The 72,089-nt window shown below is 45.3% G+C and overlaps 2 protein-coding genes and 1 long non-coding RNA gene across 6 annotated transcripts; all 3 read left to right on the top strand.

The window, feature by feature from the left end:
• The first annotated feature begins 18,093 nt into the window (after window positions 1-18,093).
• Window positions 18,094-24,698, top strand: LOC142766961 (uncharacterized). Its single transcript, XR_012884684.1, has 2 exons — window positions 18,094-18,222; window positions 22,354-24,698. It is a non-coding gene; the product is annotated as an uncharacterized LOC142766961 (long non-coding RNA).
• A 17,992-nt stretch (window positions 24,699-42,690) lies between these two features.
• Window positions 42,691-51,470, top strand: LOC142767486 (uncharacterized). Of its 4 annotated transcripts, XM_075869216.1 has the most exons (14): window positions 42,691-42,837; window positions 45,343-45,528; window positions 45,985-46,146; window positions 46,358-46,432; window positions 47,112-47,180; window positions 47,257-47,409; window positions 47,800-47,856; window positions 47,938-48,102; window positions 48,597-48,662; window positions 48,740-48,808; window positions 49,729-49,949; window positions 50,044-50,203; window positions 50,933-51,061; window positions 51,346-51,470. In XM_075869216.1, exons 1-14 carry the CDS (start codon window positions 42,831-42,833, stop codon window positions 51,393-51,395), a joined length of 1,569 nt encoding a protein of 522 aa, XP_075725331.1. In that variant the 5' UTR covers window positions 42,691-42,830; the 3' UTR covers window positions 51,396-51,470. The 4 variants fall into 4 exon arrangements, with proteins under 4 accessions (XP_075725331.1, XP_075725332.1, XP_075725333.1 ...); XM_075869217.1 differs by lacking the exon at window positions 48,597-48,662; XM_075869218.1 differs by lacking the exons at window positions 48,597-48,662; window positions 48,740-48,808.
• On the top strand, window positions 43,260-45,318 carry LOC142767150 (uncharacterized). The gene is made up of 2 exons (XM_075868371.1): window positions 43,260-43,309; window positions 43,357-45,318. Exons 1-2 carry the CDS (start codon window positions 43,260-43,262, stop codon window positions 45,275-45,277), a joined length of 1,971 nt encoding a protein of 656 aa, XP_075724486.1. The 3' UTR covers window positions 45,278-45,318.
• Window positions 51,471-72,089: the final 20,619 nt, after the last annotated feature.

Genomic DNA, 72,089 nt, shown 5'->3' with positions numbered 1-72,089 from the left:
AGGCTATGTAAAAGCCTTTCATCGACCAGTTTATCTGCATCGGAATTTCACGTGCGCAATAGGTAGAACCGAACATGACTGCGGTGTGGTGGCACGTTGCGCATAAGAAAGAAGAAAGAAAGACAGAAAGAAAGAAAGAAAGAGAGAGAAAGAAAGAGAGATAGAAAGAAAGAAAGATAGAAAGAAAGAAAGAAAAACAGAAAAAGAGAAAGAAAGAAAGAAAGAAAGACTTAAAGAAAGACAGAAAGAACGACAGAAAGAAAGATAGAAAGAAAGAAAGAGAGAAGAAAAGAAAGAAAGAAAGAAAGGCGAAAAAAGGAAAGATTGAAAGAAAGACAGAAAGAGGGAAAAAAGACAGACAAAGAAAGAAAGGCGGAAAAAACAGAAAGTAAGAAAGACAAAAAGACAGAAAGAAAGGAAGAACGAATATTTTCGACCTCCACACACCCGCTGATCTTGGGCGTAAAGTAGTGGCGCTTCCCTTCTATCGGCGTGTACGCTCGTTTGTATCCGGTGGCGCCCCCTGTAATCGAAAGAACAGGCGCGCGTGCGCTTCGGTTTCGGTACGGGGCGGCCATGCGCGTAACAGCTGGTCGCGGCCGTGTAATGAGCACCCACGGAACGTTACGTATACGCACGCGTGAGATATCGGCGAGCGACGACGGCCCGGCCGCCAGACGACTACGGTGCAACCACGCCGCCCTCTTCCAGGGGGCAGTGTCGGCCTGCCGAAAGCCGGACGCTAGGTCCATTACCAATTTACCGGGCAAGCGGTCTGTCGCTGCCCAAGTCCATCCATGGCAGGGGCCTCACATTCGCGGCCTGCGACTCGCACATGGCTGTCCTCGTCCCGTACCTTAGAGGCGAAGCCCATTAGGGAGGATGCTTGTCCGGCGTTCATTGTCACGAATTCCATGATGTCGGGTAGCGCTCGGGTAACGTACGGTATGTGAGACACGAAAGACCCAACAATCGACTAATATTAATCACAATGGTGACGGTACAATATAAAGCATATACAAGCACAAACCCTCCACACTAGTCGTCGACTCGAACGTAGACATTATGGAGCTCAGGTCCCGACTTTGCCGTGGTATCTATATGTCACTTTATGTTACTTCAAACTTCAAGTCGCTCAATTTACATTATATCAGGCAACGCTCGGTTAACCTACGCTTACTCACTCAATCGATAACCAAAGGTTAGCGCTCTTGTCATGATTCACATTGTGGGGATGCGCGAATGTTTTTCCCTCTAAGTATCTTCGTCCACCTTCAATCCGCTGTACACTTGTCGGCACCAGAAAGGGACTTAGTGGTAAGGCTAACGAACAGGTTTCTCTTCGGGTTTTCTTGGCTCAATGGTTGACTCCTGAGTAGCACGGTTGCTCAAGGCCACGTCGCTCACTGCAGGAAGGCGCTCTGTGTGGAGACGATGAACAGATTTCAGGTCGGCGTCCAGATTTAGGTCATTCTGGAACTCGTCATCGATCTCCAAGTCCCTTTCAGAAACGGATCATATGTCAGATATTGCAGAGACCTTCTTTCAAATGGCATCTTTCACTGACACACGCGTTTTTCTGCAGAATGCTGTTAGCTGGCCTATGCTCAAGGCAATTCACTGAAACGGCTCTAGCGAGTGCACCGTTTCCCAGATTTTTTAAGGCTTTTTTCATCGGTAGAACACTTTCGTACTCTTGAGCTCACATTTTGGAGGTATATATGGAAGCATGACCTTACGTTCACGAAACTCGCCTTTTGATTAGGGCGATCCTAGTGCGAACGTTAGCATCGCGAAAAAATATTACTTCTTTGTTGCGCATTATTGTTACTGCGCCAAAAAGCTCATGAACACCTTTTTATGAAAGGTCACGCTAACCTAACAACCAATGTCACAGCATCGTTCGCCATCAGCCACTTGATACCGCTCTGACAAATAGGGCGAGATGTTGCCGTAAGTTCTGCGCGACAGTCTATAAAGATCGATTTTGGACGATCATCAACGTGAAAGATAAGTGAAGAAAAATTTGGACGATAATAGCCAGTGTAAAAAACAATAAAAAGTTGTGGCTTAGGTTGGCTACGGGAGCTACGGACGCACGAACAGCAGTTGTATGAACGGACGGATGGACAAACCGAGAATGGACGAATGAATGGATGGACGAACCATGAATGGGCCGACGCATGGATGGACGGATGGACTCGCGAGCGATCTCGCAAAAGTCAAGCGGCAGCCCACTTTGCTCTGTTTCATGCATATCCTGCAACGCTGTGGAGTCTAGCGGGACTTCTCTCAGTTCGTGCATCCGTGACAAAAATAATTCGCTGTTCTTGCCACCAGTAACATTATTTCCTTTTTCGTTATTACATCGAGAAGTAATTAGAGTTTGTGCTTGGGCCTTACATACAAAAGCGTCGTTGACGCATCTGTTGTTATGCGGCTGGACTGCTTAGTTGTCATGTGACGTCACATGCAGGCTCTTTGCGCTGGTACATCACGTTGGCAGCCACCTGGACACTCTATCTCATGAAAACTCGACGCCGCAGAATTGTTCGGTCTTCGCTTTCTTTTGTGCTCTTCCCAGTTTTTTTTTCCCGTTCACCGGTCGCGCCAAGGCGTTGTACAAAGAAATGCGAGGGTGCACCGGCGCTAATAAGAGAGAGTTTTGGTACTGCGGAATGGTGCTACGTACGCATCACGCAAGCGCCTTGCGTTACGTGGCGTCGTTTGCCACTAATCGGCTTTTAGTACGCCGTAGTACCCGCGTACGTAACGAGCGTGAAGCTTGTTGCGCCATCTGGTAGATAAAATTCGAAGCACGTGTTGTTGCCAGCCAATCTAAGCCAATCCAAGTGTCATAGCCAGATTATGGCCATATTTTAAGCCACAAAGCCGGTCAGTGCTTGCCTTCCATGCCGCCATTTTGCAAAACAAAGTCTCGCGCTGTCGCGAACTTGTTCGAGAGCGGCGCGATCACCTCATACGTACGCACGCACGCATCTCATGCGTGCGTACGTAGCGGCTGCGTACGTATATACGTGCGCGTTGCGGTCTGCGCATGCGCACTACGCAGAACGTGGCGTCCTTACGTACGCAACGCCGCCACGTACGCAGCGTACGCAGTACTAAAACTCTCTAAGATGGCATGCGAGTGACCACGAGACGCGAGCAGCTATGCGTTTTTCTGGCCAAACTCCTTGTATACCTTTCGCATCATCGCACCTGGTGTGTGGAACGTAAGGTCCGTTCGATTCAACTGCACCAATCCGAACCAGTTCACGCGGTTGCGCACCCGAAGTTCAGAAATTGTGCAGCGCAAGTTCAGTGGTGCAGTCACAGTGCGACGCCCGAAGAAACGAATGACAATGTGCCGACAAGGTGCAGGCCTTGATGGTGCGCCTTTAGCGGTGAGCCGAAGACACGTTTACAGAACAAAACGCAGAGGGAAAAAATTGCCCGCAGCTTCCCTCGGGGGAACACTGAGGAGGATGCGGACCATATAATTGGTTAACGGGGTGTTAAAGTGCGACTTACTTGGGTCGATGGCTAAATTGGTTAACGTGGTTGTGAAATGGGGTGTTAAATTGCGACTTACTTGGGTCGATGGCTAAATTGGTTAACGTGGTTGTAGGAGGGGGTGTTAAATGAGTGAACACGTACACACGTATGCGAAAGGGCGGCGCTGGTCGAAGGGACGTCGATCATTGTGTTTGTGGATTCGTTGGAATTCATTTCACCGCGACCTTGGACGTCGACGCGCCGTACAAACCAACCGACGAGCGGCAACTGAGCGAGCGAGCGCCGACCTTGAGTATATATACAGCACGACGGCGCCTGCACTGTCAGCTGTTGAATGTTCTCGAAGCGCGACGCCACATGCGCGTCCACTGGAGAATCAGGAGAATTGTAGATGTCGAACGCGGTGTGTAGAGGAGGAAGGGTGCACAGATGGTGGAGGAGTGAAGCGCGCGCGGTGTGTAGAGGAGGAAGGGATGCACAGATGGTGGAAGAGTGGGCGACGGCGCGACGGCGCATGCGCGCGCGTCAGCTGTCGAATGTTCGAGAAGCGGTGCGGACGGCGCACTACAAGGCGCGAGTATAAGATGCTCCGCATCTAAAAACCGACCAGCTGTCAAGCGGAGCGAGCGCGAGCAGCAGCAACACTCTTCCTTCTCTTCTTTCGCTGGCGTTCCTGTCTGTGCCATCTATCAATGCTACAGCATTGTATTTCTGTTCGCTTAGTTTACACCGTTCAGCTAACACTGAGCGATGGCAAACCGCACATGCGCACAGTTTATGAGGCGCAAACATCTTGGCAAAACACATCGCGTTAATGGACGCGGGTACGGCGAGATATGCCAAGTGCTGCACCGCCTGCTCAGCCGCACATGCTGCTGCACCATGCCGGCACCGACAGCGTAAGAGGTGCAGGAAAATCTTGACCCAGCGCTGCACCTCTTTTGCACCTTTTGAAACGAATGGCGGGGTTTAGAGGTCGTCAATGCTGCACCGTTGAAACTAATGGCAAGGTGCAGCACCTCGTGAACTAGTTCATGTGGTGCAGGTGAATCGAACAGACCTGTAGTTCAGAGACACGTCAATCCAGAAGTTTCCAGGCCTTTTTCGGCGCGCCAGCTGTGCGCCAGCTGTGCGCCATGTGACGTCATTGCTTTTCGCGTTAGTGCAGAACTGCTCACCGTGAGCCATGCAAAACTGCTCAAAGTCGGCCATTGTAGTTTACGCTAAAAAACATTTACAAGAAAACTAGATGACCCAAACCACAGTGTAAAAATTGGCGAAAGGAAGCAGTGTCAACACGCAATTAAATTTATTTTTGTCAAACCACCGCAATATATTCATCGCACCACGCAAGCGCAAAATACGTCATTACGTCATATCGCAAAAGCAGATGCTCACATTGAACATGCTAGTTCAAAAAATTTTGAAAAATTTGAATTCAGCTGACCATAGTACCACCGACGTATAGCTAATACAAATCTTTCCTGTTCCTGATTAGATATACAATTCTATCTTTCGCTCAATCACCTTATTGCTTCTACCTAGGATGGTGATATTAGCAAATTTTGTCTCACATGCGCACATGCTTCAGTGCATAGGCAAGTGTGCCAAAGGATTATTCTTAATCGAATTATCATGCTCTTTCGCTCCATCGTTTGCGCATCAGCTGGTCTGACCGATGTAAACCCTTCCAAAGGAGAGAGGAATTCCGTAGATCCCTTCCATCGCACATGTGACGTGAGGTCTCGCATGCCTGTTACTACAAAGGGCAGACACAACTCCTCTTGAGATTTGTGGGCACGAGCCCGACACTTTCCTTGGCGCAGGAAACAACAGACATTAGCGAAATTTATTTCGCTAATAAGGCAACCGAAGGGCGCTTGTTGTTCAATGACTCCGCGAAGGGTCTGTTCTTCAATGAGCTTGTGATTGTAAGTTGTGATGTGCGCAGTGAAAGTGTTTTTTGGTGACCAGCTCGCGCAAATCTGAGGGTTATTAGGGAAATGTTTTCAAAAAATAAAGCATGCAGTTGTTAGATTGCGCCCGTTTGTGTGCCTCTTCAGTGTACCCGTGTACCTGCGCAAACATTTCAAGATGAATACGTTGCAACTAGGCCAAATCGCAGTTATGCTTCAGCTTAAAGCAGCTGTTGAGAGCCATTACACAAATCATGCAAACTGCGAAACACTTCCCCCCTCCCCCAAACACACTTTTTTTTCTCCATTTTCTTTCTGTACACCCCGCGCATTATATCTTTTTGGGAGCCTTGAGACATGCTTGAAAATATACATAAATTTGGTTGTACGAGCTCAAACCACCTTATATATATGGGACAGGTTTTTGTCGAGGGTTCCGGATATCAGACCATTAGTGTTTAAAGTGCACCGGCTTCGCACTGTACGCAGGACTCCGGCATTTCACCTCTATCTAAACAGGACCATCTCAGCCGGTGTCGAACGCGCGACTTGCAGCACATCAATGGAGAGCCGTAGTCATGTTCGACAACGGCCAATTTAAGAGGTGCGAGTTGAAGGAAAACAAACACACACACAACGAAACATGCCTTCTTGTTGCAACGAATTCAAGAAAAAGGTGGCGTGACAACAGGTGAAACAACAACTCTAGTATAACAAGTTTATTTATTTGCTCATGTTCGTCGCATAATGCGAGTCATGCATGTCGGTTATAGGTTTGCAGTTCAAGAGCGCAAGGTGTACGCGAAAACGCAGCCTCATGGAAGCGTTCCGGACCGCTTCAGCTGAGCAGTTTAGGCACTTCTAGAACATACGGAGCCCGACTATCATGTGCCATCCTTCTGTTTTGTTTGTGTACATCTTTTTTTTGTTTGTTTTGTTTCTCCCCAATGCGGCGGGTGCAGATCTCCCCGATAAGACAGCGACGAACGACATCGTAACCTAATGACGCGATCAGCTCTGGCTGCCACTACGCATGCGGGAATACCGAAGCATCGCCTTCAGATCGTCGCATGCGGGCGGCCCATCTCCATTTTTCACTCGGTGTTCATCATGCTGAGCATTTTGAACACGGCAGTTCTTAGATTGATTGATATGTGGAGTTTAATGTCCCAAAACCACCATATGAATATGAGAGGCGCCGTAGTGGAGGGCTCCGGAAATTTCGACCACCTGGGGTTCTTTAACGTGCACCCAAGTCTGAGCACACGGGCCTACAGCATTTCCACCTGCATCGGAAATGCAGTCGCCGCAGCCGGGATTTGATCCCGCGACCGGTCAGCAGCCGAGTACCTTAGCCACTAGACCACCACGGCGGGGCAACGGCAGTTCTTCGGCACCGTGCACTGGCGATTTCCATCATGTTAAGGCGCGGGGCGCGCGATAGTAGCAGTATGTAGGAGTCGCGTTCCAACTTTTTATTTTGTCTTTACGGACTTCAGCTGGACGTATGGATCTATATACGCACAAGGAACCACGTCACCACAAACTCATCGACACGGTACCACTGCGAGCTTTCTCTTCGGCATCAAATCGGTGAGTTCCGTATTGTGACAAGCCGGCGGAAGGGTTGTGGCATGTTCATTGAGCATCACTCGCTATATAGCTTAGTTCAAGTGAAATTTAAGGCTAGGTTGCGTGCACCTTTAGCGAGCGGGTTCCTTGAACATGACGCTACTTCGTGGTCGACATTCTCGGGGACACAGGAGGGTAGGCTCAGCTTGCAGTTACTCCCCTCTCCCCCTCCTCACGTGTAGGGTAGCAAACTGGACGCATAGTCTAGTTAACCTCCCTACCTTTCCTACATTCCTTCTTTCTCTCTCTAGTTAGGCAGGTCATGCAGGTAGCTTTTTGTGTCCTCGGGCTTATTGCAAGTGACAACCTGGATTCCCCGTGAAACCACCGCTGCCATTGTTTCGTTCTAGTCTTGAGTTGTCTCGTCGACTGGCCGTCGCTTCGCGCTCAAGCGTTACTCGTGAGTTGACGTTTCTTTGCACGCGTATTCTCATCATCTAGCAAGTCTTTCTTTCCTTCCAGGACCACTGAACGGCTTACGTACTCGCGCGCCCCGTGCTACTCCGGTGTATCTTCCGCACTATTGCCGACGGAGTCATTTGGCGGACGTGCTAACTAGCACTGCGTCGAGTAAGTATGACTTTACTATTTCCAAGAGTAGAACAGTGCATACTTTAAACGCGAAGGGCCGCCTTGCGCCTTCAAGCTTTGTTAAATCGCATCCATTCTTCTCTGAAGTGTAAATGTGAACTTCTCGAACTGTGGTTGCAACCATCCTTAACACGTGCAGTGACGTAGCGTTGATAAGCTAGCACTGGGGACTGTTGTTACTGTTGCCGTGGCCGTGATAAGCGCACTTATTTTGTTGACAGCATTGCCGAATGTGGGTGCGCCGTAATGCGTTGCAACGTGCGCTTTGCAGTTCCAATGCGTGCCGGCGCACGTGGAAGTTAAAACATGTCAATTTTTCTGTTTGTCCTGGTCTGTTACCGTACTTACAAAATAACCGTTTCTATATCCTTCAGGTCGTTTACTAACACAATTGCACTGCGGAGGTAACCAATGCTACACTGATGGCAGCAGTCAGTTATGCTGAAATTACGATACGCTTATGCAATGTTCACATTCAGCATGCAGGGTAAGTTTTCCAATAATGTTCGAGTGAGTTTCTTACTACATCGTTGTGCACATACACGCTAACAGTGATGCGTCAGAACCTGTCTGAAAGGCAAATTCTTCCTTCATATTTCTGACTGATACGTGTTGTGGTTTTAGTGGGAGTATGTTGAGTTTCTATTGGTTTTAATTTCTCGAGTTTTTATGTTAATGTTTGTTGTAATTGCTGTTGTGCCTAACATGAAAAAACGAGCGCTCAAGTTTCCCCAGCTTTCTTTCGCACAAATGGTCCTGTTTTTTTACGACTCCTTCAGATTTACGCCGTCATTGCCACAAATAAAATTCGTATAATTTCTTTGGCTTTCTTGGCAATTACTTCTCTGTGCCTAATGTGCCGTGAAATCTCTCTTTCGTTCATTATTTGCTACTTATAATTTGCTATTTGTAAAACTACGTTAACTTTGGGTGAGTTTAAATCTTTTAGAAACCCCCATGCACGAGTTCTGATCAACTGTATTCAAATGTCAAATTTGCCCAACGATTTCTAAAGCAGTAGATATTGCATTCCAGGAAAAACAATGCGTGTTTTTTTAGTTATAAATATTTATCCTAATGCGTATTTAAATAATTATTTGTCAGCAGACAGTCATCTTTATTTTTTACGTACATAAATTCAAGATTCATGCGCGATTTGTTTTTGGTTGTAAGAGCAAACAACTCCTTCTTTAGACCTAAGAATGCGGCTCACCTGCAGAGCCATCGAGCAACGTCATGCCTTCATAAAAGTGGTTCGCTGCAGTCTTCCGCAGCAAATAAAGAATAAGTAAAGACAGAGTGATACACACAGCAGTTTTTCGTTGGGCAGTACTGCGATCAACATTGTTTTGACTTATTCTCTTGTGTCCGTGTTTGTATGCCTAGTCTTTTCACATTAATGCATATCAACTAGCCGACCTGGTCATATTCTATCTTGCTGTTTCTTGTCCACTACACCCATGAGCCGGCAAAACCCAACTTGCGTCCGAATGAGTACATTGCCCCATAATGATTTCAGTGACTTCATGAGTTCATTAAATGCGGTCATTATAGAATTCAATGGCTTCTTCCCTGGAGCATTGTCTTCACACGCACCCTGGCCCAGGTAATCAGAAGATCGTCTGTTTGGAATCCTCATGGCACTTCCTCCAGTAAGCGCTTTCTCATATCTCCACGAGTAGATTGAACACGTAAATCTTACTTCATGTAGATTTATTCGCAGCAATCGTTCTCTGAAAAGGTTGGCACGTCACTGTGTGTTATACCTCCATAATTAGTTGGCGGATTCTGGGTTGCGCTGATACGACCTAAGACGGGCCTTTGGTTGTGATTGCTAGCAATGGTAAATGCATATATTTTGTTATGGGCGAAGCATCCCTGTGTCAAGATAGAGAAAGCACATTAAGAAATCTAGCGCTTAGAAAACATTCAGCAATTACTCCCCAAATACACTACACCTGACTGGCTGTTTGGGAACACAGTATCGAGCCACAGGGATAACTGACACTGTAACTGTTGAATTTCTGTATTTCTGTCAGTCTTGTCTAGCCTGTTTATTCTATTCTTGGTAAATGCAGGCATTTGGTCTACTTACTCTCGCACGAGTTTGGCGTTAGTGCCTCTTTCTGGTCGGAAGTTAGTGCACCAATAAATGCTACAGTTACTAGCCAGGAAGGCTTCCTTGGTGATATAGAGTACCACTTGAAGTTCCTGCTTCGGGTGTGTGCGTTCCCAGTGTGTTGTGAGAGAACACGATGAATACAGAATCTGACGGGGGAAAGATGATGAAATCGCGAGAATAAGAAGTGCTGCACGGGACAGCAATGTCTAGTAGTACTTCCACTCAGACTGTCAAAGACTCGGTCGTGGTCAAGGACCATTGCCACCCTTGTTCAGGAGACTCGTTAAACCGGAAAGCACGTACAACTTGACTGCAATACTGTTTCAGGTACTATCATTCGCTGTTTTCGACCATTTCTATGTTGTAAGATGCGGCGTCGATCGCTTTTAATGACAAGCTTATAGTTTACTTTTCTGCCCATTCAGATGCAGCAATGCTTTAGAGCTACCGGTATATATAGTGGCAAGTTTAATTGTGGAACGTTTTATCGGCTTGTATTATGTCCTGTTTCTTGCTGAACGATTTCCAATTCATCTTTTCCTGTGCTAGCAGACTGTTTTATGCTTGCAAATTTAACTTCGTTTCCCCATTTCGGCCCCTTCTTGGCGTCCAATGCACAGGCTCTGTTCTTCCCATGGCGTCACCAGCGCAGCTCCATTTTTCCGGCACTCGTGTTTGCAAACCGAGCTTATGTTTATCTCACCTTTTTATTATTGGTTTCATCACTAGTGCGTTTGGCAAATATGCGGATATTCACTAATAAATCTTGTAGTTAGCCCTTACCATTTTTGGCTACTTATAAGAAACAAGAAATAGTGTACAGAAACTTGAAGAAAATATCAGGTAAATAAAAGGTTTGTTTGTGAATACGACCTTTACAGTTTGCTAAGATATCTATTAGCTGTTTTTGTGACCATTCGCTCGCTGTATTCCCAGGTTGCACCAGTCGTTCTCTTTCATATGGCATTTTATGCGCTGCATAAGATTACTTCACTCATTATTACATCGCTTTTTGCCCCTATATGCTGGCACTCGGAAATCGTGAATGTGTTACACTTCTAGCTTTAGTGGCAGTCGTAATATGCCGTCGATTAGTTCATACAGCCTTCCTTATGCACACAAGCCCTTATTTGTCAGTCGGCTTCTTATGCCCGAGCAGGCTCGTACTCATCTACAGCTGCTAGGGTATGGCTCTTCAAACCAAAAGATTTTGTCCATACCACCTACCATGTCTGCTTTGTGAACGATCTTCATGCCTACTTTCGCGCTTCCTCGCTTTCGTCTTCAGTCCTCTTTTGCTCATAGCTGCCATCAATGCTGAAGTGTACGGTGTTGTCTGCAAAGTACTAAGATATTCTCAGTTAGTCTTCTTATTTCTGCACAATCCAATTTCTTGAATACTTCAAATACAAGACGTGCAATCAACCCATGATTCAATTTTCTGGTCTAACTCTTTTCTCATTCGTGATTTGGCTGCTTTCTTGGAGTAGTGGTGTAGCTACACCTCATCCATGAAATTTTAGCGAATAATTCAACAACGAAGGCATATTGTAAAAGAGGAAGCCTTGGGATTGCTTAGATGTCCTAATAATGTTTGGTTCGGTCGTGCCTCTATGTATAGTCGCGCTCTACGAGTTGAAACATCAATGTCTCACCCCCCCCCCCCCCCCCCCGACCCCCCAAAAAAAACTTTTTCTGATGGCATACAGGTGAAATACGACCATTTCAAGAGGTGCTCCTCGAGAAATCAAGGTGCCCTCCCCCACCCCCCCAAAAAAAAATTCTGCCCACGTCCCTTTGCTACATGGTTGCCTTCCTTGAAATGTACCAAACCTTCATTGTAATTGGCCGGCATCGTTTCATTGATTAATAAAATACCAGTAATCTGAAGTGTTCCCTTAACCAATATTTCTGCTTGCAATGGCGTGCTTTAATAATGCCACTTGTTCGTGGGCAACGCGTTTCATCTTGTACTGGGCTCGACTGCACCAGTTGCCCAAACATATAATTGACATGTGAATTTAACATCGTAGTTCATACAGTGAGTATATTCATTCCATCCAAAAGACGATGCGACTTCACTTCACTCTTCTCTGTTGTGCTTTCGGTATAAGTCTTGGATGTGTTCTTGGCAATACCATACCAGTGCTTCCTCTTTCTTTTGACGGTAATTTTTAGATTAGTAGATCTAGCAAAGGCATATCATTGGCATATTGTGGGTAGTTATGTGCTTTCGACTAGTATTGTTTGACTCAGTATTGGCTTGATTCGTCTTTTTCCTCTTGCTTGAATCGCTATTTTGTCGGCGTTGTAGGTGAGCCCTTCACCTTGAAATATAGCATTCACTTTTTCCAAACGTTCACTAATTTTGTCCAAAAAAGACCATAAAATATTCAATGCACATGTTGTATTCTTTTACACGAATGCTTCGTGGTAAACTTTGATGCATGGATGGCTACATTCGTTTATCCGTATATTGCGCAGTTTCGAAATATTGGATGCTTCGATGGTCTTCTTGACTTGATTCCGAAATACAAGGATGCTGTGCCTGACAAAACTTGGCAGTGTACTGTTAATAGCTCGGCGCAATATTGCGCAGAGCTGTGGTGTGCACGTGTATGTAACAAAGCTGCGACACCTTGTTGTTCATGAGTGCTGTGGTACGGGGTGCACTATCAAATGCTTGTCATACTTCTCTCATTGTAAAGAGGCTCGTTGTAGGAGTCTCTTTGAAATTTTCTAGTGTTTTCATTGTCGAATAGCGGTTTGAGGCTATTACCTCACGCTGGTGTGCTTAGTGTTGCCGTACCTTGTGCTTGTTGAGGCCTGCAAAGTGTCTCGTATGTCACTACAGGTCAAGCAGCATGGCCCATTACAGTCTGCCTTTCCGCCAGGAGAGAGGACATCTAAGGACCCCCGTTGCACTTCCCCTTTGGAGCTGAAGAGGTTTTCCTGGTTGATATCTCACCAATGCTTCGTGCGAGTCTCTCGTACTTCGAGAAATACGGTGAATGGCAATGTGAATATGCTTTAGCGGAGTGTCATGTTGGGCAGACGGTGTAGCTTATTGCAGTGCATGGCAGACGGCTCGTAGGTGAACAAAATTAGCGATGCAAGCATAACAAGCACAGAGATGACGGAAATAGGTGTCGCTGTCATACTCGCTCATTTCTCCATCTCTGTTTGCAGTGGAGACCTTTTAGGGGCCATTACACGATCGCTGCTTTAACTTTGCTTCAAGACGACACTCTGTCCCGTGCAGTGCATGTCGCACAAGCCTTGGTAACTGATGGCTGCTGAAAGCTGTACACTCTTCATCTCGTACCGCTTTAAGTACTAGATATAGGGAGAAAACCGGACATTTTTCGTCTGGTTTCCAGGCTATAGCCTAGCATATAACCAGGACGTGGTGAAGGGTGTAGCGGTTTACATCCAGAAACTTCAGGGTTCATTTTGCGCTGAAGCATTTTACAATCCAATTTTAATAGTGTACAAGCACAATGGAATCTAAGTTTAGGGTTATCTGAAAACCACAAATTGTTTAGTTAGTGCCATGGCCCCTTTTAGGCAATCGGAAGAGGGTTTTAAAACATCTTACACTCTTCAGCTTGGTTCACATGCGGCTGGGTTAAACATGCTGGATTTTTGTGGCACTTGCACCAAATAGCTTTGTAGCTATGAAACTGTGCCAATCAACATTAGGACGAAAACCAGAGTAGCTGCACTTAGCTGGGACTAAAATGCAGCCGCTTCTGTAGTTGTACATTGAGGTGCGGATTGGGAACTCCACTACGTCAAATAGCCTGAAGTAGAGCATGCGTTTCATCTTGCTACAGTTTTGGAAAACAATTTTCAATTTTATAATGTCTACTTTTTAACAACGAGACATGTCTGTGCAGCTTTTCGAAGAGGCGGTGACATCTGGACCATGCACTGCAAAACTGGGAACCATTGTCAAGGAGGTGCACAGTCGGTGATGCATCGGGGACCGCTAAAACAGTCATCGTTGCGGTGAGCTTCGCTAGTAGCACGGACTCGATAGCTAGGTGAGCGCATTATAGGCTAGGGTTGTTGCATCTTCGCAGTACCTTGCCACTTGCCGTAGTTTTTAGTACTGCCAAGCGCTACCTTTACCAAAGCACCGGAGTGTAGCAATATATTTACTATCAAAAACGCTTAAATTACCGATTGCTAAAAGTTTGTGGTTGTTTCCATCTATAAAAAGCACAGAAGTCGCCAAGTGAGCGTGCTGTCGCAAAGGGCTGTGTGCTGTCTATACCCACCTCGAGTACGTTTTGTATACTGGCAAAACGGGTACAACACGTCTTCTCATGATGGAAAAGTGGGTGGTTTTTCTTGCAGCTCTGCATCTGATATACGCAATGGACGGCTCCGCAGGTTCATGGTACATTTTGCCCAGTGCTTGCTCCGCCGGCGATGAAGTCTTTGGTATATCTTCAATCAGCTGACGGTGTTCTGCTTGCTCGGGCCCACTGCGTTGTCTTGATCGATGTTTGCCCCGCGATCCGAAGTGACTTGTTTGAGTGAATCCACGTTGAATAGGCAGACAAGGAAAGACAAAGCACAGACTCGTGACTCCATTTATGGTGAAAAGCACACCCGGGCTAACGCAGGAGCACACGTGTGCGAAATATTAAACATTCACAAACAGTGACCAAACAGCGAGCACAGGTCGCGGGATCGAATGATGGCTGTGGCACCAGATTTTTCGACGGAGGCGAAAATGTTCTAGGCCCGTGTGTTCAGATTCGGGTTCATGTTAAATAACCTCGGGTGGCCAAAATTTTCGGAGCCCTCAACTGCGGCATCTCTCATCATCATATGGTGGTTTTGGGACATTAAATCCCACGTATCAATCAACCGAAAGAATGTGCACAGAGAATAAAGTCTACCGTATGCTGCGGAAAGTGCAAAGCAACGTTTTGTTGGGTTCGTACAATGCCCGATTTCGACCGTAAATCTCTCCTTTCAGGAGAAAGGTCTTAGTTGTTTCTGGGACAAACTAAATCTGTTTCTGTGACAAACAAACCTTCCTAGGACAAACTTAATCTGTCGGGCGAGACACGAATAAACGAAGTCTGGTCAGTGCTTGTCTTCTGAAAGATTTCCCATAATTGTTACTTATAGTCGCACAGTTTTCTGTACTATTACCATTCAAATGCGACCCAACAGGACCACACAGTGGGCAAACTTTTGATTGCAGTGTGCAGTTTGTGCCATATTGGTAAGATCTCGATTAGAGTTTTCGCTTCAGAGCTAACATTTCGAAAAGAGCGATAATATTAAATTGTAGTTTTGTAGCAAGAAGTAACATGGAATAATTTAAAAATCTGATTCGAATAGTATCTACATCATAACATAAAAAATAGAGCATATCCACGGAGTGAATTATGAGTGGGGCGAAGCATTTATCAGTCTGTCTGCCCCTAAAGCTAGTACAATCCCACGCCATCTAGTCGTATCATTTCCAAAGACATATACGCACACCACCATCTCTTGAGCAAATCATTAACTGGAGGTGACTACGTACTATTACTACTTAGGAGGGAACGACCCAAACCCCAAGTACCTTCCTCCCTAAGAAATGAACATTTGTCGACACCCAACCAACCAGCACGATACGTCAATTGAACTAGGGCATGTGGAAATGTCTAAGTTCAAACGGAACAAGAAGCAGCTTTGAATAGTAGCACGATTTACTTTCGGTAAAATGCAAATGATGACCGGTGAAGTGCTATTCGCGTCAAACGAAACCCGCACATCGGCAAGCCGTCGCGATGGAACAGTGCGCGCCGTCCGCTTATCACCATGGACAGGCATGCATAAGTGTGCAGAGCTTCTGAACAGGATACGTGCGCTGGTCAATGGGGATAACTGGATGGTGTGCAGTATACCATCGCGAAGGCTTGTGACTTGATTGATATGTAGGTTTAACGTCCCAAAACCACGATATGATTATGAGAAATGCGGTAGTGGAGGGCTCCGGAAATTTCGACCACCTGGGGTTTTTTAACGTGCACCCAAATCTGAGCACACGGGCCTACAACATTTCCGCCTCCATCGGAAATGCAGCCGCCACAGCCGGGATAAGGCTTGTGGCTGTTCGGGTTTCATTTGACGAGATTAATACATCAAGCTTTAAAGTTTGTGATACTCGTAGCATGTGCGCCAGTATAACAAGCTTTTAAACGGTAAATTGATGGGACGATTACGTCCACTTAACCTTGATGCGGGGCTTCACGGCAGTGCAGATTTCTCTTAAGTATATGCATCAACTATATCACAACCATCCACAGCAGCGAAACTGCTTTTTAAAGGAGTCAGGCGATGCTGTTGGTTATATATGCTTATTCCGAATACTTCAGTCACTTGTACTCAAAATTTCGAATTGAAATTTATCTCCAATATTCCTTAAAATATTTGCAGGTCCTCTATGTCAGGTAAAGCGCACGTCTAAATAGTGCACATGCCTAAATATTCTCTGTAGTGACCAGAGACCTAATGGAATGATGTGGTATCTCGCAGTTCAGTCGTACTGGCAATTTAAGTGTCCTTTCAACGGCACTCAACATTAACCTGTCATGAATGTGGCTCACTTTTTCGTCAAGCCTGCTAATTTTTGCACCCGACACATGCAAGGAAATACCCTGCAGATCACCCGGCAACTGGAGTAGCCTGTCAGGTGGAAAACCAGGCAATCCTCTCCAGCTTCCCATTAAAATAATTCTCTCTCTCTCTCTGCATGTCCGTATGTCATTCAGCGTCCTGGAAGATGTCCTCGGTTGACTATTCGGCAGCAGGCAGTTCATCTTCGCGCTAGCGGCCTTTTCGTTCCCATGAATCGTGTAAGCATATGCACTTCATTGAGTATAACCAGGGCGTAGTGCAACAATTGTGGACTAAGCAATCTTGAATTTGTGTCATGTTGCATAATTTCGATGCGATTACTTGAGTTAGTCAGCGCTGCTTTTAGCAACCAGGTTCACAGTATCATGACATGGTTATCTCGAGCACTTGTGCATTGGCGCGATGGCGTTAAATATCTCGTTTGGCAAAAATTTTGGCGTCGTTGATTGTGAGTGAAAAATTATCTTGTGCGCGGCCGAAAAATAAAATGACACAAATAAAATAACTAAAAAAAACTCTGGGTCTGAATAAGGATCGAACTCGGGTCGCTTGCGTGGCAAGCGGGTGTTCTGATTGATTGATTGACATGTGGGGTTTAACGTCCCAAAACCACCATATTATTATGAGAGACGCCGTAGTGGAGGGCTCCGGAAATTTCGACCACCTGGTTTTCTTTAACGTGCACCCAAATGTGAGCACAAGGGCCTACAACATTTCCGCCTCCATCGGAAATGCAGCCGCCGCAGCCGGGATTTGATCCCGCGACCAGCGGGTCAGCAGCCGAGTACCTCAGCCACTAGACCACCACGGCGGGGCGTGGGTGTTCTGTTCACTGTATTGACAAGCATGCACGTGGTAAACTTCTACTTCGAAATGCCATGAAAGTAACTGCCATGCATGCTTTATACATGCTTCACAATACAGCCCAAAATATTGCAGTAATGCGTGGTACACACGTACATTGCCATTGGGCCTCAGAACATGCGATTATCGTAACGACTTCGTGGCTGAAAGCCGGTCACCCACTACAAAAGGCACACACACGTTTTGGGTGCATAACAAGTTCGAAAAGATTTAATGCACTACGTGCTTCACGTACGCACTTACGGACAGGATAGCACTATCGTGTTCAACGCCTAAACACGATGCTTAAGGATCCCCCAATTTTTCAGATTGATTTGTGGGGTTTAACGTCCCAAAACCAAATTTTTCAGAAACTGCTAGTTTTATTCTCGTTCAAACGAAAAACAAGTTGGTTGACTGCAGCACTCAAACAGGACTGGCAACCTGTTCTCTTTAATCTACCAAAAGTAGATATTCTAGATGACAGAACACTTTCAATATAGAGAGAATGCGTCAGCCTCTTGGCAAAAAGATTTGGCAATTTATGGCAGTAACGGAGGGCAACTGACAGTCATGCTTTACTTTTATAGGGAATTGATAGCAACAATCGCATCTTCCTTCAAGCCACATTTTCAGCCTGTGTAAACTTCCTCTATTGTGATGTGTGACAGCATCTATAATTGGTGTCACTGTGTGAAGTGGTCGTGCTCTAAACTAGGTGTTGAAACTAGATATCAGTGTATCATAAACATAGTGTATGGGCAAAATAAGGGTGCGACGTATCGCATTGATTTAGAAGTGGCTTTCTTTTCTCTCTTTCTAGCTTCGCGACCTCTGAATGTGGCACATTCAAAGAACAAGCTCTGGACGCTTTGCTCCGTGATTTGCCGGCGTCGAACATCCTTCATAGGAGTATTGTACCTCTCTCCTTCGCGGTCTGTAGTGACGCGGGTAAGTACTGTTTTTTTTTTTTCTTCTGGTAACTGCTTTTGCAGGTTCTGTTTGCATATGGCTAAGCATTGGCAAGCCTTCGTGTAACGATATCCTCAGCAACATACGAGACTATATTCTTCTGGAATTTGGTCTTACCGGGTATTGTTAAAAGAGAGCAGCGGAAGTTTTGTAATGTGCGCAAGCACATTCTCGTGGCATCGCGGTGTGAATAAATTGGTCCAGCTTTACTGTGTGGAAGCTGTGCTAATGCGTCCGGGAAACGTATACGTGTCGGCTGTAGGATGACCAAGGTTTTGTACACCTGTATTCACTTTGCCGCCTATTTACGCACTTTGTTCATTTTAAAATATATCCGATAAACGAAATCGCTCATCTGATATGTACATACTAGAATTTCCGGTGTTCTCGCACAGATACACCACTGCTAAAAAAAAACCCGCGCTGTAATGACTCCCTGAATACGGATTCCATAATTATTAGAGACAGAAAGCTCATAAAATAGTTGGAAGACCATCAAAACTGGACTTGTCACGCTTCTCTTAAGCTTCCGGGCTTTTCTTGATATCATCATGGCTAATAAAGCCTTGACGCAGTCATTCTATGAACCAGGCAAACTTGTTCCTGTTTACAAGACAAGAGAAGCATGCAAGGTCAGTTTTGACTGCATTACCACCACTTAAGGTGAATGCAACTGTGATGATGGGTGCATCTGTCCACTTTATTGCGTATCTCTGTGCATTACAAGACAATTACTCAAACCACCTGGAAAAAAACGAAAGAAAAGGGCGTCAATTTGCAACTCGATTTCTTGCCAAACCACCACCAGGGCTGGGCAAAAATGTTTTGAAATTGTATCGCGATCGATACAAGATACCCAGATGAAAAGTATTGGTGATACAGACACAACATACTGCCACAAAAATTGTATCCGATGCGACACATGACAATTGTATCTTAAGATACTTCCATACATTCGCATATTTGTTGGTATAGACCCCTCGGGGACACAAAACAATGGCTTGAAAGCTTCTAAAACGTGCCCCAATTCAGTAAAATGTTTGTTGGTACTTTACAAGTTTTGTTCCAAGGTAATTCTGTTTACGTCAGAACAAATAGGCCAGAATCTACATGTTACACGATAAATGTCAACGACAGTCTTGACTCTGGAAAGAGTGAACAAAACGTTTATTTGATGTTCTGCGCAAGAAAATTGGTGAATGGTATTCTGAAGGCGCTGCGTTAGAGTTCCTCGAGCGTGTAGCGGAGGCGAACAAGCGCATCTAGGCATGTCAGACACGAGCGCCACCTGGCACTTATCTTCGAAAACGAAGGCATGCATGACCGCGCAGAAAGATGCGCGCCAGTCTCGGAGGTGATGAGGTGTAGAATTCAAAGCGACAGGCAGGTGCCTTCCCCATGTCGTCGTAGCAAAGCGTTGGAAACAACTTCTTGAGCATCGCGTTGCACTGTCAGCGCAGCGCGATAAACGCTACAGTCTTTAGAGTTACTTGTGTTTTCCTCTTCTAGTATAAAGGCAGACAAAAAAAACGGAGACTTGTTGTTATGGCGCCTCAAATAAGCGCAATATTTGCTTTTTTAATTGACAATCGCACAACTATGAAAGCTAAACCTTGAGCAATATTGCTGGGCGCTGTGGATGGGGTTGGCCGTTTGGTGCCATTTGAGGTATTGTTAGGGCAAATAAACAGACAAATGTACAGACAGACAGGCAGACCAAATTTTTTCCGTCGAAGGTCCCCAAGAAAGACTATCGTCTTTACAACGTATTATAGTTTGATTAACTGTTTGGCAAGACGGCTCTGTGGACACTTCACTGACAGCTCTTTTTGCTTGTCATTTCCGTAATTGATGGCAGTCACTGCTAAGCTTGCTGACCAGCTAGTGGTTTGCTATTTAATCGCACAAGCTTCAATCAGAAGACTTCGCACGTTGGCACACATACCGGTGTGCAGTTTCAGCTTCTCTACAGAAGATTGTTATGCAATACTGAATCACCACTCCAGCAACAACACCGGTCGCGACATTTTAGTGGAATATTGTGTGTATAAACAGGCCTACATAGAGCTGCTCTTACCTTTCTTATTATTTATAACTGCAGGTGTAAACCACCTGTCTAAATTCTCACTAACGTGCAATCAGTTTTCTTTAGTGAGAAGACATGTGCACCTCAGAAACACCTCAGACCTATTGTATTGTCACGTGGTGGTGACTACGAAGAAAACGGCCGTCACTGGTAGAAATTGAAGTATACTTTCATGGGCAAAAATTAGGTAATTAGTTCCGAGTACAAGCCAAGCGCGCCGCATACTCTGACAACAGTAAACAGTGTCGTCAGCCTTCGGTAATCTCATCATCGACAAAACGCGTCTTGTATTTATGCAGAAGTGATCGCACATTCCAGCGTTATCGCTGGTCCAGCATGCGTAAGGTCGCGAAATAACAAGAGTACGCGTATGGCGCCTAATCTGAATACTAATTCGTAAGATTTCACGTCCTAAAACTATGATTATGTGGACCACCGAAAGAGAGAGACTCAGCAATTTTGACCATGGCTTGTTCATTAACATGCAATGACGTATTTCTCAAGTGCATGCTCCTCTAGCATTTGAACTCCATCGACATGCGGCCGGCGTAGCCGGATTTGCGCGTAATCCTATATCCGCACAATCTGGAACAGTCTTGATGTTTACGAAGTGATGCGTGTGGCGTGTTTAGTGGTCATCAGTTCTTTTGTCACTTAAACCCGATCACACCAAATTGAAAAAAAAAACGAATAAGATTGTGTGGCAGCGTAGTTGCACCAATCGTTGCGGGACAACGCCACTATTCACGCCATTGCCACCTATTGCTACGATTCCTTTCTCAGTCAATAATAGCTTAAAAATGGTGAGCATAATGTTTTGGTCAGTGTAGTGTTGGGACGGCAGTATCTTGTATCTTAAGATACACAATACATTATCGAATGTTATGGAAATAGATACAAATACTCGTCTTGCGAGAAGTATCGCGATACAGATTAATTATGCGCAAAGAGTATTTAAAGTAGTACATCAGATGCATGTGTCTTCGATACTGCAACATATGCACCATTCCACATACGCAAAACGCACCACTATTTCACAATGCACAATTGCAACGTCTCACAAGCACGTGCTATTTCAGAAACCTATCAAAATATCAAATTTAGCTGACCGGAGTACCACCGACGTATCGCTAATATAAATGTCTTTCTTCTTGATGAGGCATGCTTCTATTATCTCTCGCTCAATCACCTCCTTTCTTCTGCCTAGAAGCGTGATATTAGCCAATCTTGCGACACGTGCTGCCGTGCATAGGAAAATGTTGCTAAAGGTTATTCTTGATCCAAAGAATAATCTTTCGCTCGATAGTTTTATAGGTTTCTGAAATAGCCCGTGCAGTGCGATTGTCCGATTTGGTGATGTGTCCTGGTGGTGTGTTTTGAGCATGTGTGGCATGCTGCATATATTCCGGTTATTTGGAAAAAATAAATTTAGCAGTGAGTTTACGCTCTTTTCGCCTTCTCCGGCGACTTCCGTCCTACAATTTTCTTCTTGGGGCAATTGGTGCTTGTTACAAGTTTTACTAAAGCTCATTCGTGTACATGTATTCCTGGGAGCGTTGTCAGCATCACTTGTAGTGAACGTGGTGAGTATGGCTCCTTTCACCTGAGCATAGACTGCTGCTGAACAATAGACCTTTGTATGCTAGCCTAGGTTATGAACCCTGCAGGTGAGACATTCGCTACGATTAAAAGGAGAATTTTTTTGGATCTTTTTTTTTTGCTCAGCAAGACCAAATCCAGAAATTGGCCGAATGAAAGCATGCGGGACATTATTGTCTTTAGCTGTTGTGTGGTAACTGTGATATAAATTGCTCGAACTTCATTCGCTTCAGTTCGAACCCACAACCTTAGGTTATCGCATTCGATGGTCTACCGATTGCGGAAAATTCTATTACCTGGTGCATTCCTAGGCTAAATAAAACATTCGGCATTCCTAAATATTGCGTCTCCCATGAGCTCGCATTGCTCTGCGCACATTGTGTATTTGCGCTGCATATAATCATGAAATGTTGGTGTGTATGCAGCTCTTCAACCTTCAATCTCATCGATGGATGCTACATTCAAACCCGCATAGCCTTCTACGCCCAGCCTGTGCCTCTTGGGTGGACAAGACCATCCCTGTCTTGCTGTCAGGCCGTACCTTCATCAGCAGGGATTCACCTTCTGGTTCCTGCCTCTTGCTTGCCTTATTGGGAATGCATCCTGCAAAAAGCCTATCACTGCGGCGATGACTCTTCAGCAGTGCTACTCGGTGTCGTTCCACTGAGATTGATAGCGGGCGGATGAAAATTGTGCTACGGACTACATTTCTCGTTGCCACCGTAAGACATGCGAGCGATCTATGGATCCACCCTTCCCTACCAGCTGCCGATGAAATGCTGTGTAATAGCTTCGCGTCGGTGATATGTTGCCTATTCTTGTACAGAGCTGTTTGAAGGGTGGTCCCAAGGCTTACAAAATCTATCTCACACCGAAATGGTACGCTGTTCAGATGCCATTAAGTTAATCGTGTTTTAGGGACTGTCAAATATGCTGGGCCCATATCATTGATCAAATAAAGCAAGTGTAACATATGGTGGCATGATTCTCACTAGTACTCGTATTTCACCACTATATAAAACTGCAGCCAGATTCATTGACCGATCTGCAGGTTTGTTAGCCATGATAGGCATTCATTCACATTGTGAAATGTAGTGGCATAGTGATGCTTTTTTGCTTTAAACTTTATGCAAAGCTGGGTAACTTGCAGCAGATCCATGTATTATTCTGTGCGGAAGGCAGGCTTTTTAACCGTGTGTGCATGTTTTTGTACTTGTTCGTTGTGCGTTGCGGTGACCCGCTCTTCCAATCACAACACAACTTGGTGCTCCTATGGTTCGGTGTTTAGGATATTGTGCGGACGTGCTCGGCAACTTCTTGTTTGTCAAGTTAAGCTGAAGCATCACTAAACGTTACGTGCGGGAGGTGGAGTCTTCGCTTCTGGAGAATCTGTTTACTTAGGGCGTCCTGGTTGAAGGTCCTCTGAAGCATTGGTATTTGGTCCAATACGAACACTTGGCCGTGCACCTGCTTACGGTCTACGACATCATCAAAGTACCAGTTACGTCCTTCAGTCTGTTTTTGATGATAGTATTTTTCCAACTCGGCATTCAACTTTGAATGCTTTGGTCTCACTTCACCCTGTCGCTGAACATGTAAGAGCATCATTGTGCCAAAAAGCGAACAATGGGAGTGCATGGGTATGCCGAGGCGGGTCGTATTCGCCGCAAACAAAAGCTTGCGTTTTGGTGGGAGTCTGTCTGGCGCATAATGCTCGCTTTCTTTTGTTTGTAACTGCAATGTTGCTCTATATGCTTTTGTAGAACACGAATGCAGAGGCCAGGACATCAGCACAGTGCGGCTGCAATGCTCACTTCTTAAGTGAATACTGTTTGTTTCACGGTGAAGTTGTAAACTGTTGATACGTAATCAAGTAATCGAAAATACGTTCTCTTTAGTTTTGTGCACTTTGAATGTTCTTAAATTCGGTTCTGCTTGACAGGTTAGTTTCCTCTATATAGGTGTACTATGTTTTTGTAATATAGACAAATGTAGTGAATGTATCCTTTTCTCAAGTTTATGTTAAGCACTATAGTTGCGCAACCTTTAGGCGTCCGGAAAGGCCCGCCCTGGTTACTGTTGAATGGCGGAGTGTCACCTTGCCGACTAAACCAGCAACATAAAAAGGTGGCTGAAGTCCTGCCGATGCACTCGGCAACGTTATCGAAAAGCGAGGTCACTGGACCTAGGGCTCTTGACTTCTGTCTGGAGTGCATACCCATTAGTGCAGGCTTGTGAGCCTGCCTTTAGAAGTGAGTGGCGTTTCCTCTTAAAAGTTGTGGCTGTCAAATTAGTAGGGTACAGAGTTTTATTTGAAGCCTTTATTATAGTGCCACGTCGTTGAGTGTTGTGTGTCGCGTGGAATATTGAGTGTTGTGTGGAATCACTAGGTTGTTTGCTTCTCTGCTGTGCGGTTATTTTCTAGTAGTATTGGTCCAAATTTACAAAGTAGTTTTGGGCCTCCACAATATTTGTATTTTCCCCTCTGTTTGACTAACACCTATTGTCACTACAAGATTCGTTTGATTCACCATATCTATCGGTATGCAATATATTGTTCATTCTAATCCGTAGTGCGCTTAAATGTCGTTTTTTGGCCAGTTTGGTGTGAAATATTACGTAGGTACCATATTTGTATTTACACAATACTTGAAACTTCCACAACCGCAATCTTTGTCAAATCGCTTGCGCTGTTGTGATGAATTGCATAGTTTCCGTTTCAAAAATTGGTTGCTTCGATTTGAGCAAATAAAATCTGAACTGCATGTTATGTTATCTTTCTTAATTAGTGCTCTCTGGTGTTCAACTAGATGAGCACTTCACTGCACAATAGTGGTTGCAGTACCAGTCCAGGTGACAAACTGTTGCCCTCTAAGAGAGTCGTTAATGTATTGGTCAGTTAGACTTTAGAGCAATGTATTTCTAAAATAAATTTCGTATTCAAGAGATAATTATCCAAACGAGTTCAGAATATGGAGTTTCTACGAGATGAATGTTCAACACTGCTGCTGGGGTCGTTTTGACAAGTGGACTTGTCTTCATGGCAAGATTGAAAGGGTGGCTAGACAGGAATATTTGTCCACACTTTTTTCCCAGCGATGCTTGATATTCAATAATTGATCCATTCATGAATCAAACTCTACGGCTGACCACAGTATTGCTTGTCATGTACACTCTCTCGTGTGCAATTGTCTATTTTTCTACCGATTCGAAGTTCCGACTATACATCTATACAAATACCGATGTTGAGTGGGCAGAGTTCAAGACTATAAATTAAGATGCGATCCCCCTACTTTGAATTGACAGCAGTAAGTACTTTTACAAAGGTAAGTTTGGCATCTCATTCTCAATTCGTATTACTAATAAGGCGAAAGGGGGACAGCAGCTTGCTTAGTATTACTGTCTGCCCCCTCCAGCATCCCGCCGCTCAAGAGCAATCATTGAAGAATTATCGAAGTTCCCAGCCTACCTGACCCCTCTCAACTACTCGTAATTGTTCCTTCCCGTGAATAAAAAAAAGACATTCAAAAGTCACACTTCACTTTGTTCTGTATATGTTCATTGTGACCCTTTACTAATCCTCTAATGAATGTATGAATAGTTTCATAAAAATTCTATCAATCGTTGTGCGCTACTGTTAATTATCGATGTCAACAAGGCGCAGTCTGCCACATTTCCCATTGTTCCCCTGCTTGCCCTGGAAGAACAGCTGAAACTTTTTTTCTTCTGTTTTAAACGCATCGACGCGTCACAACGAATCCGTGTCGTGTCGATTCAGCGTCACGTCGCAGTCCTATGGAAGGAGAAACCTCGCATGGGTATACAGCAGATCATACGCGCTGACAGGTTGTTAGTCTAGGCATGCAGGTCTCAGCCACCTAGTGTCGTAATACTCATACTCTGCCAAAATTCTTAGCAAGTTCATTGCTTGGAAAACTGTAGAAAAAGTTTAGCCCCTTATCACCCCCGATAAGGCTCAACATTTGTCTGACATCACACCTTGCAGCAATGCACCATCTATGCGCACTTTCCGAGATAGAAGTTCTCCTGGTACGTTGGCTTCACCGCACGAATGGCCTAAAACGGCCGAAAAAGTTTAGCCCCTTATCACCCCCGATAAGGCTCAACTTTTGTGTGGCGTCACACCTTGCAGCAATGCGCCATCTATGCGGAAATTCCAAGTTAAAATTTTCCCTGGTACGTTGGTTTCACCGCACAAATGGCTAAATACAGTCGAAAAGGCAAGGTGTGACGTCAGACAAAAGTTGAGACTTATCAGGGATGATAAGGGGCTAAATTTTTTCGACGATTTTGGGCTATTCGTGTAGCGAAGTCATAGTACCAAGAGACCTTCTAACTCGGTAGTGCGCATCGCTGCAAGGTGTGACGTCGGACAAAAGTTGAGCCTAATCGAGGATGATAAGGGCCTAAACTTTTTCGACCGTTTTTGGCCTTTTGTGCGGGGAAGCTTACGTACCAGGAGAACATTAACTCAGAAAGTGTGCATAGATGGCGCATCGCTACAAGGTGTGACGTCACGCAAAACTGGAACCTTATCGAGGGTGACAAGGGACCAAATATTTTCGGCCGTTTTAGGCCGTTCGTGCGGTGAAGCCATAGTACCAGGAGAACTTCTAACTCCGAAGGTGCACATATATGGCGCATCGCTGCAAGGTGTGACGTCAGACAAAAATTGTCCCTTATCTGGGATGATAAGGGCCTCAAATTTTTCGACCATGTTTTTGCCATTCATGCGGTGAAGCGTACGTACCAGGGGAACATTTAACTGGGAAATTGCGCGTAGATGGCGCATTACTGCATGGTGGATCGTCCCACAATAGTTGACCCTTATCGGAGGCGATAAAGGGCTAAACTTTTTCGACCGCTTTTTTACCCTTCATATGGTGAAGCCAACGTAGCCGGGCAATTTGTAACTCGGAATGTGCGCATAGATGGCGCATCGCTGAGGTGTGACGTCAGACCAAAGTTGAGCCTTATCGGGCGTAATAAGGGGCTAAACTTTTTTGTCTGTTTCTAGCCCTTCGTGCGGTCAAGCCAACTTACCAGGGGAACTTTCAACAAAGGCGCATAAATGGTGCATCCCTGCAAGGTATGACGTCCGACAAAAGTTTGGCCTTCTCGGAGGTGATAAGGGGCTAAAGTTTTTCGACCGTTTTTGGCTATTCGTGCAGTGAAGCCAGTGTACCAGGGAAATTTCTAATTCGGAAAGTGCGCCTAGAGGCGCATCACTGTAAGGCGTGACATCAGACAGAAATTGGGCTTTATCGGTGGTGATAAGGGGCTAAATTTTTTCGCCTGTTTTGTGAATGTATTGCGGCGATGCCAACGTACAATGCGAACATTTAGGTTGAAAAGAAGGCTTAACAAGCTGATCGCTGCATGTTGTGACGTGAGGCAAAAGTTGAGCCTTATCGGCGGCGATAAGGGCCTAAAGTTTTTAGGCTGTTTTGCTCATATATTGCTGTGAAGCCAACACAATAATGATGGGTCAAGTTGAACGTTCGAAAACCACCTTATGATTATCAGAGACGCCGTAGCGGAGGGCTCCGGAAATATAGGCGACCTTTGGTTATTTAACATGCACCCAAATCGGAGCACGCGGTTCTACAGCATTTTCGCCTTCACTTAAAATACAGCCGCCAAGGCCGGTGAATGTGTACATTTGTTTTAGTAATACACCATTCAAATGTGTGGCAGACTACTCCTTTAACAACTAGAGGGTGACGCTGTTTGACACCTTGAATGTTATGGCAACCGCAATAAAACAGAGAAGTGCGCAACCTGTTCAACATTATAGAGAGCTATAAGAATGATGACATACGACACAATGCAGATTGTATTTACGCAAATTGCACCAACCACAACTTATTCTTTGAACCAGCCGAAACATTGCAAGTAATCCCAACAGCACAAACCGATTGACAAAGAATATAGTTTGAGAAGCTGCAAAGATAGTTTGGACAAAGATATGGTACCCACATGGGAATGGACACTTTACTGGGTGAGAACTACGTCTCTTAGTTTAAGCACTGTTGATTAGAATGGGCAATAAATTGCATGCCAATACATACGAATTGAGCAAACTATGCAATGACATATCTTAGCGAAAATAACGAAAAGATGCAAAAGTAATGGAGGCTTTTAATACTTGACAATTCAGGAACTATACTAGAAAGGAACAACGTAGGTCATCAGATGCGCAGAGTAGCAAGCAGCAAGCAATTGATTACAATCCTAGATATTTCAAAACTTTTTCATTGAATCACAAGTCAATAATAAAAGCTTTAAATAAAGCTCCGCACCCTACTAGACTGATAGATACAACTTTAGAAGTCAGTGATGTTTTCTCTTTAAAGGCGAATACCCACAAGCCAGCACAAATGGGTATGCACTCGAAACAAACTTCAAGAGCCTGACGGCCAGTGACCACTCTTTTCGAAAATATTGCGGATTGCATGGGCAGGAACTAAGTCAGCCATTTAGTCCAAGTATTTTAGTCGCAGGAGCAGCGATGGCGTAATGGTTAGAGCATCCGCCTCGCATGCAAAAGGTCCGTGGTTCAAATCCCGATGCCGCGCAGTTCCCAACCGGATAAAAAAAAAGTCCGCGTGGTGATGGACCTGTATGAAAAGGCCTGGGATGCGGCCTCACCGGTACCCACCGCCGGGAACGCACTCCCTCACCAGAGAAGGACTGGCCACCCTGGTGCGGTATCTGGACACTTCCTCCCACATGCATACGTCAAATAACTCATGGGCCTCAGTCCCCAGCAGCTGCGAAGCAACTGACCACGGCGGCGGTCAGATCTGTAACGCAGCGGAGGGTGCTAAGAATCTCTGGATCCGGACAGGCCGCCATTGGAACCTGAACATGGCAACGTTTAACGCTAGAGCCTTATCTAGTGAGGGAATTCTAGCTGTACTGTTCGAGGAGCTAGACGGTGTTCAATGGGATATAACAGGGCTCAGTCAGGTTAGGAGGACAGATGAGGCTTATGCGGTGCTACAGAATGGGCACGTCCTTTGCTATAGGGGCTTGGCTGACAGAAGAGAACTGGGAGTGGGGTTCCTATTTACAGCAACATAGCTGGCAACATAGAGGAATACCATAGCATTAATGAAAGGGTGGTAGGTATCGTAATTAAACTGAATAAAAGATACAAGGTGAAGGTGGTACAGGCTTACGCGCCTAAATCCAGCCATGATGACGCTTCAGTTGAAAGCTACTATGAAGACGTAGAATATGCAATGTGTAAGGTAAAAACACAGTATATTATGCCGATGAGAGACATTATTGCAAAAGTAGGGAAGAAGCAGGCTGGAGACCAGGCACTAGGAGATTATGGCATCGGTACTAGAAACGCCAGAGGAGAGCTACTAATAGAATTTGCAGAAAGCAATACTTTACGGATTTTGAATACCTTCTACCGAAAACGAGGAAACCGCAATTGGACATGGAGGAGCCCTAATGGCGAAAACAAGAACGAAATATACTTTATAATGAGTGCACACCCAGCCATCGTGCAGGATGTGGAAGTGGTTGTCAAAGTACGATGCAGTGACCATAGAACGGTACGGTCTCGAATTCGCCTAGACTTGAGGAAAAAACGACAGAAACTGATACGCAAGGATCCAGTCAATGAGCTAGCACTGAGAGGGAAAGTACAGGAATTCAGAGTCTCGCTTCAGAACAGGTAGTCGGCTCTTAGTGAGGAAACCAACCTTAGCGTAGATACAATGAATGATAATCTGACGAGTATCATTACGGAGTGTGCAGTGGAAGTTGGAGGCAGGGTAGTTAGACAGGACACTGGCAAGCATTTCCAGGAAACGAAGAATTTCATTAAGAAGCGTCAAATCATGAAAGTCTCAAGTACAACAGACAAAATAGAACTGGCAGAGCTTTCGAAGTTGATTAATAGGCGTAAGGTATTTGAAGTAAGAAGGTATAACATGGAGAGAACTGAACACGCTCTGAAAAACGGAGGAAGCGTGAAAGCAGTGAAGAGGAAACTTGGGATAGGCAAAAATCGGATGTATGCACTAAGGGACAAAGAATGCAAAATAACTACCAATATGAATAGGATAGTTAAAATAGCGAAGGAGTTTTACAGAGATCTCTACAGTAGCCAGGACACCCACGACTTTGTTACTATAAGAACTAGTAGCAACCCAGATGACACCCCACCAGTAATGATAGAAGAAGTCAGAAAAGCTTTGGAGAGCATGCAAATAGGCAAAGCTGCTGGTGAGGATCAGGTAACATCAGATCTGCTGAAAGATGGAGGACAGATTGTGTTAGAAAAACTAGCCACCCTGTTTACGAGGTGTCTCCTGACGGGAAGAGTACCAGAGTCTTGGAAGAATGCTAACATCATCTTAATACATAACAAAGGAGATGACAAGGACTTGAATAATTACAGGCCGATCAGCTTGCTCTCTGTAGTATACAAGCTATTTGCAAAGGTAATTGCTAACAGAGTAAACAAAACATTACAATTCAATCAACCAAAGGAACAAGCAGGATTTAGAATAAGCTATTCAACAACCGACCACATTCATACTATCAATCCGGAAATCGAGAAATGCTCAGAATATAACCAACCACTATACATAGTCTCCATAGATTACGAGAAGGCGTTTGATTCAGTAGAAATATCAGCCGTCATTCAGACACGGCGAAATCAGGATGTAGATGAAGTATATATAAACATCCTGGAATAAAGCTACAGGGGATCAACTGCTACCATAGTGCTTAATAAAGAAAGCAACAGAATACCAATCAAAAAGGGTGTAAGGCAGGGGGACACAATCGCCCCAATGTTATTTACCGCGTGCTTACAGGAGCTTTTCAGAAGCCTAGAATGGGAACACATAGGGATAAGAGTTAATGAAGAGTACCTTAGTAACCTGCGCTTCGCCGATGACATAGCATTGCTGAGTAACTCAGGGGACGAATTGCAACTCATGATTACGGAGTTAGACAAGAAGAGCAGAAAGGTGGGTCTTAAAATTAACCTGCAGAAAACGAAAGTAATGTACAACAACCTCTGAAAAGAGCAGCGCTTCGAGATAGGTAATAGTGCACTTCAAGTTGTAAAAGACTATGTCTACTTGGGGTAGGTAATAACCGCGGAGCCGAACCACGAGATTGAAGTAACTAGAAGAATAAGAATGGGGTAAAGCACACTTGGCAAGCACTCTCAAATTATGACAGGTAGATTGCCACTGTCCCTCAAGAGGAAGGTATATAACAGCTGTATCCTGCCGGTACTTAGCTACGGAGCAGAAACCTGGAGACTTACAAAGAGGGTTCAGCTTAAATTGAGGACGACGCAGCGAGTAATGGAAAAAAAAGTGTTGGTGTAACTTGATTGATATGTGGAGTTTAACGTCCCAAAACCACGATATGATTATGAGAGACGCCGTAGTGGGGGGCTTCGGAAATTTCGACCACCTGGGGTTCTTTAACGTGCACCCAAATCTGAGCACACGGGCCAACAACATTTCCGCCTCCATCGGAAATGCAGCCGCCGCAGCCGGGATTTGATCCCGCGACCTGCGGGTCAGCAGCCGAGTACCTTAGCCACTAGACCACCGCGGCGGGGCGGTAGGTGTAACCTTAAGAGACAAGAAGAGAGCAAAGTGGGTTAGGGAACAAATGGGGGTTAAGGATATCATAGCTGAAATCAAGAAGAAAAAATGGACATTGACCGGGCATGTAGCGCGTAGATAGGATAACCGCTGGTCATTAAGGGTAACTAACTGGATTCCCAGAGAGAGAGACAGAGAGATAAATAGAGAGGAAAGGCAGGGAGGTTAACCAAGCTTGGCTCGGTTGGCTACCCAACACTTGGGGGGGGGGGAAAGGGAGAGTAATAGAAAGGAAAGATAGAAAAGAAGGGGAGTAAGAAATCGAAGGATGAATAGAGAAGGCAAGCGGGTTAGGGGGAGACAGAAGGTTAGGTGGGCAGATAAGATTAAGAAGTTTGCGGCTATAAATTGGCAGCAGCAAGCACAGGACCGGGTTTAGTGGTGGAAGATGAGAGAGGCCTTTGTCCTGCAGAGGACGGAGTCTGGCTGATGCTGATGATGATGATTTTAGTCGTCAAGGTGACTAGCTTCCATGCTTCGGTTATCTGGGTGGGCCTCTACGGGCTATTAAAATTTGCTGAAAGTTCACCCACGTAGATTCAAGGAAATATGCAGTTACTACAACTGGCTCTATAACCAAAACACAGTGCCGACGTATACCTTAGAGGAGACCAATCGGGCAAAAAAATTCATAAATACTGAAAATGAACTCAACGGCATGTACAAAGGATTCCTTGTTTAACGGTCTATCAACATCCTAGAATTTCACAGAGAAACAAACTGTCTTACCTAAAGAACTGCAGCACACAGATTGTCTACCACACTGCTTACTGTGCCCTGGTCCCTGTATGCGTTTTTAACAAAACCATATAGATTCACATCACACAGTAAAAAAACGGGGTGGGGGCATGTATTACGTGCCATGCATGTACAAACGGACTCCCGTCAAACTGCAAGTTTGTTTGCCACAATAATGTACCGCCCCCGTATGCATCTCCAGTCACATTGTGCGTATTTCAGCATAGTGATCCTCTTACACGTTTGACAACAGGGTGAAACAAGACCAAAGCATACAAAGTAGAATGCCGAGTTGGAAGCATATACTACCAGCAAAAACAGACTGAAGAGCGTAAGGACCATAAACTGGTTGTCAAGTGTTAGTATTGTACGAAATAACAATGCTCCGGACGCCCTCCAAAAAGAAGCCCGAAGAAAATAGATTCCACCAACTCTATAGAAGCGAAAGCTATCTCCCGCACAAAAGGATTGGCGATGTTTCAGCTGAATAGCCTAAATAGACCTATGTCTACTTGTAGAGTTTGCCACACAATAACCTCGAGACCGAACCAAATGAGCACCGAGTGGAGCTGTGAATGCTTGAAATAGAAGAGTGTCGCCCAATATGCACAACAAATACAATGCAGGCACACACGAAACAAAGGAGGCTAGCTGCTGCACAGATTGATTGATTAATGTTCCAAGTGCTCCAGCTTTTTATGCAGTTCAAAGCAAAAAAGGCATCACTATGCCACTACATTGCAGAGTGTGAATAGATGCATTTATCATGGCCGAAAAAACATACGGATTGGTCAATGAATCTCACAGCAGTGGCATATGGCCGCGAAATACAGGCGCCAAGGGTGAACCATGGCAACAAATGTTACCCAAGCATAATCTAAGCAATGATATGAGTCTAATATATTTTACATATATGCACTAAAAACACATTCGCCTAATGGTGGCTAAACAGCATACAATTTTGAGGTGCGATAGATTCTGTGAATCTTGAGACAATCCGCCTTCGAACAGCTCTGCATGGTTAGAAGGCAATATATCACCGACGTTAAGGGGTTGCTCAGCATTCCTCGGGAAGCTGGTAGCCCAGCATGGGTCCAGAGCCGTTGGAATGTCTCCCGTGGGCAGGGCAAGATGTAGTCAGTCATCCAATGGTAATCCACTAGTACTGGCTGCAGTAGAGTGACGTTTAACAGCAACGCCAGAGTTCTCGCCAACAGTGAAGAAAAAAGAGTAGGCCATAGTCAAGGGCTTTTTTTCAAAATGCATTCTCCTAAAGGCAAGCAAGAGGCAGGAACCAGAAGGTGAAGCCTTGTGGATGAATTTACACCATGGCCACCGTACTGAGATTGTCTGGAGGTTGTCTTACCAACCCAAGAGGCACATGCCGGTCATGGAACGCAGTGCGGGTTTGGATGAAACATCCAGTGATAAGATCGAAGGTCAAAGAGCTGTAAGAATACCAAGAAATCACAATTAGATGTCATGACAACATACAAGGTACACACAGCAATGCAAGTGTACGAGGGCATACAATACTTGAGAATGCGAATGTCTGCTTAGCCTGTGAACGGACGATAGAATGGTATTTTTATATATAAATGGCAAAGTACCGGACCCGACACTTCCAGTTTTTAAATTTTAATTGCATTAACTTCATTCGCTTTAATTCACTTCAGTTTACATCATGATTACCACACAACAGCTAAACAAAACAATGGCCCCTATGCTTTAATTGGGCTATTTTTTTAATTTGGTCATGCCTTAGAAAGAGAAGCCTCTTCAAAATTGCCCTTTTATTCTTAGCAAGGGCCCCACCCTGCCAAGCACATACCTAAAGTTAGCATACCAGGTTTTATTGTTCAGAAGGAGCCCCACGCATAAGGTATGAGTTAACCTCTCGTGAAAAGTTTCCCGCTGACCACTTTCAGTACAAGTGGTGCTGGCCAACACTCCCATGCATACACGTACTGAGATAGCTAACAAAGTAGACAACGTTGTGCCTATGATCACAGTTGAATCATCTCCGGTGGGATCACCATAAAAACTGACCCAGACTTCTGTTGACTGTAAACAGGAAGAAATTCGCCATGTTTTTATAAGGACTTTGTGAGGACGGCATTAGTTCTGATTCGGTCAACAGAAGCCTGAAAGCCGAAGAGAACGTGAAAGGCCAGTTTGAGTGGTGTTCCCAGCAATTAATGAACTGTCAGTCTTTGATAGCTCATGGCCCCTGATTTACAATACTTTCATTGCTAATGCTGCGTGGAAAGCTTGTTCGCAGCTGCGTAATTGGGGGGAAAATACCAAGAATTGTTATATGTACGTGTCAGATCAGCCACTTTTTTTTTACCAGCCTCATCGCGGTGGTCTAGCAGCTAAGGTACCCGGTTGCTGAGCAGTTGGTCGCGGAATTTATTCCCGGCTACGGGGGCTGCATTTTCGATGGAGGCGAAACTGTTGTAAGCACGTGTGCTCAGATTTCGTTGCCCGTTAAAGAACCACAGGTTGTCTAAATTTCCCGAGCCTTCCACTACGGCGTCTCTCATAATCATACGGTGATTTTGGGACGTTAAACCGTACATAGTAATCAATCAATCACTTATTTTTAGCAGATCAAGTTCATTACGAACATAGCGCGTAGGTATATGGGAAAGAGAGTAGAGGTGTACGAACACACGTATATCTTGCTACTGGCTCACACACTCTCCAAACCTTTTATCACAGTTGAATAGGCTTCAGCGCGATTTTGACGAAGACCACAGGAGACACACAGAACACAGAGGAGCGCTCATCGGTGTTTTGTGGGTCTCCTATGATCTTCGTCTGAATTGCGCTGAAGCCTATCCAATTGTGTACCAAGTCGCCCAATTCAATGTGCTTTCATCACAGCTTTCGCATCGTAAGGTTGGGCCAGTCCAACACACCGCAACGCCTTGAGATTCGGTACTCACACACTTTGCAAAACTTTCAGTGCCCTCTTTCACAATAGTTGGCCAGACCGAATTGCAGGAGATTATGGTCCCTTAATTTTACTAGTGCTGGAGTACATTTGTTCAACGAAGGCTTGCCAGTGCTAAGCCATTTGCAAACAGAATCTGCAAATGCAGTCACCGGAAAAAAAATAAAGTGCTTACCCGCCTGAATGCAGACCGCCAAGCAGGGAGATTGAATACTACGGTCAAGGATGCTGGACACGGGCACTTCACGAAGCAAAGGCTGGACGACGTACGAGAAGGACCAGCGCTTGTTAACTGCATGTGCCAGACGCAAACGTTGCGATGCTGGAGAGAAAGAGAAACACACATTTTAGTCATTGCGAAACATGGTTCACTCGTTCCACCGACGTACTATAGTAGGGTACAACTATAGAAGACAGGAGAGGCCCTGCCTAGACGACTGAAGCGCAGCAGCCAATCTGCTTCGCGCTAAACAAATAGTTCCGCTCAAAAAATGTGACTGCTTCTAAAGCGATATTTGTCTTCATAAATAAGATTTGTGTATCGTGACGAGTGCTTTGGTAAAACTGTAAAGATAGAAACGCTACGGCACATGCTTGATCACACATACCGATAAGCAACGCCCGTGACGCATCATGCTCGATTTGAGAAGTGGCATAGAAACACATTTTAAAGCTGGCATATCTGAATTGAAACACTATCGTACACCGATTATCGTTGGCGTGCTCAAAGTGCTCATTCGGGCAGCTAGACGCTCAGTTATCTAGACGCTCAGCTATCTAGACAGAGCTCTTGATGTTTGCCTTAACTGTAGCAGTTTTCTGAAAACTTTCCGTTTTGTCGGCGATTACCTTGTGGTTATAAATTGGAATGCTGATATCTTCGAACATGTTAGCAGTGATCTCACCACATTTTTCAAATTGCGCCTGTCGCCACTGTCTATCACACACGAAATGTTAGCAGACAGCACTATTCGGCTTCTGGATCTATGACGGACGTTTTTAAATTAACATACGTGCTGGATGTATGAGCCGCGAGCACAAAAACATGTATTGTTACCGTACACAACATCACATATCAAATCAGTGAGAAAAAGCATTGTTCTAACATATTTTTTCAATGCACTGGAAAGATCATGTCGACACGCTGTCGCCGGAAGTTTCCTGGTGCAGATGCGTCAGCTCGAAGTGACAGGCTATCCGAAAAAACTGCTCACGTCAGTAGCTGAAACAATATACGGGAGAAAGAAAAACCGGTAGAGATAATGATCAGCAGGTAGCCGTAGAAGCTGATCAATGCAAAAGGTGTCAGTGATACCTTACATGCATAGCATATCACATCGTCTCGAAAAAAGTGGACAACATTGTGGTGTGCCAGTGGTTTTTTCAGCACCCCCATAAACTGTCATACCTATCGTGTGTAGCCTGTGCTGTTGAGAAAAAGAAACACCAACGCACTACCAAGCATTGCAAACAATATGTAAAATGTACTAACAATGTCATCAATCGTGTTCCTTTTTTATGCAGAGGATGCTATCTAGGCCAAACAGAAAGGTGTAGGACTGACTGTCTTCGTGAGTACAATAATGTGCACAATGCTAGAAAAGGGTTTTCGGCCGTGCATTGCCGCTCCTGCGGTTGCACCCTCCCCCCCCCCCCCACCTCTTTGAGGGGGGTAGCGACTCTGCTGCTTCGCGTCCCATCAGGGTTCTCTTCGGCGAGATGGTCCAAGGTTTAGGGGTGAAGCTCTTTATGACGTGGCTTTTGCGTCCCTCATTGTAGTGCGTAACCATCGGTGACACATGCCCGAAAGAGTGGTCCCTAGAATGTCCGCTGGATGGCGGCACTTGTATATGATGAATACATGATGAAAAGATGTGAGATGGCTGTACTTGGAATGTTCCCTAGATAGACGCACAGACGGACAAACAGACATAGGGGCGGACGCACGTACGGACAGACAGAAGGACGTCCGCTCGAACAGACGCAAGGACGGACGGATGGACAGACGGAAGAACAAACGTACGGACGGATGCATAGATGGAGGCACCGATGGTCACACGAATGGACGGAAGCATAGATGGGCGCATGGAAGCAAGAATGATTGGATGGACGGAAGCACGGATGGACTGACTTAAGACCGCCAAAGTAATACCAGTGTACAGGCCACAGGGTTCAGTTTTGGGCCCTATATTGTTCTCTCTTTATATTAATGATGTCCCGCGATCCCTACAGAGGTCAAGGGCACTGATGTACGCGGACGACACTGTTTTAGTTTTCACAGGACACTCCTTAGCAGATTTACAAAATGACGCGATGACCGATTTATCGAACATTTCGGAATGGTTTGCCAGGAATCAGCTGACTGTTAACTGTACTAAAACAAAGTACATGGTATTTCACTCTCGTGGGAAACATATTGACGCTGAATCTCTTAACCTAACAATAAACAACGCTCCTATTCAACAAGTTCCTTGTTTTAAATATTGAGGCGTCACTTTTGATGAACATTTACACTGGCATGAGCAAGTACAGAGTGTGTGCGCAAAGGCAGCCTATGGCTGCTATTCTCTAATAAAAGCTCGCCAATATTTTCCACAAGCTATACTTCGCACACTCTACTTTTCATTGTGTCATTGTCACATAGGTTACTGTCTGGAATCGTGGGGTGTGACGTACAACAGTTATCTAAAAACTCTTGAACGACTTCAAAAGCGTACACTGAAAATGATAAGCCAAGGTGAATCAGTAAGTAATATTTTCCAATCACAACGCATTCTCTCGGTTCCGATGTTGCGTGACTACAAAATTGCCGTTTCAGTAAATAACATAATTAATAGAAATTCACCTTTGCCTGCTGATCTTTTTTCAATTCCTAAACGCAATACGCGACATGCTTCGAATGGTAATTTCAATCTGCCCAAATGTTTTAATGTTTACGGCGAAAGATTGATACAGTTTAATGGAACAAAAATATGGAACATGGTCCCCCTAGAGATTAAAACGGCACGTAATTTCAGCATGGCATGTAAATCATTTTTTCTGTGGAGTAAAGACATGTAAGCATGTGTGTGTTTGATTCGATTTTCATTGTATTTTTTTAAGTGCCTATGTATAGAAACTAGCTGCAAGCTAATAAGTATGCATATCTGCAGGCAAAAATGTATTACTGCGCTATCTGTATCATATTATTGTTTTTTTTGTTTTTTTTTGTTTTGATGTTGTTACCTCAAAGCTGACCTGTACACTTTTTTATGTTGCACATTGTATTGGACCGTCCACTAGCCACTTTAGGCTATCGGTCCAAATTATCCCTGTAATTGCATATATCTATTCATGAAAATAAAGTTTCATTGATTGATTGATTGATTGATTGATTGATTGATTGATTGATTGATTGATTGATTGATTGATTGACGAATGCTTCGCCCCAACAATCATAATTCACTCCATGAATATGCTGTGATTTTTTTATTCATTAGGCTTTTCGTTCTGGCACTGCAGTCACAATGAAACACTCGACTGCGCGGTATACCTTACCAAAGGTCGACATGGAGTGGATGGTATTTCACATTTACGTTGGGATGCTATTGCTAGTAGTGATCATGATAGTGGTATTCACAATGATGATGATGATGATGATGATGATGACATTTATGATGGAACTGCGCATGCTGAGAGCAGTCGTTTCCTTCCTTCAGAAATGGTCAGAGAAAATCGGCATCCACACTCGCAGGAATCTCGTGGAATCATCTCCGTGAAACGCGACGACGTGGGCTCCCTTTGATAGTCGCAGCAGCCTTGTTATTATCGGATGCCTTCGACTACTCCCACAGCTTATTACAGACTCGCGTCCCAGCCGCGCATACATGTGCGCGGGAGACACTGGGTGCATGCTTCGTAGAACGCATAGATGGGAATAATGCGGGAAAGGTGACGTTTTAGGAAGGAGAGAGGTGTTGACGTCGATAGATAGATACGTGGTGTTTAACGCTCCAAAATCACCATATCGTTATCAGAGAAGCCTTAGCGGAGGGCTCTGAAAATTTCAACCACCCGGGGTTCTTTAACGTGCGCCCAAATCTGAGCACACGGGCCTACAACATTTCCGCCTCCATGGGAAATGCAGCCCCTGTCGCCGCCAGGATTTGATCCCAGAGGTGTTGACGTCAACCTTCAACGTAGGTTCTGGCAACCAGCCATTCTCACTGCCCTCCCGCCCCCCCCCCCCTCCCCCCGTCTCGCTATCATGCGTTTTCCTGCAGAGGTGCGCTTACGGGCACACGCATCTCGTATCACGTGATCAAATCGCGCTTTACGCACTAATCTGCACGTAGTGAGTCGCTGTCCGTGGGTCATCCAAGCATCTCTGTAAAAGAGAAAGAGACGAATGATTTGAAGGGGAAGGGGGTGTTGCCGCAACCACGGTATGGCCCCACCCCTTAGACAATCGCAGTGTTTAACTCTGTCAATGCTGGCGCGGCCGACAGCGATCGCATCGGGTCCCTGTCGCTGCGTGGGCGGCACAGAAACCCTGCCGGTAGATGGTGAGTTGTGAAACGGAAACTCGAAACGAAAGGCGGTGCATGAAAGTCAGATAGAACCACAGTGGCAAAAAAAAACGAAGATGTGATGTAAATTTAGCATATAGATTTGAAACACGGTCGCATAGTTTAAACAAGGACCTGTGTTATTGTCCTCCATAGTGAAGCTGCGGTTGTGGTTCTCAGACATAATTACAATCCCTAGTCGTCGCAAAAATCTCTGGTTCTGGTTGTCTACAACATTTTGCATTACGTCCTGGTTGACCCGCCTACTTTATTATAAAGTATGTCAGAAAATTTAACTAACTTGTTCATATTGATAATGAGACTCCGTTCTTTGTCTCTCGGTGCATACATTTTGTTTTTGCCTATGCGCACTTCTCTCGTCACTGGTTTTGGGCTTACTCTGTTCCAAAGCATGTTTCTTACCATCCCTATTCGAGCAGCCACCTAACGCCGGGACACCTTCTTTTCTCAGCCACCTTACGCATATAGGCGAAATTCAAAAGGTCTCCGAGTTTTTTCTTGCTTGGTGAGTTCATGGATTTTATGTTGTGGCACTTTATGATATTTTGTCTCCATAGAGGGCCTGCCAGGGTCCCACTTATAGCAACTTAGTCTTCTTCTTCTGTGTACACTCTTTAATCGTATTTCTTATACCATCATTCATGCCTTAAATGCCAAAGTCATCTTCTTCATCTGGAGCAAAGTATCTGTGCGGGACCGGCATCCTGAATTTCTATGCTTAGGCCCGTGTACTCAGATTTGGGTGCACGTTAAAGAACCCCAGGTAGTCGAAATTTCCGGGGCCCTCCACTACGGCGTTTCTCATAATCATATGGTGGTTTTGGGACGTTAAACCCAACATATCAATCAATCAATCAATTTCTATGCTAGCCCATTAGCCTCTAAACTCATTGATTGGCTTCTCGCGTACCAGTTCTTTCTCCTTCATGAAGTCTAGGAGAATTTCGTTTCCTGCTTTCCGAGAATCACTGTGTAATCTTCAGTTCAGTATGAGCTCCTGTAGTGTGCCTCCCGCTTTCTGCCCCATTGGCAAGCACCACCAAGGTGCCCCTGCTGCCCATATTTCTTTTGAAAGTAGAAGCAAACCACGATTCTTGGTCTGAGAATGCTTGCCAAGCGTGCTGCACTCTCATTTTTATTCTTTTAGTTAATCGAAACGCACGGTTCGGATATTCGTTCACGATCTATACCCCTTAAGTATCCCCTAAAACTGTCTAGTGGACATTGTGCTCTACGCAGACCCTAAAGTGGTGGTATCGAGTCCAGGCCGCGGGGCCCACATTTTTTTTTTCAATTTTCATTGAGAGGATTTCTAAAGGCCCGTGTAGTAACGAGGCCATTGAAGAAAACCAGATGACCAAAATTTACAGAGCTGTCCTGCACAGCATTTCTTATAGTATTGCCATGGTGACGGAACATAAAAACCTAACAATTAATGTAATAATGTCCAGCACAGAAGCATCCATTCGCAATATCCGCTGCTTAACTGTCTATCGCATAACGTTGCGCTCTAAACATGCTCGCTCAGAGAGTCGTGCTATGTTATTGCATGTTAAAAAAAACCCTATCGTCGAAATTATTCGCAACCCTCGAGAACAGCGCAAGCTACAAGTGGCGCTGTAGTCGAGGGTTGACGTTAAGCCCCCCCCTCCCCCCCCCCCCCGGGTCAGCAGACTAGGATGTAGTTTGTTGGTCCCTTTTCTCCAGGCATCCTGATTTCTACTCTTATCCCGCTGGTTAACCGTTACACACGCAAACTTCGCCAAGCAAATCATAAGACTATGACGCAAAAGCTTAAACAAAAACACAGACACGATGACGAGGCAAAGAACGACATAAGCAATAAAAGTGAGGAAATCCAATGGTGAACTAAGAGTAAGCCCGCCCACATGCCTTCAGCTCGTTCACGGATTCGAATCGACGTCGGCGCGAACGCTATAATCGCGAGATGACCGCAGAGAAAGCATACCCAGACAACACTCGACGACCTGAGGTCGTCCTCATATGGTACAAACGTCCTCGGCAGTTTCAGGACGTCCTCATTTGGTCCTCTAGTCGACACTTGCAGGATTATCCCCAAAATGCCCCTTTGAGACCTTTTTAAGGACGAAGAATTGTCCTGATATCGTCTGCTCGAGGACGTTTTGAGGATATGCATGTTTCGTAGGTGCATGCAGCTTTCGCAATTCGTGTTTGGTTAATTTTCTGGCTGTTAACGAATAAGTCCACGGGATTTCGTATGCCTACTTTCGAGTCATAATAGTAAAGTACTTCTCGATCATTAAAATGAGATAGTTACACGAGGAAGCACTTCAAGCCAACACGAGAAAGACGTGTTCTTTTATTTATTATTTATTTATTTACTTTGTAAGTGATCGTAGGCCAAACTTTCTGCCTGCACGTTTTCGTTGGTCGTGATCTACCGCCGACGTGCATACGGAATTATATCGCACTGACTGTGGTCTGACCCGTTTCCCCAATGAACGCACGTGCGGCAGACCAAGTTTGGTGCGAGTATAAACGGTGTCGGCTCCAAAATGAATGCAGGCGTGAAAACTGTGAATAGCGAGCACGTTATTCTCGAGTGTCCAGTGTTGCAATGCCGCACGGTCCCATCGAGCAGACGACAACTGACCATGCTGACGACTGGGCTGGCCTAGGTTATCGTGAATAGAGCAGCATTGGAACTAGAACGCTGTGGGAAAACGAATGGGCGACTGAAGTTGTGGTGGTGCTAACAAAAAAAAAGCAGTACCTTAATGCGGTCACCATGCGCAGTCAAGGTGCTTTTAAATCTGGATGTCTACGACACTGTTTACCCATTTTAAAGTGACGCAACTATCATCATCATCATTATGGGCCTGCAGTAAGTCAAGTCGAGTCATTGGTCGAGTCAACATTCCAATACAACACTTCTCGCCATAGAGGAAGCTTCTCGCAGAAGCCCTCAAAGAATCGTAAGCATGCCAGGTGAGTGTCTTCTGTTAAATTTTCATATTGAAGTTGTAAGCCGCAAAGGTAAATAAATAAAAAAAGAGAGGACAGTTGATTTTCAGCCTCGCGCTGTATATCTTTACTGCTTATTCATGTATGTATGTACAAACCAACTGACTAGCCTAACAACGTGTTCTGGTGGTGGGTGTTCTTTGGTCTAGCCACCATTCTACTGTGCTCTGTGCTGTTCAAGATGGCTGAGAGCGCGGATCGCAAATTTCGGCGTGAAATTAATCGGCGCGTCAATGCTAGTTTTCAGCTTATTGACAGTGAGGCCGATGTCATAAATGACACGCGGTACGTTGACCGAGATTCCCGCAACGCCGAAAGAGAGAGCGACTTGCCCTCCGAGGCTTGTGCGGTCGACCTCGAAGACGGCCATCGTCGCCTTTGTGTTCATGACAGAGAACGGCCTTCGGCACACTCCTCGATCGTTCCAGAAACGGATGTGCCCCAAGGACACGTTTTGATTTCTGGCGACGCGTGCTACCCCAGCGGCTGCAGTGTTTCTGTGCCTCACGATCACACAGACTTCGAACGGCGTGCCTTCCATGACAGCAGCGCTGCGGCTTCGACTTCGGCGACCTCGCAGGTGAGGCAGAGGGATTCTTTCGAATTGGCACCGACTGGGAGTAACGAAGAGCAAGTTTGTGAACGCGGCAGTGTGGACAGCTTGCTGGCCTTTCGTGAGAGACTGCAAGCGTGGGCCTTACAATCTCGCGCATCGCACACTTCAGTTACATCGCTCTTGAGAGTACTACAGTCCCACGAATGCTTCAGCGCGCTCCCTTCAACTGCAAGGGCATTGTTACAGACGCCCAAGAAGTGCCTGGAAGTGTTGCAGCTGGCCGGCGGGAAATACCATCATTTCGGCCTCAGTGCAGGCCTACAGCGAGTGCTGCAAGATTGTGCAGAACTACCAAGAATTTTGAAGCTTAGCTTCAACATTGACGGTCTGCCGGTTTCAAAAAGTTCACGGGGCCAATTTTGGTGCATACTGGGACGCATAAGTAATTTGGAGGACAAAGCACCATTTATAGTGGGTGTTTTTTTCGGAAGCAGCAAGCCCAACAACGCGAATGATTTTTTGCGACCATTTGTTTGTGACATAAATGCTGCTATCACAACAGGGATTACCATTGGAGAAACTGCAATTCCTGTTAGCTTGTATGCCCTCATATGTGATGCACCAGCAAAGGCATTTGTATTATATGTCAGAAGCCACACAGGCTATTACAGCTGCACCAAATGTGACGTAAAAGGTGTCTACTGTGAGGGCAGGGTGTGCTTCCCAAACGTCAATGCTCGCAAGCGAACAGATGACAGCTTTCGCTTAAAAGTCCAGGAGGAGCATCACACAGGCGAAAGTATTCTTGAGGAACTTCCTTTTGACCTAGTGAAAGATATACCATTAGATTACATGCACCTTGTGTGCTTGGGTGTCATGAACAAGCTCTTGACACTGTGGGTACGTGGCCCAAAAGTGACCAGACTTGGAAGCAAAGTGCGTCTTGAGATGTCGGAAAAAAATTCTCAAATTGCACGGTGTGTTCCATGTGATTTTAGCCGAAAGCCGAGGAGCATTGCTGAACTTGATCGGTGGAAAGCGACTGAGTTTCGCTTTTTTCTTTTATATGGAGGACCCGTTGTTTTGTCATCACTGATTCCTGCACACATGTACAAGAACTTCTTAGCTTTACATGTGGGGATCTCTGTTCTTTCCACACCAGCTGCACCTGCAAGTGAGATAGAGTATGCCGGAAACATGCTCAAGTTTTTTATCCGGACATTCATAAGCATTTATGGCAAAGAGCATGTTTCACACAATGTGCATGGCCTGTGTCATTTGGCAGATGATGTTACACACCTTGGCCCCTTGGACTCATGGAGTGCCTTCCCATTTGAAAACCATATGTCCTCGTTAAAGAGAATGCTGAGAAAGCCAGACCTTCCCTTGGAGCAACTTTGCAACAGGCTTGCTGAGCAGGCACACCGTCCTCTGAGGCATAAGAAAACTGAAAGCCATGTCGTATTTGCTGCAGAGCATGCTGACGGGCCACTTGTTGCTCCATGCCGAAGCCCCGAGTTTAAAAAAGTAACATTGCCTGGCAATGTCATTCTTAGAGCTGAAAAGAGAAATGGGTGCTGTAGGCTAAGTGATGGGTCAATCGTCGTTATTGACAATTTTGCTCATCTCCCGTGCGGTGAGCCATGCATAATTGGAAGGAAGTTCCTCAAGTGTGAAGATTTTTATTCTCTGCCATGCCCTTCCTCCATACTGGGAATTTACTCAGTGTCTCAGCCTTCTAGTCTGCGGTATTGGCCTCTGAAGAACATCTCACAGAAATGCCTGAAAGTGTATTTGAAAAGGAAAAGCATTGTTTTCCCTCTTTTGCATGCTACAGTGCACATGTAATAAACTTTCACAACTGTGTCAGAATGTATACAGAATTTGAATTTGGCTTCTCTTTCTTTTGCAAGGTCAATACGTTGTCGTTCTCTTCCCAGAAGAGGATGATACATCTGGGATCATCCTCAAAAGTTGGCTGAAAGGCGACGGCTGCCTGTGGCCTCGACAAACTAAATATGTACATAGTTTGTTGAAGGCGAAAGCGACTCCAGGGGCTGACTGGATAGAAGTGCCTTGCACTGTTGTCCGAGAATTTGGTAAATTATTCCTTATTTATGCTGTTTTACTGCACGTTTTTCAGCGATTTGGTCAGCAATGAAGTAAAAGGTATGTAATAAACTGCAATTTCAGCATTGTAACTCTAATTGCCACTTTAGATCAAAGTAACTTCTTAAAAGTTTAGATGGGTTCGAGAATATCAGGAAAAGATATCAGAAGATGGCTTCGAAGAATATCAGAAGATAGCTTCGAGAATATCAGGAAAAAAAGAACAATTATGCGAAATCAAGTATCTCATATTTTGTGAATACTTGCATGTCAGCTGTCATTGCAGCAAAATTTAAATGATCCATTTTAATATCATGGGTGACTCTTAGTACCTGCTTGGTAATGACTTATGCAAAGGAATTGGAGTTCTACTTGTTATGTGTGACAGATCTGAGAAATGATCATGCTTATCATTTAATTAGTAGTTGTTGCCCTTCTTTCTGCAGATACATATGCCGAAGCACGGGCAAATCTGCCAAGGGTAGAAAATGGATCCAACTTGGACGGCGAGGCAGAACTTGGGAAAGGCAGAAGAAAAAAAAATAAGAGATCCTATGAGTCTGAAGATGATGAAGGGGCACCATCACCTCCAGCTTCAATGATAAGACGTATAACACCATTTTTGAACTTTACGTAAAGTGAACTGCTTGTACTTATGTTTTTTAATAGTATTGAATCTTTTTACATCCTGCAATGCCTATTTTACAATGATAGCCCCACGGAATTGCTCACACTGTTTTCTGTTATCTACCGCCAAAAGTAACACTGGGTTATCTGGCTTTAGGGCTGTGAAATGCTGATTCTGGCTTGCTTTCTTAGGGAGAAAACACAAGCGACCAAGAAATTTAGAGAATCGGCCACTGCCCACCCAGCCACGGTCATTGGAACATGAAGGTGATATGCTTCTGGGATAAAATCCTGTTTTTTTTTCTTGCTATTTTATTTATCTCTCCTCTTTACAACCCCTTTTTCTACACCCCTATGCAGGGTGGCAAACTGGTTAATAACTCCATGTTAACCTCTATTTACTTTTCATTTTCCTTTCCAAAATGTCATGTCAAATAGCATATGACATGCTTCTGACCTGCGATAACTGAGAATGTCAGCACGCATTTAAGTACTCGCTTCCAACCAAGAGTTTTTGCCAAAGGGGATATTGTACGTAAACCATGCACATCAGTTTTAGAGCAGCTCTTGAACACCCGTTCTTGCATTGAGTGGGGTCGCCATGGCCATCAGTGGCCTGATGGACATGAAAAAGTAACTGATAGACACAAAAAATTAAAACTGAGAAGAGAAATACCCAGGGTCGTATCGAATTTGGACACTTGCCCTTTGCTTGGTGTTGAGTATTCCACGACAGAGTGATGCTAGCGCTTGAAATTCATTTTTTATATCATTCTCACTGCACAGATTTGTAACTTTGATTATGTTGTAGACGGAGCTGATTTCATGCAAGGTTTGCAGGTTTTCAGGAGCCATGAAGAAACAATGGAAAATTTGTCTAATCTTCACATGACTATTCTACTGTCCCATTACCCGCTGATTTTTTCTTGCCTCTGTTTTCTAACAGGGTATGCAGACAAGGCAGGGCGGCAACCACTGCAGCAGCATCGCACCACAGGCCAGGAAGGGGCTTTATGTAAGACTATGTTTGATGAACAGCTCAAAGTGCATGTGTAGAATTACATTTCAAAGCTTCACTTATGTTTCTGCAGTGACTAGATCCAATATCAGTGAAGTGCCTGCGTTCGACTCCAGTTCACCAGCAGGCATTAGGCCATCACAAAGAGCCCCTTCACCGAGAATGGCATCACCTGAGGGTCAAAATGTTTACAGAGGTTCATACAGCAACAACTGCAGACCTCTGGGTAAGTGATACAAAAGCTGCCTTCCATGGGTGTCACTTTACGTGTGAAGTCTACCTTCATATTTATTGTGTGTTATGTATGCAAGTTGTTATTTTACTTTAGGCACCAAGTTTTCCATATGCTAAGCAATATGTTTAGTCTAAAGCTATGGTAGAGCTAAATGGCATGGATGCTTCTTTTCAGTTTTGGAGCAACTTACTAACTGTAGTTGGTGTGTCAAGTGTAAATGTAGTTCCAGCCTTCTAAACTCTGGAACAACTAAAGCTTTGCATCACTTTGCAACTAAAGCTTTGCAGCAAGTGTTGATGGAAAGATGGTGGGAGCTTCGCGTAACTGGCCAAAATAACTGTCCCATCACTCTGATTCTTGTCCCTTTTCTTTTTTATGCAGACAATCTTGAAGGGCCACCATTTCAGCAGCATTACAGCAGTCAGCAAGGGGCTTCATGTAAGACGGTATTTTTGATAAAATGCTCAGGGGCTGTTTTTAGAATTGTGCAGCTTAAAAGGCTCATCTATGCTTCTGCAGGGACTGCACCCAATAATTGCCACGAGCCTGGCTTAGGCTTTCCCTCAACATCATCTATGCCTGCTCAGAGAGCAGGATATAATGAGGGGCAAAATGTCATCAGGAATTCTCCTACCAGTAGACACACACCTTCCAATTCCCCTAGCACTAGAAGCATACCTTTTGGTAAGTAACATTAGAGCTTCCTTAGATCGGCACCTATTGTGATGCAGACTACCTTTATATTCATTGTTTGGGGAATACAAAGTGTTTTTGCCTGTACGTTATAAAGGTTTGCAAGTGCTAAGCAACACGTTTCGTCTGATAGCTGCACCAGTGGTAAACAACATAGGGTGCTTATTTGCAATTTCGGAACAATGTACCAAATGTAGTTGCTTTATCAAGTGTAAATGCCTGTTGTCTCAGAAAAATTGAAGCTAAGGTGCCAGTAATTAAAGCTTTAATACATAAACAACTGTTATCACCTTTTTGGTGTACAGAACATGCCTCTTGATCGCAGTGGAAATGAGAAAACTGCGTGTCACTTCGATGGCAATGAGCACGCTTTTACCCCATAATCAAAAAAAAAATATTTTTTTTTCAGTAGACAGAAATGACAGTGGCATCACTTTGTAGCAAAAACAATGGCAACTGTCACTTGTAGGAACTGTCACTTACAGAGCATGCAGACAACCTTGAAAGGCAAGTGTTGCAGCAACATAACAGTAGTCAGCAAGGCCCTTCATGTAAGAATACTTTCGATGAAATGTTCAGAGCTAGTTTTTAGAAGTGCATCTTAAAACCTTCATCTATGCTTCTGTAGGGACTGCACACAATAATACCCATGGGTCTTCATTAGGCTTCCCCTCTAGCAATAGAAGCTCACCTCCTGGTAAGTAACATTAAAGCTTTCTTACCCGGGTGCCACTTCAGAGGTGAAGACAATCTTTGTATTTATTGTCTAGGGAATACAGTTTTTTTTCTCTTTAGATTAAAATCTTTGCAAGTGCTAAGCAAAACGTTTTGTCTTATAGCTGTGCCAGTCGTAAGCAGCATAATTGCTTATTTGCAATTTCGGAACAATGTACTAACTGTAGTTGCTTTATCAAGTGTAAATACCTGATGTCTCAGAAAAATTGAAGCGAAGGTGCCACAATTAATACTTTTAATTCATAAACAACTGTTGTCGCCTATTTAGTGTAGAGAACATGCCTCTTGATCACAGTGGAAATGAGGACTGTGTGTCACTTTGATGGCGATGAGCACGCTTTTACCCCATAAATGAAGAGTTATATTTTAAACATTTTTTTTTTGCTTTCGTTGGGAAAGTGATAGTGGCATCACTTTGCTGCAAAAACTATGGCAACTGTTATATGTATGGTCTGGTCACACATTGTTTCAGTGCTTAAAACATTAAAGTATCTGTTTCTGCTTATTCTATTTTTCACAAATTCACTTAATAACCTAACTTTCAACAATTTTTCTGAACTTATTCCAAGTTTTTGTTGAAAACTAGGTTGTAAATATATGGGTACACTGAATCACAGCACGCAATGAAGGTGCTTCATCTCAGTGTCAACTCTGCATGCGTATTCAGGTCCTAAAAAGGCATCACTGAGCATGCTAACAAAATAACTGAAGCCATGTAGGCACAAATTTCTAAAACCGACAATAATGTGCAGAGAAGCCATAAACAACTGTGTGCTTGTTTTGCTGTGTTTAGTAGCACTTCTCATTTTCAATGTTATCTCAGCTTTTGCCATTTTATATGTTGCAATTCAGCGCTATTACTTCATGAACACGTCTTTACAGAATACGTGCGTCAACTCATGCGAATTTCGCAAACTATCCTGATGAGGCTAGAGCAGCTGGGACGACAGGTTGATGCCATGCAGCAGCACCTTTTCAACACAACAGTGAGGCTTCAAGATGAGACAAATGATGATGTGGTTTTGACACCGGTCAAGGATATTGACCAATTTCTAAGTCTTGAGGGGAGACTTGCTGCTGATGGCAACATTAAGCTAAAGCTTGTACGTCATTCATTATATTTTTCTATAATTTTTTTTTCTAGTCACTGCATTAAGCTACTCTTCTAAAAAAAATAATGACCTCAAAACTGTACAGATACAGCAGCTTGCTGGCCTTGGTGGCTCAACTTTTGGGGCAGCAGCCAGGAGGATGCTGGAGCTTCTGCTAAGCCTTGAGGTTGCTGTGCAGTTCAGCTGGGCAGGCCAAAAAGGCAAAAGGAAGTTTGTGGATCTAGGTGTCACAGATGTCATTTGCAGTGAGTAATTTGTTTCACAACACCATGTGCTGCAAGAGCCGTGTTTGAGTACAGACATTTCTAAGTCTGTTATCCACATTATCTTTCATTTGAAGTCAATAGCAAAAGAACAATCTTTTCATGAAAGCATTAAATTTTTTAGGATGCTTGCTAATTAAAATTATGTGCTTAAACGTGGAAAATTTTTAGCATGAAATATCTGTTGTCAGTAAGAAACCCTGCAGCTTCTTCAAGCACACTAGTATACTTGCATGGCACACATACGCAAGCATTCACTACTTGCAGAAGTTATTATCAGGTAGCACTACTAGGCATTCTTAACTGTAGTGGAAATCTTATGTACAGATGAAAACTAACAGATGGAAGCTCATAGTGATCACTGAGGATCTCTAAACAGGAATAAGTACCTAAGACAAGCTGGTCAACATTTTCATACATGGACGTATTTTCGTCAAAGGCGCCTCATCATTCTTTGCATGCTAGGTTTCAAAAAAGTTACAATGATGTCTTCTTCGTGGTGTTCTTCTTGTAATGCAACACATAGTGTCAATGTCAGTACTCTTGAAATTAACATGGGGAAGGATGGCAAGGACCTTTAATGATGATGTGCCCACCTATCAAAATGTCGATCATGCTGACTAGAGGTACTTCTTCAAACAACCTATGTAGCATTATATTAATGTATTATGTTTGTGTAATTCCTGTTTTATGAACTTTGTACTTTTTCAGAGGCCGTGAGGCGAAATTTTCCGGAAACAAAAAAAAATGACATCGAGTGTGTGATTAAAGTGTGGCTTCGGCATGCTGGGGAAAAGCTCCAGAAGCAGCGCTTAAGAACTTCTCGCACTCACCATGAGGGTGAGTTTTATTATCTGTGCTGTTGAAGCTATCATAACATATGATACTTTTGCTGTTATAGTTTAAATAATTTTCTTGCCTTACTCGAATTTTGATGTGTATGCAAGCATGAACTATATAAATCATTTTCACCATTATATAATGGCTAGTTCGTACCTGCACATTATGGTAATATAATTTTCATTTTATGCTTTCAAATCTGGCATGCTGTTATTGTCTTAATATTCTTATTGATACTCTAAATTCACTTGTGCTTCAAGATATGCTGCTTTCTATTACTACAGAATGTCTTCAAAGTGTCGCGTTGTCAAGCCCATCGGATGAAGACCTCTGAAGGCACAGGGCAAGAAGTCTCATCTAGTGAAAACTGCCAAGTTTCATTCCTGAAAATAAACATGTTTTCTGTGCATTGCTGTTTTTATTGCTATACTTGAAGAAATTGTTACTGAAACCTCACAGGCAGTGCTTTAAAGAGTGTGCATGTTCAGGCACTTTTGATTGATCAGTTGTCATTTCAGCGCTCCAAAAGAAGAATTAGAGCAACTTTTCGTAAGGTCTGATGAGTGCCTAGGTCTTGTATGCTTCGTCCTCAAAAAGTACTAGACTCATCATAATGTGCTCTTTTCTGGATGCCCTGAGGACGATCTGAGGCCGGACAAACGGACTGGTTTAGGACCACTTGAGGTTCATTTGAGGGCTTCCTCAGGTCATACTTTCGTACGGTGTAGGTCATCCTCAGGACAACCTCAGGTTGTCGGAGCGTTGTCTGGGTAAGTACCCGGGGCGAGTGATACGCATCACAGGTGCCGCGTCACCACGCCCCTCTCCCGCGCATTCTCGTGACCTTCTCTCGCCTGGCGATGCCGCGAGATCGGCGCGAGGAGACAAAAGGGACGACCGCCTCCTGGCGTGCGCTACGCGCACTACGAGGTGTCATTTGGTCGCTCACGCGGCGTTCATCGGTGCTGGCGCATGCACAGCTTTGCGCACGCATCCCGTATATCGGAAGACGCGATCTCTATTTTCACGGGGTAGGCGCTGCAAGAAACTGTGTTTTGATTTGGGAATGGAGGCAGGGTGGAATGGTAAGTGGCGCTTTTCTGCGGCTTAAAACGCGTGATTCCAGGATGTGGACAGGGTTTCGTATCTCGCCGCTCGTAATCCACGCGAAACTCTGATTTCGACCTTTAGTCGTCGCATAGTACCCTTGCTGGCTAAATGAAGTCAATGGGTTGTAAACACGCACAGGCATCCTCACTGCATATACTACTTGGTTCTAGGAGCAATGACGTGATTGGCTACCTTTCGCGCGCAATAACAAGACAGGCTCCAACCACCTGAGCACAAACAATCGTCCTCAACGACTACCTCGTCTTCCAGACCACTGGGACGCATCTTTCCTCACTATCATGTCTCTAGGTTCACGCACACACACACACACACACACACACACACACACACACACACACACACACACACACACACACACACACACACACACACACACTTCGCACAGACTTGTACAGAATGAGACTCACAGGTGGACAGATACTGACGCATGGGCTCTGCCCCAGACAGACACAGACAGACACTGAGAGACGGACGGGTAGACAGACAGACAGACAGACAGACAGACAGACAGACAGACAGACAGGCAGGCAGGCAGGCAGGCAGGCAGGCAGGCAGGCAGGCAGGCAGAGACAGGCAGACAGACAGACAGGCAGGCAGGCAGGCAGGCAGGCAGAGACAGGCAGACAGACAGACAGGCAGGCAGGCAGGCAGGCAGGCAGACAGACAGACAGACAGACAGACAGACAGACAGACAGACAGACAGACAGACAGACAGACAGACAGACAGACAGACAGACAGACAGACAGACAGACAGACAGACTGACTGACAGACAGACAGGCGGACGGACGGACGGACGGACGGACCTTCAAGAGCAGATAGCATAATCGGGCCTCGTGCACATCGCCTTCTGAACTGTCTTCAGTTCTGAACTGTCTTGAGTTTACGGCGTCAACCACGCCGTAAAGAAATGCATGGCTGCACAAGTAACAGTCGCCGTAGAGCAACGCGTGAACCTACGCAGCTGTTCCGTTTGTTGACTGTTCTGCAGCTGATGATGATCAAATGTGTATCAGCGCTTTGTAATTGGTAGGCCTTGAAAACGCCCACTCATTGCTCAATTCATATCTTTCGATGCCTGGCGCGATTCTACGCTTTTGCGACGCTAATGTGATGCAATAAGGACACCGCTTCCACTACACAACATTGATGTACTTTTTTTATTTTTTCTTTCAAGACAGTTTGAATATATATTGTGGCTTTGTGCTGGAACACCTGATTGCCACATGGACAGCCTGGATTCTATTCTCATTCGGGCACTGGAAATTTTTATAACTTATTCTATTTGCACTTTTTTCGATTTTGCGGTCGCAGACAAGACGATTTTTCGCGCACAACCAACGATGTCCACGCCGACACTGCCACCGAAATTCCTAAACAAGCTCTTTAACGTTATCGTGTTAAAACTTAACAGCATGCCTTTCTCAACAAGCGCAAGATAATCGTTACCACAACGGAACACTGGGCGTACAGGCATTTATGCGAAGCTCGCAGAAATGCGTTAGCTATCAAAGGGTAAAAATATGTCCACAAGAGGTGGTGTCAATGATGAACCAACACAATGCCAGCGCGTTGGATTAGGAATTGACCATCATAGTTGATGGTAGTCGAATGGCGAATAAAATGATAAGAATGCGGAGAAATGTTAAGTTCATGCCGATGGTTTCCTCCCGCTGCGCGGAAATGTATTGAAGAAACGAGGGCGCAATTTCAGAACACTATAGACACGAACTAATATTTTGTGAGGCTCTTAAATTTTTATCTTAGCCAGTGACCCCTGGTCTATGAGCTTTCGATTCTGACTGTATGGTACGTCTGCACCCAGTGAAAGAAAGAAAAAGTGGTTCCACGAATTTCGAGTTCTTTGGTCCGTTCTTTCTCGAACTGGGCAGTTGAATCGGAACGAGCGACGCAAGCGCGGCCAGGGCTTCTCTCAAAACGACGGCTGAAGAAAGCGAAAGAAGGAGCTTTGAAACTGTATACTGTTGCGGAACCCGGAGGAAAGAAATGTTTCTCGATCGCGTGAATCGAGGCAATGAGCATTGAGATCGAGGTTTAGCGGGGCAGGAGAAAAATCGGAAAGAAGAGAGACAGAGAGAACTGAAGGGGCCGAGACGATAATTTAGTGGGCGCCGAGTCGTCGGAGACACGTAATCTGAGGGCGCCACGTCGACTGTACATGGAAGAAAGGATCAAGACCGCGTTCGTGGCATTCCGATGCTTGTATGCTCTCCTGTGTGTGTGTGCGTGAGTGTTTATATGAGCGAGCAGTAGCTGGTACGCAGTAATACGCCATTTGTTTTCCGGATGGACCACCCTGCCAAACGTGGTACAACAGTGCGGGCGAGCGCTGACGCTGAGAGGAAATTCCGTTCGGACGTTTCGCCGCCCACATGTCCTAGTCCACATATACATATATCATGGCTCTAATGGTCGACACGCATAGTTCGTTTAATACTAGAACACATTCTTTTTTTTGTCATCTCTTCTTAGTCGCAACGTATGATGGTACCCTGTAGAGAACATGTCAAGGTTTTATATATTCAGCTTAATTCGTGCATGTGGACTGTTTGAGCAAATGTAAAGGTCTTCGAATGACGTTTAGTGGTGAAGCTCCTTAAGGCGTGGCTTTATGCATCCCTTGTATGTATGTAGTAGTACGTAGCCACGGATGGCACATACCCGCTCTAGAGCGGGTATGTGCCACAGGGAATGCGAGATGGGAGATGGCGGTACTTGGAGTGCTCACTGTGTGGACGCACAGACGGACGGACCGACAGACTAGCAGACGGACGGACGGATGGATGTAGGTAGACTTACGGTTGGATGGACGCACGAACAGACAAACAGATGGATAGACGGACTCGTGGACGGACGCATAGACAGACGGACTGATGTACACATGGATGAATGGATGCACGGATGGTTGCGCGGACGGACGGAAGCAAGAACGAACGGACAGACGGAAACACTCATCATCATTCACTGCGTGGATGTGCGGTGATGTTGTTCCACAGTTTCTAAAGTGGTGTTAAAGCAGTGTTTTCGCAGGCTAGGTTTGATGTCGGCAGTTGTTCCGATGAGCATATTGTGCGATGTTAACAGTGTGTCTCGCCAGGCATTGAGGAGCCTCCTTTCAGTGTGCAATATGGGACAGGTCTGCAGAGCTTTACATAATCATGTCTTTATGGCCTGTCTATATACAAATGACTGTCTGTAGGACAATGTAGGACTATATAGGACTATGTAGGCATATAGACGGTTGTATATAGAATAGTCCCAGACAGAGCTTTGGTTATACTGCGAGCCTTTCGGGGGAGCAAGACACCTTCGAAGTTCGCGCGCGAAGCTCCCACTTTAATTAGACAGCTCACGTCCCTGCTGAATATCCAATGTGTATACTGTCCTTCGTGTTGCGTTTCTTGACAGACGAATTGAGAGACCATCTCAGCGCTCATGCTCAACCTTTCTCATACCATGGTGCCCTTATAATGACATGTCCAACCCTTAATGGAAGTCACTGTAAGACAGTATGACAATTTCCTTTGCATTACACTTGTGAATTAGCCCGTTGGTATTGGTTATTTTCGCCAGGTTAATTTCTGTCTTTTCGCATCTGTACCTTAGTATGACAAACTCCAACTCCATCGCTACTTCTTTGCGACCAGCATGACGCCCATGGACTACGTCACCGATGACTGGGCGATCGGTGTTTTGTGTGGCACTCGGACGGGACTGACCACCTCTCGGTTGCGCGTAGGCCGACACTTTCCTCCTCGGGCTAAGCAGTGGCGACACGCCTCGACCTCGCTAATACCGCGATTTAAGCGGCCGTGAAAAGCAGGATCGAGTTAAACTGGAAACGACGACGAGTAAAGCGGGAGCAGTTTAGAGAAGCGAAGTAAGCGGACGAGGCGTCGATCGGATCAGCATTATTTTTCCCGTGAAAATCGCAAAGAATAACGTCAACAAAGTATAAACGTCAGCAGAAAAAGGTACGCGAAAAAGTGGACGACAGGCAGGCAGAATGCCGATGAAAGGGAGACGACAAGCAAAAGCTAATAAAAAAGCAAGTCACAAAGATTTTTCTTGGAAAAGGGGTGAGGGGGGAACAGCGACCGGAAAGAGGTGAAATAGAAAGAAATACATACAATTATGCAGCACTATTTTAAAGATTTTGACCAGCAGCACACAAGATATTAATAAAGAAAGAGCAAATGATTCACTAAGTAGATACGGTTATCGCGAATACGGTTCTGAGCGGTTGAAACCGATGAGTCAACCCCAAAAAAAGAAGGCTAAAGGTTACAAACCCTAACTTACGAGGCAAGTAAAAGGCGAAATCGCCAGATAAATACTCGCACACGCACATGGTCACAACACACGCGCGTACACATCACAAACATGGGGCAGAGGTAGACAAAAATAAGCACAAACACAAGAGGGAACAAAAGAGGTCCGGGTCGGAAGTGAAACCAAAAAAGAAAAGAATTTTGAAATTCAAACAAGCACAAGTCTCCTTTTGAAACCACTTAGCCCGAAGGTCACGGAGGCAGCAGTAAGCAGAAGTATGTATCTCTAGAACACGTGATCAAAAAAAAAAAAATAAAGCAGGCAAGCACATCGAGGGTGAAATTGCAAAAAAAAAAAAAGAAGAGCCAGCAAGCTCACTCAACGAGTTTGTGTTTAAAAGAGAGAAGCCTTTGCCGTCACGGCTATTATGGCCGTTCAATAACTCCAGGAATAAATAAGGGAGAGAATATAGAATCGATAAGTCAAAATAATGTACTAAGGCGGTTCAGCATACACATGGTACTCCTATTAGGGAAACCCAAGTAAAAGGCCACAGAAGTGTCTAAAAGCACAATAGGAAAACATTACGACGTAATTCAAGTACAAGGCTCAGAAGGAGAGATGGATAAAAGTCCTTGCTTTGAACAAAAAGAAAACAAGCAGGTGTTTCAAGTACATTTCCGGCGATGCATTCCACGAGAAATGGGTCAATGGCTGCCTTTATCAAGAAATATGAGGCCTTGAGAAGACATCGCTTTTTCGAGTGGTGATTGGTCTGCATGAACTATTTGGAGGTTATTGCTTTTCTGTGAATGCCTAGTTACTACATTTCTTTTCTAACATCACAAACTATTTGCCTCTCTCATTTTTTGCAAGCCTTTTTTCCCCTTCCCAAGTACAGGGTGGCAAACCTGAGTCCTCCTCTGGTTAACCTCTTTCTTTCCTTCATCTCTCTCTCCCACTTCCTGAACGCATAATGAATGCATTCTGTAACTAGTATACTGCACCTCCTGCGCAGATATTATGGTTATGGTGACCACCTTCCAACCTGTAGGTCGCGGTATCAAAGATCGCATTTCAATGTAGCCTGGCGGCTATATGCTAATATATGCTGGTCTGCTCAGATTTAGGTACACGTCAAAGAGCCCCGATTGGTCGAAATTTCCGGGGACCTCCATTACAGCATCCCTCATAAATCATATCGGGATTTTGGGATTTACACCCCGAGAAATTATAGTCATGATAGTATTAAGCTGCCAACCGCCGATGGCTTAACATGGATGCGCTACTGTGTTTTGTGCCAGTGCAAAGACATCAAACGCTTGCGATCATAAAAAAGTCTATGGAGAAAGAGATATGTAGGTGATGCCAGTATTTCGCGTGCTTTTTCATGTCACTCTTCGGCTACCACACAAGCGCACCAGGGCAGTCTTCAATGTGATATAGCAGCAAAGGAACAAGCACGAAGACCCCGTAGGACGAAATAGATAAGTGGGCTACGGAACGCCATAAAAGGCAAAATGTGGTACGCTGACACAGTGTCACACAAAACATGGAAATAGTAATATTAGGGTGATAGGTGAAGTTGCACTCGTTCGCGAATGTTATCAGGACTTATTTATTTATTTATTTATTTATTTATTTATTTATTTATTTATTTATTCGAGACTTCGTCAACGTCACATTTAAACGCATATTGGAAACTACATATCTGATTTAAGGCACAAAGGGCTCTGCGTATGAACCCTTTGTGTGAAAACAAAAAAAAACTATTTTTTTCGTTTCTAGCATCTCTCATGATCACATCATTGCTCCTAATAACGAAAACATAAGTCATGAGACATAGCTGAACCAGCGCTAGTTCTATTAGTTTACAGCTGAATGTAAAGTGGATATTTCATAGCAGCAGGACTCGCTTCGCGTGCAAATATAATACTTATTTTGGTGCTATTTAACCTGGAATTTCGCGCGACTTCTCTGTTTATTAGAAACAGCGATCAATTTCCTTGATTAAAGTTTCTTCATAATTTCCAAGTTTGTGCCTTCAAACTTGCTTTAAAAATTCGTTGTCGTTCCAATCACTTCTGCTTTACAAAACGGCATTTAGACCAGAAAAACATACAAATGGAACACCCATGTTTATTCACTTATGCAATTATTTTGTTATTTAGTTTACAACATGCTGCCAGCCCCAATAGGGCCAAGAAGGAGGGGCAAAATAACTAACAAAATGAGAATTTAAAAATGCCACCAGAAAGCACACACATTTCAAGTTGAACATCAGGACCCAATCAGCGATAACGGTAGTACCTTGCATACGTTAATGTGGTGGAGAAAAAACCAAACGTGAAGGTGGTAGCTCTTCTTTGACATGTGGTTAGGACTGAGGGTTTTGACTGCACACAATTTTATGGTCCGCAATTACAAAATTATAAACGCATGAAAATTAATTTAACCAAGAAAATTAGTTATAATCCAGAGGTGGTAAATCCCAATATGCGCCATTCTCAACTAATTTTAAAAAGTAAACTAATGAAGCATGGAAGCTTGGGCAAGTTGGTAGGACATAACTGTTACGAAGTAACTACTTCTAGGTTGCGCTGTTCCTGCATTCAGTAAACTAATGGTTTCACTCAGCGAACATGTATGTGATATTGCTGGCTCCTGTATTGTTGCGTCAGTGGACAAAAAACGCATGGGAAAAAAAAGTCTAGCGAACCGATTGACAAGAGCATCCTAGCATTTTACTTCGAACAATAAATAATATTGTCGGTTACCGTTCCGAACTGACGACATAATTATGATCGACAAAGCAGGGGAGGGCTCTGAAATTTTTTACGCCATGGGGTTCCCTAACGCGCACCTAAACCTATACTCACGGGCCTGAAACGTTTTTGCTTTCGTCGATAACGTGGTCACTGCGGCCGAAAATTCGATAATACGACCTGCGGGTCGACTACCATAACCACTAAACACATCGGAGGGAGTTTCCCGCCGAACAAAGAGAAAAATAGACAACGCGAAAGAAAATTAAGTGTAAAGGTGTACGATTTCGCTGACACGGCGGAATTTCGGGAACAATTTTGCATCAAATACGATTTGCGCAATAAAGTTACGCAATGTATATTCATAAACAGAAGTTGTGCTGCTGTATTCGAGTCAACAGAAGTGGACTCATCTTCTTCAATGCCGCATCAAAGCCACTTTGCATCAAAGCCTATCAATACGAATTTTCATCCCAAGCTTCTACTACCTCCTTCTTTTTTTTATTTTGGAAACGAGCTTCATGCTAATCATGTACTTCCGAAACAAGGGGGTTTCTTCTACAATATATTTCAAGACCGCCATCGAACGCCATTGATGAGATAACACGTGGGTTGGGAAAGAGGAACGGCGATATATTTTAGTGTATGCCACTCAGTTGCTCAATATAGCCAGTAATGACAACAAAAAAATCCCCCTATCACGTGATGGTAAGGAAGATAAGTTCCAATGTTCATCAATAAACCGTGCAACTCGGTTTGCACGGTAATGATCGTTGTGCTTGAAGGCGGTGGCAGCGAGGTTGTTGGCCAACCACAAGCACTCGCATACTTTACAGCCATGGCCGAACGAGAGCGATTGAGGAAGTCGCGCGCTGGCGCCACCAAGCTCTGTTAGCGACCCCTTTCCGATCTAGACCACTGCTTTCCGCGCCCTCTCCGATTCGAGGTTCTCGTGCCGCCGCTGCTTCGCGGGCTCTCACTTGGCGATCCGCTTGTCGACGAGTCCGCTTTGCTTCGGGTTTCGGAGCCCTCGCTGCTGCTACCGCCTCCGGGTCGATGCTAGTGCAGGCTTGCGATTGTTGCGGACGCTGTCATTGTTCAGTCTCGCGAGCTCTCAAGCGGGGTTCTGGACGCGGATTTACATTACAGCCCCTTTGCGAGCTCTCCCTACCGCTGCCTTCAATTCCAAGTTGTTCACGATGAGTAGCTGCGTTGTCCATTGATAGTGGCGTCTTACTACGCTGAGAAGTTAGAGTGACGAGCACCCGCTGGAAAGTCTTCTAATCACGTTGCCCTCTGAAATATCACATCGTAAGGTTCTCGTGATCCAGTACTTCACAATTTACATATTGAGCCAAGTGCTCATTGATGAAACTGCGCGGGTGGACTCCATTGAAAAAAAAAAAAACCTTAACAAGGCATTTGTTTCCTTGTCCGGCTGCCAAACATAGCTGTTTGAAGGAACACACTCCATTTAAACCAGTTAGTACCAATCATTTCGGGTTGCATTTGGGCACTGGCAATCGAACTCAGCAACCAAGTGTCGCACATTGTTTCGGAATGGCGTCAATTGCACTTTGTACATGTGACGTTCCTTCTGCAATTTTTCGCCAAATGATTTTGCAATGTACAGTGGAAACATCGGCCCGCACTGATTAGTCGTTTTTCGGACAGTCGCATGCACGGCTCTGTGTTATGAGTGTTCACCTCACATAAACCGAGCATGCATTTTTTTTTCATGGAGCTGGTTTCGCCGATGTAGTTAGATTCCGTTGTGAAACGTTGATGTCACGAAGATCTCGTGCTAGTACACAAATATGTAGTTTGGCACTCTGACATATGCACCTTTGCAAGCATGTGCATGACAGCTCTTGCACGAGACTCTAAATACTAATAAAGAACAGCAAAGACTGAATGCTCGCCTTGTGTTCCTGGGTGTGCTGTCCTGCTGCATGGTTGTACTGACCTGGGTGTTCTGTACATTGGCGTGCGCTGGTCTTGTTGAAGTCAAGGACGATGTCGTGAGGAAGCGACTTGAGCAAGATGGGGTAGAACATTGCGGAGTAGTTGTCTTCCGATACTCCGAGAGTCTCGAGGGCACGCGTCTGGAGTTGGACCGTGTAGTCAAGGCACCAAAGTCCTCGAAGATCCTTAGAGGACTGCACGGGTCACATTTCGATGATTTGCTGCATGTGAGCCTGAATAATGATGATGGTTTTGGCAAATGATTGTTTTAAAATGTCCAGGGCTTCATAGCAGCTTGTCGTTGCTGGAAGTCCCGCGATAGCCGATGCCGCGGTCAGAACGGAACATTGATAGGCGAACTAGTCAGCGTCGATTGAGCCCATCGTTGCTGTGGACACGTCGACTAAACTGCTCTCAAAAAGACATCCCACGATGACGGTTGGCCAGCGAACTCCGTGAGGTAGACTTTCGGAATTTGGATGGCGGGGTGGGGCGTGCGTTGCACGGATTCGGTAGCTGGTGCCGGAAGTGCACGGTTCTGGGACTCTTGCTACTGCCGTATCCAATACTTAAGTTTCGCTGACGTAGTTGTGGCTCGATCGTTACGATGACGTTATAACCTGATCAGACTCTGCCTCCGTTTCTGTAGTTGGCAGCAGAAGGAGAATGTCGACGGCTGTCGCTCTCAAGTCGGTCTGCAGTTGATTGAGGTGTTCGTTGAGGATGAAAAGCTCCTCACCCGTTACGCTGTCTTGAGTGAGAATAGGTTCTGTCTCGTGAATGACGCGTTTTAACTGAGCTCTATTGGATTTACGCTTCAGTTTCAGAGCTTCCATGTTCCATCTACGCGTTCAGCAGCTGTAAGTGGGTGTGTTGAATGCTTAAGCGGGAAGGCGATTACCATGCGGCCATAGATGTTAATCGCTGTTCCGATGGGTTCCGGCACCGCGTGAAAAAAACAGAACCGAGCCTCCCTATGCGTAGAAAACAGGGTTTATTTACAATAAACCGCTGCCCAGCTCCGTGAGGTTGCTGCTGCAGTGCGTGAATCCTTCTTGTTTTTGTTCACCTGTTGCCCGTGATGCATACCCTCTGTGAGAGAATGGCTAATCATTGAGAGGTTTTTTTAAGTAGTAAGCAGTTTTAGAATAATGGAGCTTATATAATAAAGATTACAGATTACATAGGAAATTACGGTGCATGATTTAATGCATATAGTTTTTAATTAAAAGAAAGCTTTTACTCTAAATTAGAGCAGTACCCTGATTTTTATGCGTATATAATGTTGTAGACACGTCAGGATAATAACGCTGCTTAGTTAGTCAACAAAATTGACGGCTAGAACACCTCGTCATTGTCTTCTTTGACCTTTTTCCAGCATCCCCTATACTTTCTTGGGTATTATTTTTAGTCTTTAATATTGTTTGTCGTATTGGCATTTTAAATGCTCTCAATAATTTACCATTCAATCAAACGTAAATTGAAATTTGCTTCTGTGTCCTTTTCATGAATAGCCTAGATATAAATGTAGTCCCACAAGACTGTGGCATACGGTGACGAATCGAAAACTCTCTTCCTTTCAGTGGGCCATTTTACATGAACTTTGCCTTCTGCTCAAGTACACTCAGGAGGACTTTCTTTGTGTAGGCCATCAATCATCTTTCGCTTTGACTTGTTATGTCAAGGTAGATGTTTCGGTGCATCGTGTTCGAAGTCTCTAAAAAGCATGAAATACGTGTGATCGCAGTAGCAGTTTAGGTTCAGTCGCTCTAGCATATGGCCGTTGGCTAAAACATTTAGTTCCAAATGTAGTTCTACATGACTGAGTTCGAATGGCCCGCTATTTAAGCTGTCTAAGCATTCGCCATAAGTTCTAACTACATACGTACTCTTAAGCAGTAGATATACGTCCGTGTGCTCAACTATATTGCTACGGGGTGCCAAAAATGAACAATGTAGAAAAGAAGACGATGTTTAGGGCGAGCTCGTGCAGACCGGCTTCGATATTGTATGCCTGCCTGTTTACCAAAAGTAAGGGTATTTTTCAGACGCCTTCTCCCCGTAACGTTTTGGTGGAGAGTGCAGGTCTTCCCCCGGTCAACACAACGACGATTCTACGCAGCGGACGTTCCTTGGCTGTCTGTGCGATGCCTGATCAAGACGAGCACGAGGATTCTTCGGAGACTACCCCAACCGTGCTTCGTCCAACTACGAAGCAACCAACAGCACCGCATCCAGCTGCTACTAACCGCACCGTCGTCCTGACTGAACCGCGTGACCCAGGCACCTTTTCGGGCAGTGACAGTACTTAAGTGGAGGAAGGGCTTCAGCTGTACGAAAGGGTGAGCGCTCTTTACAACTGGGATCCGACGCTCATGTTGGCCAATATTATTTTCTACCTTAATGGCACAGCTAAAGTTTGGTTTTCCAACCACGAGGAAGATATCACGAGTTGGGACATCTGTAAGCAGAAACTCATCGATCTCTTCGGCAAGCCCATCGGGCGTCGTCATGCTGCGCAGAAAGAACTAGCGTGCCGACTCCAGTCGTGCACCGAGTCGTACGTTACATACATACAACATGTGCTCGCCCACTGCCGGAACGTTGATGACAAGATGCCAGAATCTGAAAAGGTCGCGCACATCCTCAAAGGAATCGCCGATGATTCCTTCAATCTCCTCGTATTTCGAAACTTATCGACCGTAGACCACGTTATTAATGAATGCTGACGCTTCGAAGACGTGAAAAGTCGCCGTATCACTCCACACTTTTCACGTCTTCCCAACACGGCTGCAACATCTACCTGCGAGGACGCCCGTTTGCCACCAGCTCCTGCTGCTTCCGACAATATTGTGCGACTCGTGCGCCATGAAATCGAGGCAGCATCTCCCCTGTCTGACCAAGTCCAGGCCCCTGACGACTCTCGCACCACGATTTCTTTGATCAAGAGTGTCGTACGCCAAGAAATGACCAACGCCAGACTTCAGACGCTATGCCCCGTTACCCAACCTGACTACCGGCTGCCCAGTACACCTAATATGTCCCGCGGACCGAACAACCACCCACGTTACCGAAACCCGGCAGAATGGCGAACTTCCGATGACAGGCCGATCTGCTTCAACTGTGGACGAGTCGACCACATTTCACGTCATTGCCGCACTTCCTGGGGTTGGCAGCCATGGTCGCATTATGCCAACACCCGACGCCCACCTGCTGGCTCTCGGATGCCGATCTACACGGCACAAGATGATGCTTCGCCATCCGGGTGCGCCCAACCAAGCCGCTCTTCGTCGCCCTCTGGACGCATGTCCCGCTCAACTAACCGACGTCGCTCCCCCTCACCCTCCTACCACCAGTCCTCGGAAAACTGACGTGCGCAGCTCCTAGAGCTGAGCCTGTTTTGACGACCCGACCCAAAATTCTTCTACACACGATACCCGGACACAACAACTTGATTAAAGTAAATGTTTATGGTACTTCTGTGGCAGCACTCATTGACACCGGCGCTCATATATCAGTCATGAACTCCAGCCTTTGTGCTCGACTCAAGAAAGTGCTCACTCCTGCTCCGATCACTCTTGTCCGAGTAGCTGATGATGCAACACCAGTGGTCACAGGGATGTGTGCCACCCGTGTCACTGTTGCTGGACGTCATACCACAGTTCTGTTTTACGTACTGGACCACTGCCTACATGACATCATTTTGGGGCTCAATTTTATGTCGGAGCATTCCACCCTAATTGACTGTTCTGCTGGTGTTGTTCAGCTCATCCTACCACATGCCGTTGACCCTCCTGATCCTGCGCTACCAAAGCTATGCTCCGCCGACTTTGTTAGCCTATCTTGTCGAGCTGTGACGTATATCGACGTCTCTTCTGACCCATCTGTGGCCGACGGCGATTATGTCATTTCACCTAATCCTACAGTACTCTGTTCGCTCAATGTTGCGTTCCCCCACACCATCATCACAATGAAGGACAACGTAGCATGTCTCCCTATTGTGAACTTTGGACTTTGCTCTGAAGTGCTGCCACGAGGAATATCCCTTGCAACCCTTGCCCTGGCCGGCGACTTCCACATATTGGTCTTAACAGAGGATACACCGTCATCTGCAAATATTCAGTCGCGCAGTACACTTGACTGCATAACTGGAATGATTGTCTCTGATCTCCCGGCTGAGCATGTGTCTGCGCTTCGTGGTCTTCTTGCGTCGTATCAAGACGTCTTTGATCTCTGCGACCGACCCCTAGGTCAAACTACCGTCGTAAAGCATCGGATCAACATCGGTGATGCAAATCCAGTACACCGACGACCCTATCGGTTTTCCTCCACCGAGTGCCACGTGATCCAGCAAGAAGTCGACAAGATGCTTGCCCGAGACATCATTGAACCTTCTTCAAGTCCCTGGGCTTCGCCCGTTGTGCTTGTGAGAAGAAGGATAACAGCTGGCGCTTCTGTGCCGACTACAGAAATCTTAACAAAGTTACAAGAAAAGACGTGTATCCTCTACCGCAGATAGATGACGCTCTTGCCTGCCTTAGTGGAGCAAATTATTTCTCTTCCATCGACCTTCATTCCGGGTACTGTCAAATATCAGTTGATGATCTGGACCGTGAAAATACGGCATTTATAACCCCCGACGGGCTCTGTCAGTTCAAAGTTATGCCGTTCGGGTTATGCGATGCCCCGGCTACATTCGAACGAATGAGGGACGCTCTTCTTCACGATTTCAAGTGGTCAATCTGCTTATGCCACCTTGATGACGTCATTGTTTTTTCGCCAACTTTCGAAACTCACCTCGAGCGTCTCTCAACTATTCTTTCGGTTTTTCGCGAAGCAGGGCTCCAACTAAACTCGTCGAAATGTCACTTCGGCCGCCGGTAGCTCACTGTCCTTGGACACCTTGTCGATTCTTCTGGTGTTCGTCCCGATTCTGAGAAAACCCGCGCCGTCCAAGATTTCCCTGTGCCGACCTCTGCGAACGACGTTCGAAGCTTTGTGGGCCTTTGTTCTTACTTTCGTAGATTTGTGCGGAATTTTGCTGACGTCACACGACCGCTCACGGAACTACTAAAAAAATGTGACTTTTGTGTGGGGACCTGAACAAACCAGAGCATTCGTTGAACTGACGAGTATACTTACGACGCCACCGATTCTCGGCCACTTTGATATATGCGCTCCAACGGAAGTGCGTACCGACGCCAGCGGCCACGGAATCGGAGCCGTTTTGGCACAACGGCAGCGTGGCTGCGAGCACGTTATTGCATACGCTAGCCGTCTTTTATCGCCAGCAGAGCGAAATTACTCCATCACAGAACGCGAATGCCTCGCACTCGTCTGGGCAGTGGCTAAATTTCGGCCGTATTTGTATAGACGCCCGTTCACGGTTGTCACTGATCACCACGCCTTATGCTGGTTGTCGTCCTTAAAAGATCCTAGTGAACGTCTCGGCCGGTGGGCTCTAAGGCTACAGGAATATTCCTACACGGTTGTCTACAAATCAGGTCGCCGCCATGAGAATGCTGATTGCTTGTCGCGTCATCCAGTAGATCCAGCAGACCTTTCTGAGAGCGATGAATCTACTTGCGTTTTGGCACTTTCCGCGTTTAGTAACATCGGAGATCAGCAACGCCGTGATCCTCCCCTCAGAGATATAATCCTTCGGCTTAGTGGTTCCACAACTCCTCCGTCTCTCCGTATGTTGCTGCTCCAAGATGGCGTCTTATATCGCTACAGCATGCATCCTGACGGACCTGAACTGCTGTTGGTCATACCACAACATATGCGTCAGACTGTCCTTGCACGGTTGCATGATATTCCGACAGCTGGTCACCGGGGAGTTACAAGAACTTATGACCGCGTTCGACGTCGCTTCTTTTGGCCCGGTATTTACCGATCCGTCTGCCGTTACGTCGCCTCATGCAAATCCTGTCAACACCGCAAAAAACCAGCAACCCTTCCAGCGGGACGCCTTCAGCCCATTCAGATCCCATCCGAACCATTTTATAGGGTAGGTGTTGACTTACTAGGACCGTTCCCTTTATCGGCCAGCGGAAACAAGGGGATAGCAGTCGCCACGGATTACACCGTTCGGTATGCCATCACGCGGGCCCTTCCTACCAGTTGTGCGACCGACGTCGTTGACTTTCTTCTAGAAGACGTCATATTACACCACGGCGCTCCTCGGCAACTGCTTACCGATCGGAGTCGCTCCATTTTATCACAAGCTATCCGAGACATAGTACACTCTTGCGCTACAAAGCACAAGTTCGCGATGGCGTATCATCCTCAAACCAACGGGCTCATGGAGAACCATCACGGACATGCTCGCCATGTACGTTTCTTCCGACCATCGTGACTGGGACTCCGCTCTTCAATTTGTAACATTTGCCTATAATACGTCTCGGCATGACACTGCAGGTTTCTCGCCATTTTTCCTCCTGTACGGACGAGAACCTACGTTGCCTTTTGACACGCTCCTTCCTGCCGTTAGCCACACGTCAGAATATGCCCGCGATTTGATCTCTAGAGCTGTAGAGGCACGTGAGATTGCTCGCCGGCGTCTGAGCGATTCCCGGGAACGACATAGACAGGTCTACAACGTGTGCCATCGTGATGTTCACTTCAGTCAAGGTGACACAGTACTTCTCTGGACGCCGTCGCGGTGAGTTGGTCTGTGCAAAAAGCTGACTTCACCATACTCGGGTCCGTACCGTGTGGTGCGCCAAGTCACCGACGTGACATATGAAATTGAACCTCTTAACGCCACCAGCGCGCGATCGTGTTCTGACGTTGTTCACGTCACTCGGCTGAAGCGATATTACTCGGACCAACCAAGCACCGAGACGGTGCCTTCGCCGCCGGGGGTTATGCTACGGGGTGCCACAAATGAACATTGTAGAAAAGAGGACGATGTTTAGGGCGAGCTCGTGCAGACTGGGCTCCATATTGTATACCTGCCTGTTTACCAAAAGTAAGGGTATTTTTCAGACGCCTTCTCCCCGTAACATTGTCAGTTGTATCGGCTTGTGGCAAGAATAGAACGAGATGCATTGCACATTGAACGGCAGGAACTGTCTGCATGGTCAGCATGTCTTGAGTTAATTTACATCTACGGCATATTTCTGTAACCAATGAGTTTTGTTAAGGACAATAATATGTTCAATGGGTCTTTCAATGTGTCACGTTCCAGAACCAAAGCCAGAACATTTTTTTTTCTTCCCTGAATTGAATGCACCCATACACTAATTGAACGCTTAATCTAAAGCTACAATCTTATTGTTTTATGCCAAAATAAAACTTGACTGACTAGAAAAACATTAAATAATAAATAGGATGCATGGAAGGACGCACAGACGGACGGACGCATCGCCCCACTGATCGTCATTCAGTCAGTGGATATGCTGTGATTTTCTTTGGTTGTTTGTTGGCGTCATTGTTGTCCTGAATTCTCTCTTGCTTCAATGCTTTCAACGATGATTACCGAGGCTTTTGTATCCCAAAACCACAATATAATCATGACGTATGCTATAGTGGAGGGCTCCGAAATCATTGACCATCTGGAGTTCTTCATCGTGCTCTGACATCGCACAGTGCGCAGACTTCTTCAACTTAGCTCCATCGAAAAACGGTCGCCGCCACCGTGATTCGATGCTGCGACCTTCCAATCGGCGTCATAGCGCCAGAACCACTAGACGATCGAGTTGCTCGTGTTTGCAAGCCACCGTCTGTTATCTCGATTAAAGTTCGACTGTACACCTGGGTGAAGGGTTCCAAATCTGTTGACGTTCCCGCGCGATGGAATCGCGAAACAATTGTATATGGACCTCGCTCGACGCAACAAGTTGAGAAAGGAGGCTTACACATGGAGAAAGAGAAAAAAAGAAAACAGCGTGCAGGAGAGAGAGGGCAGGGGTGGCGCGGAGCCATCTTTGTTTTTCCTGTTAGCACTAAATTTCCGGAGCCCTTAATCCGGGCCGAGCGGAGGCTCTCGGAGTCGGATGCATCGCAGGACGTCCCTTGATGGTGGAGGAGGGGACGGCGCGTTACGACGAAGCGGCGGCGGCGGCCGTTCGGGCGCCCGCCGTGTCGTGTGTTCCGTGCGCGCCTTCTTTATTTGTTACTCCGCAAAGCAAATCACTCGACGAAGTAGAAGAGGCGTAGGGCGTTCGCCGTATCTTTTTATGTACTACGGATGCCTCTCTGAAAAGACGCTACGCGAGGCGCCTGCGTTTTCTCCCCGATCAGACGCCATATATGCCTCTCCTACTTCTTTATTTTGTCGTCTGCTTGCTCTGGCTACTTCTTCCATTCCTTACTTTCGCCGGCTGGAGTGTTGCTGCTACTTTTATTTCTTCGTCTGGTCGCTTCAATACTTCTGCTTCCTAAATTGTTTACTTCTGCTAGCTCCGATACGCCTGTTACTTCTTTTTTTTTCTTTTCTCTGTTCCCTGGATTCGTCCACTTCTTCATCCTACGTTCACTTTGGTTTCTTGCATGCTTCGGCGTCTTTTTGATCACCGTTTTGCTCGGTCCAGTGTGATGTCTTTTTGACGCCCGAGGGGCCGTTCTGTCTCGCCCTTGACGTCTCCGCCGTCAACATTAGGCCTAGCTTCCGTTTATCGCCATTTTTTTTTTCACTTTCACTCTCTCGCCGTTTCTTTCTCTCTTCCTCTTAAACGCAAGCGTTTCGTTTCGCGTCCCCTTGCTTTTCCAACTCGGCCCGGCGGCACCAAGGAGGCGTATCCCCTTTCTGGGTCGCTGCGGCCATATTAGGCGCGATTTATGATTCATAAATTGACCGCTTACATCCATACGTCTCGTGTCGGTTCGGCAGGGTGGCGCGGGCGCGCGGCTATAGGCAAAGAGAAAAGAAAACAAGGCCTAAAAGGGCAACGCCATAAATGAGAGAAGAAGAAGAAGGCTGGCGAATTAATAACCGAACGAAGGACGCCAGAGGATATATATGAAAAACGATCGAACAGATAACGAGGGTACCGAGAAGCAGAAGAAAGGGGGCCCGCCGCGGTTGGCAACGCCATTGGTAGGGCCGTCACGCAGTTTCCGATGCACGCCCTGGCTCCTTGGAGGCGCCCCAGTCAGTTTCGTCAGCAACGTGCCCCGTCTTCTGTTGCAGGCTGCCAGACGAAAGGAAAAGAAAACAAGTATGGCGCCGTGAATGCGTAGTGGACGCTGCGAAAGCTATCGGGTCTCCGGCTGTTTAATCGACAGCGACGGGCCTAAACGTTTACGTGCTAAACTACCGTAACGAGAGATGGCATGCGGCACTGCTCCGCACAAAGCGAGCTGCTTCTTTCGCGAGTACAGAAGGAGGGACATGATAGATTTGGCAGGTCGGCTCGAATTCGACAAAGTATCACAAAGTGGTTAAGATCGCTGCAGCTCACATAATGACAGCCCGTGTTAAATTGTATCGTGAAGAACTAGCCTGCTTTCGAAGGGCGTCTCTTTATATTGGAATAGCCGGGTGTAATTGAGAAAACTCAGTATAAAATGTGTTCGTACATGAATTGTGCTCGTGGCTTGAACAGACGTGAAACGCAAGAAAATGTTAGACGCATTATTCGCTGGAGATGAGAGGTAATTTGGCAAACCTACTGGACTCAGCGGCCTCCTTGATTTTTCCACATAAGCCCTAATGACTGTAAAGTCCGAGCCACATTCTGTATCGTATGTCTCGGCCTGGCGCCTGCTTGCGCAAAATGTGTGTCAACTTCACCGTGACAACGATAAGAGACTGCTTTGTAGCTCTTAAGCTCCTTACAGAGAAGGAACTAGCAATGTAGAAGTGCTATGGAAAGATAGTAACAATTTTGAGTATTTCGTACGAAACTATGGGAGAGCAGTGAGCCATCCCTTAAACCGAAACTATTCACCAATGAACAGACACTGCGTTTGCCATCTAAAGCTTTTCTCTCTCTCCTTAAATCGCCATTGAAATGTTAACACGGTAGACATCCTTCAGTACTCTTCCGGTTAGGTCCCTCGGAAGCGGCACAGTAAAATGATTGCTCCTCTAAATTGTCAGATTAACCACTAAAATAATTCACTCTTCCCTAGAAAGACCATCACTTGTTATTGTATTGCATTCGTTTTATGGTAATAATTGCGTTATTCAGGTAAAATGTAATATGCTATCATCTTATTATGGATTACGTTACTCTGCATTGTGTTACTCGGTAAATTATTCCAATCATCCTTTTTTGATACATTAGTATTCCATGTTCACATTTGTACAGCTATTGTTTGTTTGAATGCATGTACAGGGGGTGGGGGGCAAAAGATTCCAGGCCACGCTCTCATAAGAATACATGGGATAGTGGCCCGGCAAATTTTAATTAACCTCCTCCACCCCTACACCCATTACCTAACGCTTTTCTCCCCCTGCTATGATCTTTCAAATGACAGATCAAAGTATTAACAATAAATAAATAAATAAATAAATAAATAAATATATAAATGGTATTCATACTGAGCAATTTCCTTACCACGCACTGCCTTACATTTGAATATACCCATGTGCGTCATTATATTCTCAGCAATACCTTTAGCACGTAGTGGTCGGACATATGGGGCCTCTATCGAAAAGGAGAGGATTATGACACTAGCAGGCTTCTTACCATAGTTTCTTCTACAGATAAGCCATATACACCTATTAAAAACATACACAACATGAGTCGGACGAATTCATCTCTTATGCGGTTAACTGCAGCTAAAGTATTTCTACCTTAAAGCCCAAGCCGTGTTCTGAGAATTTTTTTTAGTCTCAAGCTCACCCCGAATAATGTCCGCCTACTAAAAAGTAAAGCATTAGGGTCTGAGCAATTGTCATGATTACAGTGTGTTCAACAGATA

This window comes from Rhipicephalus microplus, chromosome 7, assembly GCF_043290135.1.
Source record: "Rhipicephalus microplus isolate Deutch F79 chromosome 7, USDA_Rmic, whole genome shotgun sequence".
Taxonomy (NCBI): domain Eukaryota; kingdom Metazoa; phylum Arthropoda; class Arachnida; order Ixodida; family Ixodidae; genus Rhipicephalus; species Rhipicephalus microplus.
This window is presented reverse-complemented; position numbering and strand designations above follow the sequence as displayed.

Excerpts from the sequence above, each read along its gene's own strand:
- LOC142767486 (XM_075869216.1), top strand. Across the intron at positions 47,857-47,937 it reads CAGTCAGCAAGGGGCTTCAT|GGACTGCACCCAATAATTGC; the intron begins GTAAGACGGTAT and ends ATGCTTCTGCAG. Across the intron at positions 50,204-50,932 it reads TGTCACAGATGTCATTTGCA|AGGCCGTGAGGCGAAATTTT; the intron begins GTGAGTAATTTG and ends GTACTTTTTCAG.
- LOC142767150 (XM_075868371.1), top strand. The coding sequence starts at position 43,260 with ATGACAGAGAACGGCCTTCGGCACACTCCTCGATCGTTCCAGAAACGG. Across the intron at positions 43,310-43,356 it reads CGATCGTTCCAGAAACGGAT|CGGCTGCAGTGTTTCTGTGC; the intron begins GTGCCCCAAGGA and ends GTGCTACCCCAG.